The following is a 70,000-nucleotide window of genomic DNA, read 5'->3' on the forward strand; positions in this document are numbered from 1 at the left end:
GTACGTTGATGGCATAACGGGTATGGAGAAAACAGCAGAGAGCAGAGGGAGGCAAGAAGGGTCATCCTGTGAGGGCGGTCAGGGGAAGACCCTCCTGAATACGTTGCCATTTAGCAAATAAAATTATTTTTGAATTTCAAATTTAATTCAACATTAAAACTGAATTTTCGATAAAGTGTAATTCTTCTAGTAAGATTCATTTAAAAAAAAAGTATTAACTGAAATTCAAATCTACCTGGCCATCCGGCATTTTACCTGGAAGTCCACTTCGGAAGGAGAAGGGCGAAGGCCTCGCGAGGTTGGCTCTGCCGGCCGTGACCTTGCCGTTGGTCTACGAGACCGAGCAGGGCGAGCCGGGAAGGGCGCGGGATAGGGGGAAGCGTCTCTCACGCCCGGCCTGCGCGGGTGGGCGGAGCCGGACCTGGCCCCGCCCCGTCACGTGCCGACTTGCGCTCGCCGCGTTGGCGGCGATTCTTTAGGGACTGGGGCGGCCGCGGCTACGGCAGCGGGGCTGGGCCGATGGCGGCGACGGCGCTGGCAGCCGGGAGCGGGGCGGCGGCGGGGTCCGAGCCTGCGGAGGGGCCCCCGGGGCCGGCGCTGGAGCTGTGGCTCAGTGAGTAGCAGGGCGGGCCCTCGGCGCGGGCGCAGCGCCGCACGTGAGGCCGCGCTTCCCGCCTCCCTGGTGCTTCCTTCCGCGGCCGGCGTCCCAAACTCCCGGCGGGGCCCCGGCTGGGCTCTCCGCTCCCCTTCCCCGCTGACCCTCCCCCCTTCAGTAGCAATGCATAATCGTTTTTAACAACCGCAGTGGTTAACACTTACAGAGCTTTTCTTTGATGCCTCCTGAGATAGCTTCTCTTTTGACCCCGTTTATAGAGGGGGGACGCTTCGACTTGAGGCTCAGCAGTGCAAGCGCAGCCTTTTGCAGTCTCCTTGCAACTGAGAAAAATTTCCATCTGGCCGCTGCTTCTAACATCAAAACAACCCATTTATATCTTTTGTGGATGTTTACTTCTGCACGGCTTCTTCTACTGTCTTCTATAAGCTTCAGGACAATCCTCGGGGGAAAGGTGCTATTGTCCCCGTTTCACCGATGAGGAATTGAGGTTCAGAGAGGATAAAGAATATATGCTTCTGGCAATGCTCGGTTAGTGGCCTGTCCGGCTCTGTGCTAGGAGCTGGGGAGGCCGACGTGCGTTACATGGGACCTTGCTCTCAAAGACTTTTTTAAGTGGGTACCAGTCGACGATGACAGCACATTTTTATCATTAACGGAACTGTGGGGGGGGGGGAGGGGAGGTGTTCACCGTGTGATTGTAGGGGCTGGTTTGTTTACCTGTGCAATGTCACAGGTGAGGTAGCATTGGAGTGGACGATGGAGTCACTAGCATTCCAGGCAGAGGAAACTACCTGCAAAAGGTGGGGGACAAGAGAGTGGAGCATGAAGGAGGTCAGTATTTTGGAAGTTCAAAGCTTAAAGAGCAAAGAATCTAGAAATGAGGCTGCACAGCTAGTTGGGGCAAGATCTTGAAGGGTCTTCTACCTGCAGAAAGGAGTCCATATTTTATCCTGTGATGGAGGCCTGGTGGGGAGTTCAGGGAACAATCTGTGATTGAGTACACCTGTTGGAAGCATCTCTGGCAGCTAGCCAGTGGGAGCTGGATTGTTAGGGAGGGTAGGACTTCAGGCTGTTTTGGTAGTTTAGGGGCTAAAGTAGCACTGAGGCAGTGGAGATGGAAGGTAGGGCTGCCTGCTAGATATGATGAGTGGGCAGAATCAACAGCCCTGATGCATTGGGATGGAGGCAGGAGGAATCTAGGGTGGATCCCAGGTTTCAGTAGCTGGTTGATTTAGCAATCAGTTACCTGAGCCTCACCTATGAGAAGGAGCTAATTAGCAAAGGGCGATTGAGTTGAGTTTGAGGCGCTTGTGGCACAGTCAAAAAAGAGAATTCTCTAAGCAGTTAGTTGGCACTAAGTAGGTTAAGAGCTGCAGGTTCAGCTTGGGAGTCTTCAGTCCCTCGGCATTGAGCTTTTCTAAGGAGAGTGTAAGATAAAGAGCAGAGGTTTGGAGATGGAACATGGGAAACTCTGCCATTTAAGCAGCAGGGAAGAAGAGCAGCTTGAATGCTGAGGACCTAGCAGAGAGGCAGGGGGAGAGCTGGGTGAAAAGAGAGCCACAGATCTCAGATGAGGGGTGGGGCTGGTGGTTTTGCTAGCAAAAGGTAGAGTAGGGTAAGGAAGGAAAAGAAAACTTTGAGTTGGGCAACTAAAAGATTACTGATGAGATATCTTTTAGTTAGGTGGTGGGAACCTAAGGCAAATTGAGTTAGGAGGTAGTGGAGAACAGTAGGGTGGTATATGGGAAAAAAGACAATGCAAACTAAGGACTGTAGTTAACAGTAACATTGTAATAGTCTTTCATCAGTTGTAACAAAGGTACTGTATCAAAGTTAAGTGTCAATAGTAGGGAAGTGTAAGAGGCATGGGATTCCACTCCCACCCCCAGTAATGACTGTTCTCAAATTCATTGTGGTGGTGAATGTGTAACTCTGCCATTGATTATACACTTTGAATGGATTGTATGGTATATGAATAAAACTGTTTAAAAAGGAGGGGGGTATTCTTCTTAAATAATTTTTTTTGTTTAATATTAAAAAAAGAAAAAGGTAGGCTTATACTGGAATTTCAGAAACAGGAGTGAAGTGGGCTGGGTAGAATAACAAATAGCAACTGAGCCAGGTGGAGGAGATGAGCCGGAGTGCTTGGACCTGTGGCTACGTACAGGCGGTTGGTCCCCTGCCCAAAGGAGGGGGTTCTTCAGCTCCACCTTCTTTGGAGTGGTATGGGCCCATGGTTGCTAGATCTTGTGGTTTTTTAGGGAGGGCTGGAAACTTTTATTTTATGTGAAATCTTCAGAGCTTTTAAAAGTTTGGCAACTATTTTGAAGTATAAGAACTGAGGAGAGGATGCAGCCACTGGCTTCCAGCTTTTTCTCCTGTGGTGCTCCTGTGTGAAAGGAAGGATAGAGGGTAGCTGGAGGAATTCAGGAGTGAAGGGTAGGGGAACCCGTCTTTATGCTTTAAGGCCAAGGACCCTTGGAGGGAGGCCTCAAGGTACTGAAGGAGGTTAGCCCTGGCGCAGAAGGGAGCAGCTGGGCCTCGTAAAGAGGAAGGTTTTCTGAGTGTTGCGGGGACGGTGATAAGGTTGGTTGCACATGCAAATAAGGTGGTGAGTGAGGCTGCCCCACCACCTCTCAGACTGCCTGCTGAGTGTTGGGGGCTGAGGTGGAACGGGACCTGAAGGTGGGGAAGTTCGGGAATGCCTGGTAAGAAAAACAGAAACCCACAGTGTATCTCAACCTCAACACTATTGGCATTTGGGGTCTGATAATTCTTTGTTGTGGGGGGCTGTCCTGTGCATTGTAGGATGTTTAGTGGCACCCTATGCCAGTGGCACCCTTCTCCCCAGTCAGGTCAACCAAAATGTCTCTGGATGTCACCAAATGTGTCCTGTGGGAAGGGGCAAAATCACCCCCCTCCCCCCCACCTTGAGATCCATTGCATTAGAAGGCTTGGGGAGTGTTGCTCGGATATGAGAAATGTACATGTGCAATCTTGGTGTTTGTGACTTGTTTTACCCGGGAGTAGGAACAGAGAAGGTGAATTATGCTTTAAACCGGATTTGCTGGGGGTGGGAGGGTGGTAGAGGAGGTGCTGGGAAAGGAAAGAGGGGAGAAGGTTGCTGGTGTGGCCAGGATGGAGTATCGTTAGGGATGCATCATGGGTCTAGGCTGGATGGAGAAGGAAGGGAATCTTGGTGGGGGCTGAGGGACGGCCAGGCTTGGGTCCCTGGCAGGTCTTGGCTTGGCAAGCAAGGCAGCGTGTCTTTAAAATGGGAACAGTAATAATACCTCCCTCTTTAGTCTGTCCTGTGGCTCCAAGGAGTTCACACCTGCGTCCGTCTTGGATTCAGTCTGTATGGCCAGAGGGGATGACATGTGCAGATGGGCTGGCCTAGACACGGATAAGTGGGTGGGGTGCTCAGCCCCAGAACCAAAGGAGGGTGAGGAGTGGTCAGACCCTGCCGAATCCTAGACCTAGAATGGGAGTGGGGGTAGGGTGGGGGGTGGTTCTCCAAAGGAACATCAGGAAGTTCTCACCAGAAGGCAAATGGCAGTCTTCTGTGCATTCAGTTCTGCTGCTGCTTTTCCCACGTTGTTCCGCAGTGCCGGCTCATTCTTGTCAAGGGAAAGCACTGTCTTATGAAGGCACTGGAATCTGTGTAACCAGTTCCCTGTTGGTGGACACTGCAGGTTATTGCCAGTCCTGGGCTGTTAAAAGCAGCTCTCCCTGCCTAGACATCCCTGAAGATTGGGAAAGTGATTAAACTAGAGGAAGGGGTAGCAAAAGACAAGATGGAATTTAGCAAAGGGTTGTGAATACTGAATCTTTATATGTATTTTTTTTCTTGGTTGCTAGGGTATTAGAATAATTAGAAAGAAAGAAATGAAATGGTGGAACTATAACCCATAGTATCCTTTGAAATTTTTTCTGTAGCTACTTGTTAGATTGTAATTTGAAAGCTATACCTCTTTGTATGTTATATTTCACAATAAGGAAATAAACTGTGGTACTGTAACTCATAATAACCTTGCAAATTTCCTATATATTTACTTGTTAAATCATACTTTGAAAGATATTACTTTTTTGTATGTTATATTTCATAATAAGGAAATAGCAAACTGGAATTGTAACCTATAATATTCTTTGAAATTTGCTAACTATTTGTTAAATTGCATTTGGAAAGCTATTACTTTTATGTATTCTATGATAAAAAAAGAATGATTAAAAAAAAAAAAGGGTAGCTCTCCTTCCTCTTGGTCTCTGGACTTCTAGCTCTGAGAGGGCTGCCAGGGAGGTAGCTTAAAGTCAGGTGGTTTGATAAATCCTTTTCTTCCTTCTGCTTGGATCTTCTCCTGGGTGATACGTCCAGTCCTCCTCCTAGTCACCCTTTATGCCTTCCTTGGGGCCCTGGAGAGTCTAGATTGCAATTTGTTTAAATACTGTGGGCTGCTGCAAAATTGAGTTCCTTCCTTTTTCCTGTGGGTGGCTCTTCGTGTGATTTTAGCATGTGTTGAGCCAAAAGATGTCTGTGCTGTAGGGTCTGGTGCAGAGAATACTGTTGAGGGAGTGAGTCCTCCTGGAGGTGACTGCTTCCCCCAGTCTCAGGGCTCCCCTTGCCAGCACAGGCTGCTCCTAGTGTCAGAGTCACTGCTCCAGTGGCTGGCTGGCAGCTGGTGTGAGACAATTTGGCTTCTGAACCACTTTCTCTTGGTAAGCCAATTCGCTCAGCATCCTTTTGTCATGCCCAGGTGCTGTCTAGTAAATAAATGTTTATCTAAATAAACAGTCTTGGTGCCTTGAGGAGGCCATGATAGTAATGAGAAGCAGTGAAAGGTTCTGCGAGTTTCTTCCTGTCCTTGCCTGGGTGGTCCATAGCCCCTCCATGGGGCATGTTGACATCAAAGGGACCTGGGCAATTGCTGTGGCCTGCTCAGAGCCAGCTGCTAGTCCTCTGGGGATAGTGTTCTCTGGAGCTGCTCAAGGCCCCTGAAGTAGCATGGGCAGGCTGGGATATGTGTTCAGAGACCCAGTTATTTCAGAACTGGAATAGCCATCTCCTGGTTTCAGCAGCATGTCTTGCCAACTGGCCAAAAACTGCAGAGCAGAAGATGAATTGTTCATTCATTTAGTAGATGCCTGCGCCAGCAACTGTTCTAGGTGCTGGAGAATGTGGAGGGAAATGAAATACCTTAGGGCGCTTATAGCTTAGTGGGCAAGAGAGTCAGAGAAACTGGTTGCCAGAAGGAGGCCCTGCCTCTGTTAAAGAATTCAGAGTCAGCAGACCTGGGACTGAGTTTTATTTCTGTCATTTCTTAGCTTTGTGGTTGGCAAGTTTCTTCCTCTGTCAAATGGTGAGATAAGAGTACCAACTTCAGTTCTGAGGATTAAGAGAAAGGGATGCTTGGAAAATACTCAGCAGAGGGCGTGGCCCACAGTCTGAACTTTAAAAACATGGCAGCTGTTACTATTATTATTACTGTTATTTTTAGGCTGTGATAACCCTTGAATGAACCCTCCTGATAAAAGACACAGCAAATAAAAAAGAAACAATCTTACAGTTAATAGCTTTTTTTGCTGCTTTGCTTTGGTTTGGATTTTGGAACCTTATTTAACCTCATAGAAGTTTTCATTTTTCTTTCTTTCTTTTTTTTTTTTTTTTTGAGAAAGCTGGAACCTGTTGGTACTGTGTCTTTCCCATTTGGCAGCAAGGGAGGAGGGAGAGAGCTGGCTTCTGCGTGGTGAGCTTTGGTCTTGCGTGTGCTGCTCTGGGCCTCTAGGTCCTGTCAGGTGTTGAGGTCAGAATGCCTTAGTTGCACCCTTGACTTTGTAGAGCACTGAAGCTGAAGCTTAACTGGTGTTAAAATTATGTCAGGTGATTCTTAATCAGAATCACTAAGAATCACTGCTTTAAATAATTTACTTGAGTGTTTATTTTTATCTCTGGGTGAGGCATTGTGCTAAGCCCTCTAAGGAATATATATGGTTTCTGCCTTCAGGAGTTTTTATCCCTCTTAGGTGCAGTGAGGCATATGTCCACATTCCCAAAGTGAAAGGCTGAGAATCACCACCATTAGCTCTCCTTTGTCATTACCTGCCTTGTGCTGCTGAACTGGGCACATTAGACACTCTGCCTAACTCATGACAGTCCCATGAGGAAACTGAGAATCAGCGAGTCCAAGGACATGTAACTAATAAGGAGCGGATCTAGAGATCCCCATCATAAGAGAGAGGCAGGTAAAATATGGGCTTCCGAGGAGGAAGAGATAGTTTGTTTTGTGGGGATGGTGGTAAAAGATCAAGGGAGCCTTTATGAAGAGGAGCCATAAGAATTGGGACTTGAAGAGTGGGTAGGATTTTGAGAGATGGAACATATGGGAAGAGCTTTGGGGCTGGGGGAAGGCCAAGGGTTACAGGATTGATAATCTGATTCCTTCACTCTCCTTTATCAGGCTGTTTTCTCACTTGGAATGGAGCCAGTGGGTAGAAAGATGGATGATTACCTGTCCTGTAGAGCTAGGGAGACACATGACTTCCACATGACATAAATGTGACTGCAGTCAACAACTGTTAAACTCTAGGTTAACTACATAGTCTTAAGTAATCAGAAGGAAGGATTAGTAGGGGCTGGAGTCATGGGTGGAAGGTTTCTAGAGGAGATGGAAATCCAGATGGATCTTGAGGAATGGAGAGGATTTGGAGAGGAGTGGAGTGGATATGAGGGAATAATTACATCGTAAGTATGATTGAGAGAATTAGCTTCTTATTTGCAGAGCCTGAAGGAGCTTCTCTGTCAGGACCAGTACCAGTAAGATCTTCCACTGGAGAGGCTGGTAGGCGAGCAGAGGCTGGAAAGTGTGAAGTAAGGAAAGATTTTCTGAAAGGACAGGTTAGGAACAATTTCAGCAACTCCTTTGTGAGGGAATGTGGCCTGGTTTAATCTGGGGAGTGGGAGCATGTGACCCCGGAGTATGACATAGGTTTCCTTGCTGGGTCTCTACAGGGATTCTAGGCAGCAGCAGAGTATCTGACAGATAAAGCCACAGACCCAAGCATGTCGGAACAGGATTCGTTAGCTGGCCAGAGGAGAGGGAAAAGCTGCTACCATCTCTCAGCACTGGAAAGTAAATATTTAGCCTTTTATTCCAGGAATGTTGAGGGTGGCCCTCCTCTCCTCATTGGAGCATAGCCTCATATCTCAGGCCTCCCAAGAATCCCCCTTCTGCAGTCATCTCCTGCCCTGGGCTGTGCGCTGACACCCTTTGCCCACTGAACTCAGATTTCATCCAAATATGAGTGTTCCAGTGGGGGAGACTTCCTTGAATGGATCTGGACTGTCTGGGGTGAGCAAGGCAGCAGAAAGGGATGACATTGAGGGGTGCAGGCTAGAAGGTCCCATGGTCAGACTGGACAAGAGGCTGACACATGGAAAAGAAGCTTTTTACATAGGGTGGTAAGAGAGGTCCTCAAGGAGCTGAGGCTTAGATTTGGGGGGCTGCTTTTGAGGAGGTGATATTCTGGTATTACCCTCATGTAGCTAAGAAACTTACAGGTGTCCTTCCAGATGATGGCCCTTGACCATCCACATTGCAGGGCCAAAGTGGGGAAGTCCTGAATTGGGGCATGGAAAGGAAGCCACTTTCAGGACAGTAGCTTGTTAATTAATTTGCTCGTTCATTCAATCAGCAGATTTTCATTGAGGGTGTATCATGTACCAAAACTGCTTGACGGGTAGAACAGACCGGGCCTGGTTCCTGTCTGTCCCTTTCCCAGGTCTGATCGCTAGAGGTGTCATTGACACCCATTGTCTGTTGTAGTTTTAGGGAGGTATATGTTCCTCCTCCTTATGTCTTCTTTAATTTAATTTAATTTTTTCCATTGACAGATAAAGCCACAGACCCAAGCATGTCAGAACAGGATTGGTCAGCTATCCAGAATTTCTGTGAACAGGTGAACACTGATCCCACTGGGTAAGATGACTCTGGCACACATGCTTGACTCTGGGGGTGTCTCAGACTGTAAGTGCATGCCTTTGTGTCTCAAGACTGTTTTGCACAGCTAGGTTTGCTTTCTTTTCTGTTTCCCACAACCTACTGAGAATATTATTTTTCTAGAAATAGCAAATTCATACAGTTTTACAAAAAAAATAGTTTGCAGTTGGCAATTATTAAAACAATTAAATAGCATTATGAAACATCAACATTCAGAAGAACTCTGAATATTACTGATAGAAGGCAGGTAGGTTATGTAGTAATGTGAAAGAGATCAGTGTATTCTCTGTCATTTAAATGTAATCTCTCAAAATCAGGAGAAGAATAAGGTTTTGTTGAATTCTGTTTCTGAAGCATCTGTATAAGAACTGAAACATCAGATTAATCATCTAGATGTTTAATCTACACATTACTGAATATTCAGCTAATTTGAAATGGGCCATAAGTTTGATCACACTTTTCTGCTCTAGTGTTTGCTGAGCATTTATCATATAGTGGACAGGGCTGTGCTGTTCAGGACCTGGTACCATGTAGGTCTGGGCCCTGACCACCCAGCTTGGAGTTTCAGGGGTGGGTTGGTTGAGGGGAGGGTGATGTGCCCTGGGCAAAAGGAGGATATGGGTGCCATAGGTACAAGAAGGGTGGGTGGGAGTTGGCCCCCTTCAGAGACTTGCACTTGGGCTATGTGCCAGTCACATTCCGCTTCTGCTTTGGGACACATGCTCCGGGGAGGGAGTTGACTTCCCTAGCAGACTTAGCCAGGCTGGTTAGTGTTTTTTTCTCATCGTCCTTAGCCCAACACAGGCTCCCTGGCTCCTGGCCCACAAGATCCAGTCTCCACAAGAGAAGGAAGCTCTTTATGCCTTAACGGTAAGTTTGATTTGACCCTTATCCTCAGCTTTCCTGTCCTGATGCTGGAGAGAGAGCTGACAGGGACTTTGCCTCTGCCCTAGTCCCTTTGAGACTGGGAGTGAGAGGCATCTGGGAAATTTGTGGTCACAGGCTGTGAAAACCACAGGATGTAGGGGATTCCGGGCTCAGATTGTCCCATTTTGGATCTGTTTTCCAGAGCGCAGCACTAATCTGGCTTTGGGACAAGAAAAGGAAAGCTTTAGTCCCTTTTCCCTTGTTAGACCAGGGTTGGCACAGTCATGGGTCCCCAGGGGTCAGATTGAGTGAAGCAGCTGGGTGAGGACCAGAAGCCTGGGGAGCACATGCACAGTCTAAAGAGGCAGCTGCAGCAGATGGCTGGCTGGCTTTTGCCAGGCATGCACTTGTGCCCAGTGTTGCTAGAACTTCTTGTTTATCAAGAGAAAGCAGAAATCCAGATCTTTATATGAATTCTCCAAATTTTAAAATGTTGGTGACTAACTAGTTTGAAATTTTGAAGACAGCAGTGTGGACGAAAGGAAATATGTGCAGGCCCAGCTGGCCTCTTGAGGGCCAGAGGGTATCCTGCGGTTGAGCATTTCTTGGGTACCACATAGCAGATATTTGCCTCTGGGGAGGGAGCAATTCTCTGACCTGTTTCCCTGACCCATGGATTCACCCTAAAAGGTGTATTAGCTCAGTGCACACATCCTGCTGAGCTGTCCTGAGCACAAACCTGGCAGTTACGAGATTGGTCTAGTGACATTTTTTCTTAATCAGAAAGTGTCACTCTCTCCTTCAAACTTCAGTGTTGTCATAGGCTTGGAGAAGCATAGTCAAGGTTCTAGTGTAGGGTCACCTGTAAGTGCTCATCGGAAGCCAGGTGGGTTCTGGAGCCACTGGTTTTTCCCCATCCCATGGGTATCCTCTGTCTGTGCAGGTGCTAGAGATGTGTGTGAACCATTGTGGAGAGAAGTTCCACAGTGAGGTGGCCAAGTTCCGCTTCCTGAATGAGTTGATCAAAGTGTTGTCCCCAAAGGTGAGTACCTGCCAGGCCCAGCCCTGCCCCCTGTACTGGACCCACTCCCAACCTTCAAACACTTGTCACCTTTCCCAAGCCAGAGGCCCACCTGTTCATGATGGAACCTGCTGGGTCTCTGAGGCTTGTGAGTGGTCTGAGAGACAAAATCCTGCATGTGAAAGCTCTTGCATTTCCCAGGTCCAGGACGGCTTTGCTCATCAGCTGATCCCTGTCCTGTGGTCGTTAGTATTTTCACATTCTCCCTCAAAAATGACCCTGTGAATGGGTGATCTGGAGGAAGTGAGGAAACCTGGAGGCCCAGGTTTGTGGTGGAGATAAGAGACAGTAGGTGTGACTTTACCTTGCTTTGTCCTCTGTCTTCTCCTCTGTACCTTTCCTCCTAGCACCAGTCTAAGCTCCGCCATTCTCAGGTAACCAACCTTGATTGAGCTCTTATTTGCCCTGATCAAAAAGTGAACGTTCCCAGTGGTGTAGACAAGGCTTTGACCTTGGCAGTTTGAGATTGACTCCTTGAAACCCAAAGAGAGCCTTGGGGTTAGGGGCCAGATAATTTGGCCCCTAGCTGTGCCTCAGCTCTTAACCAGCCATCTCTTTAGTGGGAGTGTTGGCTATGTGGTCTCCTAAGTCTCTTGAGTTCTATGATTCTCTTTCCTTTTTACTTTCAGTACCTAGGATCCTGGACCACTGTAAAGGTTAAAGGACGAGTCATTGAAATACTCTTTAGTTGGACGGTCTGGTTTCCAGAAGACATCAAGATCCGAGATGCTTATCAGATGCTTAAGAAACAAGGTCTGACTTCCATTAATTGTTGCAGTCTTTTTTTTTTTGACAGTATGTTGTTCATGTTTTTTTTGTATGCCTTCTAACTTTTTGTTGAAAGTTTAAGACAGTGGAGACTGAGGTAAATAGTTTTTATGCTTGGAAATGGGCTTACACCTTTCCTTCTGGTAGGCTGTGAGTTTGAGAGGTTGAGTTATTCTAGTCAGAAGTTGAGCTGGGTTTGAGATTTGTTGCCATAGTTACCCTCCATATATGAAGCTTCACATTGCCCTAGTGTTACCTTGTGTTTAGAGGGGCTGCTGATTTGCCAGAGGGTTTTTCCTCAATATCTCCTCCACCCTCAGCTTTAGATCTTGCCTTGGCTCTGTACCTCACAGAGGGTTTCTCCATGTTCTTGCCTCTCTCCCAGCAGTACACTGCTATTACTTGTTACTTGATGCTGTTAGCTGGGGTGGGATGGGGTGGGGTGGGACGGGAGTCATTCTCAATCCTGATGAAGCCCCAGTCTTAGGCAGGCACTGTGTCTTGAGTCTTGGGGTAGGACCTACTCATTGATCCTGTCCCACCCCTAGCCATAGGCCTGGGCCCAGGACATTCCTGCCCACTACCCCAAGGATAAATGTTTTTCTTTTTTGTTCCCTTTTCCTAGCTACAGTGGGTTTTCACCAGTGTTCTAAGGGCTACCAGATTTGTTGCCTCTCCCACAGCAGTTTAAGGCTTTTGTTCTGTGGTGAAATGGGGGTGGGGGGGGCAGTGTGGGGGGTTAGGTGGACCTTGGCACCTGGTGAGGCAGCAGGAGAAAAGCCGGTTCTCTTTGTGTCTGTGGCTCCCAGAGGTTCTGGGTTCTCTGGCTAGCTCACACTGGTCTGTATCAATGTTTAAAACTTTTTAGCTGAATTATTCTTATTGGTGTTGTCTCCTGTCTCTCCTTGGAGGCACTGTCTTTCCTTAGATCTCAAGTTAATTGGTTGTCCTGCAATCCCAGCTCTCTGATGCATTGAAGAGAGTTGTGAATTTGCAGATTGCCTGTGTTCTTATTGTCTGGGTGGTAGTGATACTATTCCCAACTTCTGTGTCCTGTGTGGAAGCTGCAAGTCTGTATTCCTATCTTGGGTTCTTTAGAAGAAGGAACCCAGATTCAGGATGGAGAGTTTTTCCTGGTCACACACAATCACTTTATGTTTTTGGAGTTTCATTAGGGATGCTACGATAATTTCTGGGCCCTGGGAGGTTATGTGCCTGCCTAAAATGATGAGTATTTTTGTAGCATAAGGCCCAAAGACTGATAGCCATAGTGTCTGGTTTTCCTCTGACTTAGTTGGTCACAGTTGTTGTTCTGTTATTTAGTCAGTGGCTCCCCCAAAGTATCTGATGCCCCAAATTTGTGCTGGTTCTGGGATTTTCCTGAGAAGTTATGCAGAGCCTGGTCACACCCTGGTGGTATCCTTTTAAGGTTGTTGGCAGTGTTTTCCTAGTGGGACATCAGGAACTAGGGATTTCTGGACCTTATACTGGATCCAGTTGAAGTCAGTGGATATCCATATTAATATCTTAACTTCATGAATTGCATGTTTTAGGAATCATAAAGCAAGACCCTAAACTACCAGTGGACAAAATCTTACCTCCACCTTCTCCCTGGCCCAAGAGCTCCATTTTTGATGCTGATGAAGAAAAGTCAAAGGTGAGGAGCACTTCCCTGACCTTGGTGGCCCACCTGGTGTCTCTTGCCAGTAGCACCCCCCTCCCCCAGGTGTGACAACCAAAAATGCCTCCAGGCACTGCCCCATGTTCCCAGGGGACATTGTCCTTTCACGACACCACCACCACCCTGTTGAAACCACTGGTTGGTGGGGAAGGGGGGTGGTCATACCTACATCGTAAGGTATTGTGAAGTTTTGGTAATAAATGCATGTCAAGTGTGTAAGCTGTTGTTAATAGTGTTAATTCTTCCATTGCTCCTTCCTCCACTCTGGGCCATTTAACAAAGTGCTTCCGGTTTCACTTCCTCTTTTTCACTCTCTCCAGCTTCTTACACAGCTTCTGAAGAGCAAACATCCTGAGGATCTTCAGGCTGCAAACAGGCTGATTAAGAATCTGGTCAAGGAGGTGGGCATTTTTCCAGCTGGTTCTTTAAAACCAGCATTTGACGGGGGTATATGTATGTGCAGGGGGTGTGGATGAGCTGTTGGTGGGGAGAAGGGGTGGCTGCCTAGCCCTGAACTGGGGAACAGCTGTGGGCTCCTTGGAGGATAGTAGGATGGCAGCAGAAATCATACTTGCCAAGTCGTTTTTGTCCTTGGAGCTCGAAGCATTTTGTAGACACCAGCTTTGTCCCCACTGACAGGAATTGGTGTAGTCAGAGATCCAGGTTTAGGAATCTGTTTTTCGGAGGGTTCGAGACTGGTGATACAAAGGAGTAGCCCATGAGGCACCCAAATGGCATCATCTCCCCAGGAATTCTGGGCTTTGAATATTTCTTCATTCATTGAGCATGTGCCCATTCACTGTCCAGGAATGTGCCCCTTTTCTTATTCCTTGTTCAGTTTTATCCAGGGCTTCTGCTTCCTCACTTCCACACTCTTATTTACCCTAAAAGGAGCAAGAGAAATCAGAGAAGGTGTCAAAGAGAATCAGTGCAGTGGAAGAAGTTCGCAGCCATGTGAAGGTGCTGCAGGAAATGCTGAGCAGGTACCGCCAGCCCGGGCAGGCCCCACCAGACCAGCAGGCCCTGCAGGTGATCTTCAAGTTTTATTAGGTGATAACTGACATATTATAAACTACACATTTGAAATATACACTTTGAGTTTTGACATGTATATATCCATGAAACCGTCATCACAATCAAGAAAGTAAACATATCCATCACCCCCACAATTTCCTCTTGTCTCTTTGTAATCCCTCCCTTCCTCTTCCCTGCACCCTTTATCCCCAAGCAACTACTGATCTGCTTTCTGTTCACTTTACATTTCCTATACTTTTTTATAAATGGTATTATATAATATGTAATTTTTTTTGGAGGGGAGGGGTCTGGCTTCTCTCATTTTGCATAATTGAGATCCATCCAGGTTTTTGCAGTTATCAATAGTTTATTCCTTTTTATTGCTGAGTAGTATTCCACTGTGTGGATATACCATATGTTGTTCATCAGTTGATGGATATTGGGTTGTTTACACTTTAGCTATTATGAATAATGACTATGAACACTGATAAATTTTATATGATCATGTTTTCTGTTCCCTTGAGTAGGTACCTAGTAGTGGAATTAGTAGGGCATGTGGCAATTCTCTGTTTTAACTTTCTGAGGCACTGCCAAATGATTTTCCAAAGTGGCTGTACCATTTTATAATCCCACCAGTAGTGTCTGTAGTTTTTTATTTCTCCACGTCCTTGCCAACACTTGTTATTGTCTGTCTTTATTATAGCTATTCTAGTGAGTAAATCTCACTGTGGTTTTGCATTTCCCTGGTGGTTTATGTTTTATTTATTTTTTTACGTGCTTATTGGCCATTTGGTATATCTGTACTTTGAAGAAATGTCTCTTCAACTCCTTTGCCCATTTTTAAATTGGATTGTCTTTATTTTTGAGTTGTCCAAGTTCTATATATTTCACTTCAAGTCTTTTATCAGATATGATTTGGAAAAATTGTTCTCCCATTCTTTGGATTGTCTTTTCACTACTTTTTTTTTTTTTTTATTCAGTTTTATTGAAATATATTCACACACCATACAATCATCCATGGTATACAATCCACTGTCCACAGTATGATAACATAGTTATGCATCCATCACCACAATCTATCTCTGAACATTTTCCTTACATCAGAAAGAACCAGAACAAGAATAAAAAATAAAAGTGAAAAAAGAACACCCAAATCATCCCCTCATCCCACCCCATTTGTCCTTTAGTTTTTATCCCCATTTTCTACTCATCCATACACTAGATAAAGGGGGTGTGATCCACAAGGTCTTCACAATCACACTGTCACCCCTTGTAATCTGCATTATTACATAATTGTCTTCAGGAGTCCAGACTGCTGGGTTGGAGTTGGGTAGTTTCAGGTATTTACTTCTAGCTATTCCGATATATTAAAACCTAAGAGGTGTTATCTATATAGTGCATAAGAATGTCCACCAGAGTGACCTCTCGACTCCATTTGAAATCTCTCAGCCACTGGAACTATTTCGTCTCATTTTGCATCCCCCTTTTGGTCAAGAAGATACTCTCAGTCCCACGATGGCGGGTCCACATTCATCCCCGGGAGTCATATTCTGCGTTGCCAGGGAGATTTACACCCCTGGGAGTCGGGTCCCACATAGGGGGGAGGGCAGTGAGTTCACCTGTCAAGATGGCTCAGTTAGAGAGAGAGAGGGCCACACCTGAGCAACAAAGAGGTACTCGGGGAGACTCTTAGGCACCATTACGTACAACTTTAGACTCTCCTTTGTGGTAATGAGCTTCATAAGGGCAAGTCCCATGCTCGAGGGCTCAGCACATCAAACCGCCAGTCCCAATGTTTGTCTTTTCGCTATTTTGATAGTGGAAATACTTTAGATATTTGATAATCTTTTGAAGCACAAAAGTTTTAAATTTTAAAGTCCAATTTATCTATTTTTCTTTTGTTGCTTGTATTTTTGGCATCATGTCCAAGAAACCATCACCTGGCTGTTTTAAGTGGGACTGAAATGCTGTCTGAGGCAGCCATTCTCTTAGTCTGTCTTTGGATCTCTGCTTCTTGCCTCTGTCTCCTTCTATAAGTCAACTGCAGTCTTCTCTCTGCATTCCAGCTTTCGTTGCTTCTCTGTGCACAGTAGAGACAGCCTTCTTATAGCTCCTTAGTTTACCTGTCCTGTTTCACAAGATTTGTAGGAATTTATTTCCCAAATTCCTGAGAGAAGAATCTTTGGCCAACTTGGCTTATACATCTGCTTCTGGTTCAGTCGGCTGTGGTGGGGACTGAGGAGAATTGTGGAGAAATTCATGCTGGGCTTCCTCTGGTGGTTGAGGGGATGTACTCAGAAGGGCTGGTGGGCTCGGGCTGGGTGGGTACTCCAAAGCCTGTCTCCCAGGCTGAGGTTGCATAGGATCCCTCGGGACAGTCTCTCTTGGACTTTTAAATGGCACACCTTTTCTTCACCCAAGACAGTAACCTGCTAAATACAGGATACAGGCAGACTTTGGAGAATGTGCCAAATAACCTGCTGGCAAGTGGCTTTATAATACTGAAACCCAGAATCAGGCAGCTTACCTAGCAGAGCAGAACTTGGGTTCCTACAGACAGGAGCAGAGGGAGAAAGGAGTTTCCTCTCCCACACTTACCTACTTCTGGTAAGTTTCAGTTCACTACTCCGTGGGGGTGGGGGTGGGGCTGCCGTGAACAGAGGGAGGCCTGGAGTGTTGTTAGTTGATGGAGCTCCATTACAAGGCAGGAAACGTAAAATAGGGCGAAGCCGTAATCGTCACTGTTAGTATAGGAGCACTACGTTGTCCGGAACACTTTACTGGGGTGAGGAAAATGAGATTCCCTAGATGTTGATTGGGAGAATGAGGGTTAGCCCTGGAGAAACCCTCTGGGTGGGAATCATGGGAACTTTGTAAAGGGAATACTGGCACCAGATACCATTTAGGATGGGAAGTTTGGGTGTTATTCATAAAACAGGAAGTCACTGAAAGCTTCCATGTGGGTTATCCCATTTTTATAAAGCTTTTCCAGCTGAGGGCAGGGAAAGGAGCCTGAGGAGAGGACTCTGTACCCTGAGATGACAGGCTCCCTTCTGAGCTGAGGGCTTTCATCACCTTTTTAATTCTTTAATTTTCAAAAATTATGCAGTTGTACCCCTACCACCTTTCTTCTGACACTGTAACTGCCATGTTACTTTAAACCTGCAGCCATTTTTTTTTTTTTTTAGTTGTAACATATACAACTTAACATATACAACTTAACTTGAAAGAGTGAATTGTACTCTTTCAAGCAGTACAATTCACTGGCCTTAATTACATTCACAGTGTTGTGCCACCACCACCAGTTCCATTACCAAAGCGTTTCCATCATCCCAAACAGAAACTCTGCACCCAGTAAGCATTGACTCCCCATTCCCCTTCCCCTGACCCTCCCCCCCATAACCTCAAATCTACTTTCTGTTCATTAAACTGCATACTTTAGTCATTTCCCATGTAAGTGAAATCATACAATATCGGTCCTTTTGTTTTTGACTTATTTCACTCAATATGATGTCTTTCTGTTGATCCACATTGTAGCATGTATCAGAACTTCATTCCTTTTTATGGCTGAGTAATATTTCATACATGTATACACACACACACTCCCCATTTTATCTATTTATCGGTTGATGGACGCTTAGGTTGCTTCCATCTTTTGGCAATTGTGAATAATACCGCTGTGAACATTGGTGTCCATGTATCCATTTGAGTTCCTGCTTTCTGTTCTTCTAGCTATATACCCAGAAGTGTGATTGCTGGGTCATATGGTAATTTTATACTTCATGAGGAAACGCCAAGCTTTTCTACAGTGGGTGCACCATTTTACATTCTCACCAACAATGCATGAGGGTTCCTATTTCTCTGCATCCTCACCAGCACTTTTTTTTTTTTTAATAGACATTTTCATGGTTGTAAGGTGGTATTGTTGTGGTTTTGATTTGTATTTCCCTGATGGCTAATGATGTTGAACATCTTTTCATGTGCTTATTGGCCATTTGTATAACTTCTTTGGAGCGATGTCTATTCAAAGTCCTTGGCCCGTTTTTTAGTTGGGTTGTTTGTCTCTATGTTGTTGAATTGTAGGAGTTCTTTATATATTCTGGATATTACACCCTGTCAGATACATGGTTTCCAAGTATTTCCTCCCATTCTGTAGGTCTTTTTACTTTCTTGATAATGTCAAGAAAAGTTTTAAATTTTGATACACTTTGATACACTGTCATTTATTTTTCCTTTTGTTGCTTGTGCTTTTGGTGTAAGTTCTAAGTGTCCGTTGCCTAATACAAGATCCTAAAGCTATTTTCCTGTTTCTGTCTAAGAGTTTTATGATTTTAGCTCTTATATTTAGGTGTTTATTCATTTTGAGCTAATTTTTGTATATGGTGTGGTGTTGGAGTCCATGTTCTTTTGCACGTGGCTGTCCAGGATTTCTAGCACCATTTGTTAAAATGCAGTCATAAATTTGGGATGGTTAGAGGACTCCAAGGTCCCAGATGGTGCTGTGTGCTTGGAGGCACCTAGGACTTTGCTGTGCAGGTTCTGGGTGTGTGTTGTGAAATCAAGCTCTGCTTCCCCAGGTCGTGTATGAAAGGTGTGAAAAACTGCGGCCCACCCTGTTCCGGCTGGCAAGTGACACCACAGATGATGATGATGCTCTTGGTAACACATTTTTATTTCTCTTGGCATAGATAGATGGCAGGGTGTTAGAAATCCTAAAACAGACATGATCCTTCTTGTTGTGCAACTGTAATGCCCAAATCAAGAATGAATCTTACGGTGATTTGGCTTGGGAAGGTCACGGCCTGAATTGACTTAGAACTGATTTCCAGATGAATCCAGGCTTGAGCATGAAATCTGTAGTGGGTCTGAAAGCAGAGGAAGGGGTGGAAATTTACCAAGTAGAGTGGGTGTGAGTGAGATAGAAGAAAGAAGACAACACCGAAGACTTGAGGAAAGGATGCAAGTTCCAGCAGAGGCCTAACGGCATGTAGGTTGGCACATCAGGGGCCGGGGAGGTCCTAAGTGAAACAGGCCAATGAGGAGTATGGTAGGGACAGCAGAGAATTGTCCACAGTACTAAAAAATGTTTTTAAACTTTTTATTATGGAAAATCATAAAACACACAAAGTGGAATAGTAGAATAAATCCTTTGTACCCTATGCCCATCTTTAGCAAGTACCAACTTACAGCCAGGTTTTTTAAGTTTCATCTGTGCCCTTTTCTTCTCATCCAGTGTGGTCTATTTTGAAACAAATCCAAACATTTCAAAGTCAGATAATTAGTCAGTGATTGGGATTTCCCTGATCGTTTCTCACTTTCACTTGCTTTTTTTTTTTTTGTTGTTGTTGTTGTTTTTAAATATACAGTTCTAATAAGACTCAGAAGAAGCTTACTTTGTAATTTGTTGATATCTCTTGAGCTATTTTTAATCAATAGCAATTTTCCTCCTTCACTTCACTCAGTCTTTTTTTCTTCCTTGTGCAAACCAGGCCCTTTGGCTTGTAGAGTTTTTCTTCTCGGATTTGCTGATTGCTTCCTCATGGTGTTTTTAAACATATTTCTCTGTTTCCTTTATTTCTTATGAATTGCTAATAGGATCAGGAGGCTTGATCAGAGTCAGGTTCAATTTGGGCATTAGGGGAGGACAAGAATACTTCGTTGTTGGTGTTCAGGAAGCACTTGGTATCTGGTTGTCTTTGTTGTGATGGGTAATTATTACCTAATTCCATTATGTTCTCAATAGTTGCATTGAGGTCAAGATATTCAAATTTAAATTTTTAAACAAATTGCACATGCCAAATAAAATACTTGCCAGCTGAATGTAACTCCATGATGCTAGTTTGCACCCTTTGTCCCACAGTCAAAAAAATTAGCAGGAAATATGCAGTTTGTCACTCCTGAGAAGTAATCTTGCGGAACTCTGGTCTGCACTGTTATACTTAGCCCCTGGCCCTGTTGCTGTTGTCGTGTCTCTCTCCTAGGAGAGACTGTTTTGCAGGTAGCCGGAACATGGGATACTCTGGTCACAGCCAGTGGCACTTTCCCTGCTTCCTTTAAGGCATGTTGGCTGCCTAGTACCCTTTTGCAGTAGGATTAGCCTCGGCTGATAGAGCGGGTGATAACCTGCAGGTGCTCTTGAAACACTGGAGGCAGTGGTGTGGGCTGTGAGACCAAACTATCATTTAGGAGAATACTCTCCTAATAGAAATGTAATGATTATATAAATCATTATGATTATATGATTAATTATATGATTATATAAATCATTTTAATTTCCTAGTAGCTATATTAGAAAACAAAACAAGGTGACAAATTTAATAATCACATAATCAAGATTTTTAAATATTAGATATTTTATATTCTTTTATGTGAAGTTCTTGAAATTTAGTGTGTATAGCATATCTCAATGTAGATAAAGTATTAGAAATACTTTATATTTAGGTTTCTTAAAATTTACAGCTGGAGAAATAGATTCATGTTCTAAATTGTTCCATACATACTTTAAATAAAGCTTTACAGTAATTGACTCATGTACCAAAAAAGCATTTTCTCTTGGTATTCATGTCCACATGAACAAAATAGCTTCAGATTTTAAATATAAAGACTTAGTTCCTGAGTTGAAGAAGGCATATTTCAGGTGCTCACTAGCCTCATGGTGGACAGTACTGACAAAGGTTAAAAACTGGGTTCCTCCCATGTTCTGAGCACTAAAAGTGCTCCGGGGTGTGAGTGACAGAGTGTGTTAGGGGTCTGCTCACATGATCTAGGGCAAGAGGCCTGGATGTGCTGAACCTTGTAGAGACATTTGAGGGCACTTTGTGGGACAGCTTAGAGAGGACTGAGACTGTTTGAACACTAAAGCAAGGGGTTCCGATTTTTCTCTCATTCCTCAGCTGAGATTCTCCAGGCAAATGACCTCCTCACCCAGGGAGTTCTCCTGTATAAACAGGTGATGGAGGGCCGTGTCACCTTTGGGAATACAGTGACCAGCTCATTGGGAGACATACCTGTCTCCAGAGGTAGGTGGAAAGGGCCTCACTGTGTCCTCTGCCTTGGAGAAACCTGCAAATCCCAGGAAAGAAATGGAGCCTCAGAAATGAAATAACTTGCCCTCTTTTTCCTTTTCTGTGAAAATGGTTTTCAAGTAACAAGCCTCTGCCACAGGTGCCATCATGAACTGCCTGCTAAGCAGGACCCCAGCTTTGGCTATGAAGAGAATAAATGGCAATATTGTGCCCAGCTTTGAATTCTGCTCATGAAGGGGGTTACCTGTGGGAGCCAGAGACCAGAGAAATGGTCCTCATTGATTCCTAGTGCCCAGCTAAGCACTGCATCAGCATCACCTGGCATGTTTGTTAAAATGCACTCTTGGAGCCCTGGCTTGGGCCTTATGAGTCGGACATCTTGGGTTGGTCCTGGATATCTGCATTTTCATCAAGCGTTTGTGATTCTGATCAGCTGTGGTCACAAACCTCAAAAGTCCTCTGTGCTGGAGAAGAAAGTTAAGTTTGCTTCTGTTGGGAAGACAGCTCCTTGGGGTGGGAAGGCAACCTTCTGCTCAGAACACAGAGGGGAGTGCAGTTGTTTGGCTGCCTCATGTTCCAGGTGCCAGTTCAGGCCATGTGTCAGGACGCTAAGCTGAGGTGGAAGGTTGTTTGGGATTGTATTGGGGGTGGGGAAGAGTGATCATTTTTCCTTCAGAGGAACCCTGAGACAGACTGGCAGGAATTAAGTGGAGACTTTACTTTGATGTCTGACTTATTCTCCTAACCCTGCCTGTTTTATAGTCTTTCATAATCCAACCGGTTGCATGAAGAATGGCTCCCTGATTGACTTGGAGGTGGACGATGGATCTGAGCAGGCCAGGACTGTGGCGCCATCTCTGCTTCATCAGGACCTGGCAACCTTAGGTGAGCGTGGGTGTTTAGGGGTGACAGGCACACAGAGTGCTTTACTAGGGGGAGAGGGTAAACTGCTTCCCCGTGGGGAGAATATGTCTGCCTCTAAGGGAATAGGGTCTCCTGGGCAGTTCAGAGTCTCAGATTTGTCACAGATGATCACTTTTTCTATTTGGGCAAAGTGTTCTGAATGTTCTAGAAAGAGTGGCAGCTTGTGTCAGGGAACGTTACCATTGTGCATCTCACTCTGTTCTTTTCCAGGGATCACAGATGCTCCTGTTACAAACAAGGTAGGGGAGATCTTCCTAGGATCCAGGGAGGGCGGGGTAGGGTTTTTCAAACCTGCGTTGTGAGAACAGCAGCGCTGACTGGTGGAGAGCGAGTGCTATAGCATTGTCCTAGTGAGGTTCACGGACTTGCAGCTCCAGAGCCTCTGCCTCACCTGTACTCTCTGGCTTGAACCCCCAGGGGCAGACCTTTCTTTCTTCTTCCTATACCCCTGCCTTCACCAGGTTCCCGCTTACTGAAGTTCTGCTCAGAAGTCCTATGTTTGCTTGCCCTTTCTCCTTCTGTGCTAGGAAATGCAGTAAGCCCTGGGCTGCAGTGGCTTTGGTGGGGTCAGGAGAGCTATGCTCTGTTGGGTTCCCATGGCTGATGGTCATTGGTACCCTGGCCTTATTTTAGCCATTCCTGGTTTAACAGGTTGCCAGTCAGAATTGCTGTAAGGAAAAGAAGAATCCCACCCCTACCACCCCACCCAGTGGTGGTGTTCAGAGCCCTTCTGCAGAGAGGAACTTGCTGGATCTCCTTTCACCACAGCCCTCTCCGGGCCCTCTGTGAGTCTTCTGGGCAGGGGAAGTAGAAGATCCTGGCTCTTAGGCTCAAGGGCCAGGGAGTGATGCTCTAAGACAGCTGGGTGCTCCACCCTGGAGGGGCTTCTTCCTTTCTATTGAAAGTTCAACATGCTGCCTCCCCCTTTCTCCTCTCCTCCCCATCCTAAGTCATGACAGTGCTCGCTTTGACCAGGACCTCTGAAAGGGGCTTATTTAAGGAGGAGAAGGAACAGATGATTGTTGATTTACTTTTTATAGTTTTTATTATTGACTTATTTTTACACAAATGGGATTATAATTTATAAGCTGTACTCCCATGTGGTTTTTTCATATTGCATTATCTTTGACATGTTTCCATATCAATTTATATAAATTTGTCTCAAATTTTTTTGAACTTTATTTTGAAATAACTTCAAACTTATAGGAAGGTCTCAGAAATAATACAAAAACAATACATAGAACTCCAATATACCCCCTCATCCAGATACCCAGTTTTACCAGCTTCTGACATCTTGTGACATTTATTATATCATTATGTCTAGCTATTTGTCTGTTTGTTCAAGCATCTGAGAGTAGGTCACATACGTCGTGCTCTTCTAACACTGAGCACTTCCAGGTACATTTCCTGAGGACAAGGACACTCACTTTGTAACCACTTTAAGTATAGCTATCAAGTTCAAGAAATTTAACATTGATATAAAGCATATAGTCCATAGTCCAGTTTTTTCAATTGCCCCAGTAATGTCCTTTTTAAAAAAATTCTTATTTTAGTAACACGTATACAACCCAAAGTTTTCTCCTTTAATCCCATTCGGATATATACATTTCAGTGGTGTTAATTACATTCACAATGTTGTGCTACCATGACTATGATCCATTACCAAAACTTTCTATCAACCCCAACAAATTTTGTACCAATTAAGCTTTAATTCCCATTTCTTCCCCCCTCCCCATCTCTAGTAACCTGTATTATATTTCTGACTCTCTCAACTGGATTATTGATTATTTCAGATTAGCGAGATCATGTAATATTTGTCTTTTTGTGTCTAGCTTATTTCATTCAACCTGATCTCTTCAAGGTTCATCCATATTGCTACATGTATCAGAACTTTGTTCCTTTTCATAGCTGCGTAATATTCCATTGTATGTGTATACCATTTTGCTTATCCATTCATCTGTTGGTGGACACTTGGGTTACTTCCCTCTTTTGGCAATCACGTGCCTCATTCTTTTTAACAGCAACATAATTCATTATATGGATACGTTTAATCACATCCATCTTACCGACTCTTACATAGTTTCCGGTTCGCAGGTACTTGGAATGTTTTTATAGTACATATTCCTAAAAGTGGAGGTGGTCTACAGTATGAATATAAAAATATTTTCATGGATCCTGTCCAGTCACCCTTGGAAAAGTAACAGTTTATCTTCCCGCAAACAGCCTGACAGTGATTGAGTCCCTGATAGCAACCCCACAGCCTCGTGGAATGGAGATTTGCTGGGAGATCATTCCTGCTTGCACCCAGGGGGATTCTTTCAGTTTTACTTATTTCAACTGTGGGACAGGGTTCCTAGAATCATTCTGTTTTAAGTGGTTATTTCTCTCCACTACAGTTTTCCAAAAATGTTTTCAATTTGTGTTCCTAAGGGAAAAAATCATGAAGTAAGAAATGACCAGTGTAATTTGTGTATCCTCTGCCCAGCTAGTGTCTCTCTGATGTGACCTAGATCACACTTGGGAAATTTAACCTGGCTGAGTAGCCTGACAGCTACATTAGTAATAGCTCTAGTTTATTGGGTCTTTATGTGCCAACTCTCTAAGTGCTGTCCATATGTTGTCTCCTTTAATTCTTTTTCTTTTTTTCATACAAATGTGAGTATTTATTTAGAGCAAGACAAATTGTAAATTTTCAAGTTGACATATACTCATTGTTCTGATTATCTATTACTGATTATCACTCCAAAACTTGGTGGCTTAAATCAACAGTGATTTTATTGCTCTCATCCCAGTTCTGGGGGTCCACTGAGCTCAGGTAGGCAGTCCTTGTTCAGGTCTTTTGGAAGTTGCAGTCAGATGGGGCTGGAGCTGGGATCATCTTGGAACTCACTTGCTCATGTGTCTGGAGTTGACGGTGACCATGGCTGGACCTCAGCTGAGGCTCGTGGCTGGAACATCTACTTGTGGCCATTCCACATGGTTTCTGCACATCCTCATGCCATGGTGACTGGGCCTGAAGAGGACCTGAACACTCAATCTCCTTTTATGATCTAGCCTTTACAGTCATATAGCTTCTATATTAGTTTTATATTGATGCTGTAACAAATTACAAGTTTAGTGTCTTCAGAAGTTCAAAATAGGTCCCATTAGCTAAAATCAAGGGCTGCATTCCTTCTGGAGGCTCGAGGGGAGAATCCATTTCCTTCTAGAGGCCACCCACATTCCTAGGCTAGTGGCACCCTCCTCCATCTTCAAAACCAGCGCCATACCATCTCCTTTAATTCTCATAACAGCCTTATGGGATAGACACTTCCATTTCCCCTGTTTTACAGATGAGGAAACATGCATAGAGAGGTTTGGTTACTTGCCTAAAGTTATATACCTCTAGCTATAGATATATCTTCTTCCTTATCTTGTTCTTCAGAAAGCCTGATCACAGTTTCCTGGAATTCTCTAGAATTTTTGCTAGTCTTTTATAAAAAATTTTTATTTCTCTGCAGGAATTATGTTCCCCAGAAAAGCATCCCCAAGGAAGTTCCACCAGGTACAAAGTCCTCTCCAGGTTGGTCCTGGGAGGCTGGCCCATTGGCTTCCTCCCCATCTTCCCAGAACACACCTCTGGCTCAAGTGTTTGTCCCCTTGGAGGCTGTTAAGCCCAGTAAGTACAGCTTTACCCCTCTTTTCTTTCTATGAGAAGCCCAACTTTATCCACTCAGGTGGCCCTTAAACTTGGGGAGATGAGTGGTGAACATGTCGCGTGGGGGGAAGGTGTCACTTCAGGATATCTTAGCTAATATTTTCCTTGAAGTCTTCTCTGTCTTGGGGTAGGCACTGGGAAGGATATTGCTTGGCAAAATTTAGTGAGGAGACTCAAGTCTACTTAGGGATGTGCTGTTTGTTCATTTGTAATTCAGAAAACAGAATGTTCCATATGGCCTGAAATGACTGGGAAGAGGTGGAACTTGAAGGAGAGGAAGAATTTGGCTAACGATCCTGTCTCTAGGGATCCTCGTTAAAGCGGCAAATTGGATATTTTCTGTATTCTAGGGGAAGAAACTGAAGGCCCTGCTATGTTATTTGACCACCTACCCAGGTTCAGTGCATTGTTAAGCAGTGGAGCAGAAAGCCCCAGGGCTTTGACTCCAGCACCCAGGCTATCCTCACCAGAGCACAGAGGCCCCTGCCCCTCCACATGGTGAGGTTGCAGCAGGCCCTATAGCCAGGCAGAGGGACTCAGGTGTAGGTAGTAAGCAATGGGAACCCTCTGAAAATTTAGTTTTTGATTTAAAAAAATAATGTATGTTCAAAGTAGAAATTTTAGAAGAGACAGAATAAAGCAGAAAATTCATCCATCACCACCACCCAGAGATGGAACTCTTCTGTTAATGTATTTTCTTGTCTTTTCCTTGTGTATATATACATATATATATTGGTAAAATTGGTACCATAGTATGTATAGACTGTTTTATATCCTACTTTTTAACCCACCATTTCATTATAAGCCCATAAGCATTTTTTCGTGTCCTCTAACTGTTCTGCAAAAATTTTGTTTTTTTTCAACTTTTTATTTTGAAATAATTTCAAAGTAGGATAGTTAAGAAAATAATACAAACCCCATACAGGGAACTCCCGTGTACCCCCACTGTCTGATACCCAGATCCACCAATTTTACATTTTTCCACCTTTGTTGTATCATTCTATTATCTGTTTTCTGACATTTGAGAGCAGACTGCGCACATCATACTCCTTGAATACATACTTCCATGTACATTTCCCATGAGCAAGGATATTTATGTAATCTTGTTGAGTGCAGTTTTCAAGTTCAAGAACTCTAATATTGATGTAGAACTTACATTCTGTATTCCAATTTTTTCTTATTTCCAATAATGTTTCTTTGAGCTTTTTGTCCTTCATTTTTGGATCCAGTCTATTATCACATATTGCATTTAATTGTCATTATCTCTTTAGTTTCTCTCTTTTTTTTAATTGTGGAAATAGATGCTAAATATATCTTCCAAAACCATCCCTTCCCAAGGATACGTTCAGTGGGCTTCATCATATTCACAATGTGTCAGTACCCTCACCACCATTCATTACTAGAACTTTCTGTTCAACCCAAACAGAAGCCCTACACTTATTTTGCATTAATTTCCCGTTGCCCCTTCCCCCTACCCCTGGTAATGTGTACTTTATTTTCTGTCTCTGTGAGTTTGCATATTCTCTGATATTTTCCTTGTAGTTACCATAGAGCTTAAATGTAACATTTTAAATCTATAACAGTCTTGTATGGTTTGATATCAACTTAACTGTAATAGGGTATGAGAACAAGGTTCCTATACCACTCCCCTCACCTCTATGTAGTTGTCACAAATTAAATACATTGAGTCCAAACCCCTTGATTTATCATTACATTTTATGCATTTGCCTTTTAGATCCTATAGGAAGTAAAAAAGTGGAGTTATAAACCAAGAGTACAATATGTATAGTTACTCATGTCATTAGCTGTATTAGGGTTCTCTAGGAAAACAGAACCAACAAGAGATATTTGTAAATATAAGATTTTATAAAAGTGTCTCACACAGCTGTCGGGATGCATGAGTCCAGATTCTGTAGGGCAGGATGCACGAGTCCAAATTCCATAGGGCAGGCAGTGAACTGGCAACTCTGATGAAGTGTTTGGTGAACTCCTCAGGAAATGCTTTGCTGGCTAGCCAAAGAAGTAGTGAAGGTCCTCTCTCTTTCTCCCTTAAGTCTTTAACTGATTGGATTAAATCCACCTGATTGAATTCTCTCCTTGTGGAAGCTATGCCCTTTATGGATGTAATCAGTCACAGGTGCAGTCAATTGATGATTTAATAAACCAGCCTTCTGGTTTATGAATCAGCCACAAATGTCCTTGCAGTAGCCGTTAGGCCAGTGCTTGCCTTGACCAGACATCTGGACAGCATCACCTTGCCAAGTTGATACATGAACATAACCATCACATTATCTTTACTGACAATCTTTATTTCTTCATGTAGCTGTAGTCAATTGTCTAGCACCCTTTCCTTTCAACCTGCAGAACTCCATTTGACATTTCTTGTAGGACTGGTCTAGTGATGACAAACTCTGTCAGCTTTTGTTTATCTTGGATTGTCTGAATATCTCCCTCATTTTTTTGAAAGACAGTTTTCCCAGATACAGAATTCTTTGTTGGTAATGTTTCACTTTTAGCAAATTAAATATATCACCCACTACCTTCTCTCCTCCATGGTTTCCAATGAGAAATTGACATTTAGTCTTTTCTTTAACAAATTTTTTTGTGAAATATAACATATATACAGAAAAGTGATAACTTTCAAAGTATGGTTTAACAAGTAGTTATAGAACAAATTTCAAAGAATGTTATGGGTTACAGTTCCACAGTTTCAGTTATTTCCTTGTTGTGAATAGGCATTTGATCTTATTGAAGCTTTCTTGTATGCGACACATTGCTCCCCTTTTTCGACTTTCAGAATTCTCCCTTTGTCTTTGGCATTTGAGAGTTTGGTGTGATGTAGGTCTATTTTGTTTATCCTGTTGGGAATTCATCGAGCATCTTGTATTTGTGTATTCATGTCTTTAGTTAAATTTGGAAACTTGCTAGCCATTGTTTCTTTAAATATTCTGCCCCTTTCTCTCTTCTTCTGGAACTCCCAGAGTGCATATATTAGTGCACTTGACGGGGTGGCACAGGTTCCTCAGGCTCTTTACTTTTTTTTATTCTTTCTGCTCTTCAGACTGAATGAATTCAACTGTTTTATTTTCAAGTTCACTGATTCTTTGTTTTTCCATCTCCAATCGCCTGTTGAACCCCTCTAGGGAATTTTTAATTTCTGTTAACTATGATCTTCAGCCCTGTTTGGTTCCTTTTCATAATTTCCATCTCTGTTGATATTCTCTTTGTGTTCATCTGTAATTTTTCTGATTTCCTTTAGTTTTTTGTTCACGGTTTCCTTTAGTTCTTTGAGCAAGTTTAGGACCTTTTTTAAAATTAAGTATTTGTCTGGAATGTCCCAGGCCTTTTCTTCCTCATTCACTGTTTCTAAAGGTTTAATCTTCTCCTTTGCTCCTTTGCCTGGTCTATAGCTTCCTGTTTTCTTTGTATGTTTTGTAATCTTTGATTGAAACCTGGACATTTTGATATTTTAAGGTGTTATTGCTGAGGCATGTATTCCTTAAGCTTATATCTAGCTAGTGTTATGTCAGAGCTTACCTCGAATGCCAGGAGATAACAAAAACAGACTGAAGAAACGAAAACACTTTCCTCATCTTTGCAGGTTGACCTGAACGCATGCTTTCCTTCAGGGCTTATCCATACAGTGAGTTTAGAGAATTACCTCCAGGCCAAAGCAAAGGGGCCTCCCTGATCATTTCTGTACATGCCGTGTCTTGGGCAGGTACACGTGGCTCTCAAGATTTCCCCCATTTACGTGGTTCCAGATGTCCCCGTTTCCCTAGAAAACAGTTTCCACATAGTCCCCAGCACTATACGGTATACTTACAGCCATCAGTCCCTTGCCCCAGGCAGCCACTGGACTGTTTGTTCTCCCTCAGCCTTCTGGAGGAGAACTCTGTGAGCTTCATTTTACACATAGGGCAAATTCTGGGATGGTGAGTCTTTCAGGCCACCACCATACTGATTGGACTAGATATAGATGCTCCTGGTATGTACATGAGGGTTAGTCTGCTCCTTCTGGAATGGAGCCAGGGACCTGCACTGGGAGCATGGGCCAGCTCTGTTCTGAGCTAGTAACGGGATGGGAGAGGAACCAGCCAGGGGGCCAGGAGATGCTACTGCTTTTAAGTAGCCTTTTTCTTGATTCACTGCTCACCCTGTTACTACTGTCCTTTAACTATTTTTCTGGAGCTTTGATAAAGATATTTCTGCCAGTTCTTGGTTGTTCAAAGCTTCTGTTGGTGGATGAAAACCTGAAGGTATTCACTGTACCTCTCGATTGGGTCAGGGTCCCCAAATTTTACTTCTGTTGTATCCATGCATTATACCATTAAGTAGAGGTTCCATAATGAACTTATTTAAGCCCTTACTGAAGGATTTGTTTCTAGTTGTTTGCTATAAAATAAAAATCACAAATGAGATACCGCTTCACACCAACTAGAATGGCTGTTATTAAAAAATCAGAAAATAAGTGTTGGCAAGAATGTAGAGAAATAGGAACTCTCAGACATGTTGGTGGGAATGTAAAACAGTGCAGCTGCAAAACAGTTTTGTGGTTCGTCAAAAAGTCAAACAGAGAACTACAATATGACCCAGCAATCCCACTTCTAGGTATATACCCAGAAGAATCAAAAGCAGGGACTTAGACTGATAATGTAACTGAATGTTCATAGCAATGTTATTCATCAAGAAATGAACGGGTAAAAATATGGTATACACATACAATGGAATATTATTCAGCTATAATGAATGAAGTTCTGATATGTGCTATGACATGGATGAACCTTGAAGACATCATGTTGAATGGAATAAACCAGATACAAAAGGACAAATACTGTATAATCTCACTGATATGAAATAGCTAGAATAAGCAAGTTCATAGGGACAGAGTAGATCACAGGTTCCTTGGGTCAGGGGGAATGGGGAATGGAGTAGTCATAGCTTAATTGGTGCAGAGTTTCTCTTCGAGGAGATGGATGAGTTTTGGTAATGGGTTGTGGTGATAACACAACATTGTGAATATAATTGATGCCACTGAAAGTATGCTTGAAAGTGGTTGAAATGGGAAATCTTGTATGTATTACCACGATAAACAACAACAAAAACCAGTGATATAGTAAACATCTTTGGACACCCATTTTTTTCTTTTATACTTGCTTATTTCAGTAGGTTACTTTCTTAAAAGTGGAAATGCTGGGTGTAGACATTTAAAATTTTGGTCTGTAGTACCACGTTGCCTGCCAGAAAGATTGCCTTTTTACCCATCCCTCATTAGCACTGGGTATTTTCAGTATTTTAAATCTTTGACAGTATGATAGTTAAGTATATTTTTATAATTTGCATTTTGGTTGTAATTGATGTTTGAAATGAGAGAAAGGATATTCATTCAATTTTTTTTTCCATACGGTTACATTTGGTGAATCAGCCACCGATTTTGAAATACATGTCCTCATGTGAAATTCTCATACATGATCTGTTTCTGTATGCTCTGTTTTATACCACATTGCTTGACTTGTGTTTTATACAGTATCTGAGTATCTGCTTAATGCAAATTGCCCTAGCCCTCTTAATTTTTAATTTTTTTTTTTTTTTAAAGATCTTATTTGGTCTCATGCATATTTTTTCCTTCCAAATTAACTTTAGAAACACTTCTTAAGTAAATTAAAATAATCCTGTAGGATTTTTAATGGAATTTCATTAACCAGACTAATTGAGATTTGTTTTCTTAATAATTTTGAAAAGTTATATATATGTGCTTGTGGGTGCATGTGCGTGTGTGTGTGTAGTTACACAAAAGAGACCAGAAGGAAATAGGCCAAAATTTTAGAACTGCTTATTTTGGGGTAGAATTAAGGATGATTTTGTTTCATTATTTGATTTTCAGTAGTTCCTACCATGTTCCCCCATTATTTTAATCATTACATCTCTCTCAGAAAATGTGCATTTTCCTCATAATGCCATTTGGTCACATGCATAGGCTGGGTAGATGGTGGGAAATGCCAGTTTGGAGGCTGATAGGTGTCCAACTAGAAGGAATGAGGACTTGGATTATGGTGGTGGCAATGGCAGTGCAGACAAGTCAAGTCCAACCCCTGTCTTGAATGGAGGAGCAGCAGGGTTTGGTGATAATGTGCACATCCTCTTCCAGCTTGGCTGAGTCCGTAGTATTGCTAACTTCTGGCTGGCTGTCTCTCTACCAGGCAACCTGCCTCCCATTATTGTGTATGACCGGAACGGATTCAGGATTCTGCTCCACTTCTCCGAGACTGCGGCTCCCGGGCACCCAGAGGTACAGGTGCTGCTGCTGACCATGATGAGCACGGCCCCCCAGCCTGTTTGGGATGTCATGTTTCAGGTGGCTGTGCCAAAGGTGAGGCAGCCCCTGGCCAGCTCCTTCGAATTTTTCAGTAATGGTTATTGGCCTTGAGCACCAGGTCCTTTGTTGGAACTCTGTTGGATAATATGTTCACCCCTTTCCAAGGGCAGCAGGCCTCACTGATTAACAGCTATACCAGAATCATAAGAATGGAGGAAAGCATCATGTCCTGAAAGGAAAAGATTCAAGGCAATCAAAAATAAAGATATACATTCTCTAGGCCTCTTGTGAGGCGTGTTCTATTATTACCTCTACTTTGTAATTTATGAATTCAAGGCTAGGAAGGGTTGAGTGTTTTGCTCAGTCACACAAAACTAGTAAGAAGCAGACTCCAACATTATTCTTACTCTTTATACTGTCTCTCAAATGCCAACCACTGACCACATGACTTCAGATATATTCTATGTGTGAAAGGAAACATCTTTTGGATCCAAGAGCCATCTGCTTGGGTTCCCATAGGTGTCTTGGGGAACTGTGTCTCCTGAGAAACCCATTTCCTCTTGGAAGGGTGGTGTGGAAGTCAAGCTCTTGCCTACCTCATCTCCCTCAGGGAACCTGTAGTTTTGTTTTGTTTTGTTTTGTTTTTATTCAGTTTTATTGAGATATATTCGTATACCATACAGTCATCCACGGTGTACAATCTGTTGTTCACAGCACCATTATATAGTTGTGCATTCATCACCACAATGAGTTTTTTAACATTATCCTTACCACACAAAAAAAAGAATAAGAATAAAAGTTAAAGTAAAAAAAGAATGCCCAAAACATCCCATACCCCCATCCCTCCCTATTATTCATTTACTTTTTTTAATATTCTTTTTATTGAGATATATTCATATACCACACAGTCATACAAAACAAATCGTACATTCGATTGTTCACATTACCATTACATAGTTGTACATTCATCACCAAAATCAATCCCTGACACCTTCATTAGCACACACACAAAAATAACAAGAATAATAATTAAAGTGAAAAAGAGCAATTAAAGTAAAAAAGAACACTGGGTGCCTTTGTCTGTTTGTTTGTTTCCTTCCCCTATTTTTCTACTCATCCATCCATAAACCAGACAGGGGAATGTTGTCCTTACGGCTTTCCCAATCCCATTGTCACCCCTCATAAGCTACATTTTTATACAATTGTCTTCAAGATTCATGGGTTTTGGGTTGTAGTTTGATCATTTACTTTTTGTCCTCATTTTTCTATTCATCTGTCCATACACTGTATAAAGGAAGTGGGAGCCACAAAGTTTTCACAATCACAGTGAAACAGTGTAAACTAAAGAGTTACACAGTTGTCTTCAAGAATAAAGGCTACTGGGTTTCAGTTCAACAGTTTAAGTTATTTCCTTCTAGCTATTCCAATACACTAAAAAGTAAAAAGGGGGATATCTATAAAATGCATAAGAATAACCTCCAGAATGACCTGTCGACTCTGTTTGAGATCTCTAAGCCCCTGAAACTTTTAGTTTCAATTTTCTTCCCCCTTTTGGTCCAAAAAGACTCTCTCAATCCCACAAGGCCAGGGCCAAGCTCATCCCTGCAAGTCATGTCTCATGTTGCCAGGGATATCCATAACCCTGGGAGTCATGTCCCATGTAGATGGGGAGGGCAGTGAGTTTACCTGCAGAGTTGGCTTAGAGGCCATATCTGAGCAACAAAAAGGTGCTCTGGGGGTGACTCTTAGGCACAATTTAAAGTAGGCTTAGCTCTCCTTTGCATGGGCAAGCCCCAAGATCAAGTTTCTGGCCTTCTAAATTAGTAGCCCCTAATGCTTGTGAGAATATCATCAGTTCCCCAGATGGGAAAATTTAATATTTCCACATTTCCCCTCAGTTCCTGAAGGGGACTTTGCAAATACGTTTTTATTCTCTGCCAAATTACTCTGGGATATTTTGGGACTAGGGAAGCTGTAGTTTGTTAGGAATGAGTTATATGTTGGGTTTTTCTCCCTAATAGTCCATGAGAGTGAAGCTGCAGCCAGCATCTAGCTCCAGACTTCCTGCATTCAGTCCTTTGATGCCTCCAGCCGTGATCTCGCAGATGTTACTGCTTGATAATCCACACAAAGTATGTTCTTATTTCTTAGCTTTGATAGCAGGGAATTGGGGACCCTGAACTCAAGAGAAGTGAACATGAAGGTGGAGAGGAGCATATTGAGACCTAGTTCTAAAGTCTGCAGTTTGGTTGGGGTGGTGGGGGTGGTAGACGGTGGTTGACTATCTCTTGCTAGCATCTGTTTTTCTTTGGGGCTTATTGAATGATCTGTGACAGGTGGTAACAACTGGGAACCGAAAAAGGGACATAAGAACTTTCCCTAATACCATGGAGTCCTGAAAGGGTGAGGCGTCTCTGTCTTCCTTAACTGGTCTCTGATTTGCGGGCCATTTCAGGACTGAAAAATGTGGGAGGGCTCCCAGGATGTATGCCTGGCTCCCCTGGTGTTTATAGTGCTGAAGGGTCTAGTCTAGGGTCCAAGTTAGACAAATGCTTGAAGCCCTCGCTTAGGTAGATATTAGCATATACTTTTCCTTGGCAGCTGCTTGGTGGGTGAAGGTTTTTCTCTGGGTTGGTCTCTGGGTTGCTCCCTACTAATTTAACATCATATATCTTTGTCCAGGAACCCATCCGGCTGCGGTATAAGCTGACATTCAACCAAGGTGGACAGCCTTTCAGTGAAGTAGGAGAAGTGACAGACTTTCCAGACCTGGCTGTCTTGGGTACAGCCTGACTTTTCACAAGATGGACCCTGCCTTTCAAGCTTAAGCCAGTGTTACTTTTGCTGTCTAGACAGATCTGATAATGGTGATTTAGTGCAGAGTGCCAAGAGTTCTGTCCTGTTGTCAGGCTCTGGGTACCAACCGCTGACTTATTCTGCAGATTCTGTGTGTGTGTGTGTGTGTGTGTGAGTGAAATGTGGAAGCATTTTTGATGAGCATCTCTGATACAACCATATCTGTTTCTGCATGTAGGTGGACAGTGGTATTCTCTGTCTCCAGTTTGAGGTTTTATAAGCCAAAGGTGTTTTTCATGTATTATCTTTTCATTCATCCACTCTGTGCCTTGTCAGCCTTTGAAAGTCTTGCTACTCCCAGGTTGCTGTTCTCAGGGACTGTAAAAGAGACCTGGTTGGTCTTGGGGCAGAGGGTATCTCCTGGAGCCCTCTTTTCCAAGAAAGACCTTGTCTCCATTTCCATTAGAGAATGCTGCTTCCATGTGTTTGGGAAGGTCTTCTAAATGGAATACTTGTTGCACTGTTTCCTGGCAAGCGGCTGCCTCTAGACCAGAGGACCACACTCAGTGGGCCAGTCATGTCCTTCACCACTGTGCCTTAGACCTGCCCTCAGGTGGACCCTCTAGGGCAGAGAGGAAAGCAGATCTGAGGCCTTACTCAGGCCTCAGTTTCTGTGGGTTGGGCAGTCTATCTGCGCCCTTACTCGGGATCCTCATCTCCATCCCCATCCTCTTTCCTCAAGCGTTTACTCAGAGCTCTGTGATTGTTGATATCATGCTAGTCATTGTAAATCATACCCAACAGGCTGGTCCTTGCCTGTTTTTGACTTTACAATCCAAGATGAAAAACTGTGATGCAACTATATATAAAAAGAGTTTAGCAATGATTTAAGTGGTAACTGTTAATGTAGAAATCACTGAATAAATACCATTAGCAAATATACTTTGTGGAGTGTTGTGTAAATAAGAGATGAATTTAGAGATGATCGGCCTGAAGCGTACCATCATCTGTTGAAGTAGGGAAGGCTTCATGAAGCATGTGGAACTCTAAGAAGTGCCTCAGTGAAGAGAGATGCCCCAACGATCTGAAGAAAGCTGGAGAGGAGAGGTGGATGTCCCTGTTAACGTTTCTGTTCTGAAGGAAAAGTTCAGGTTTACAGTTAACTAGTATTTAACAAGTACCTACTATGTGTAGGCACTTTGCCCATGTTCGTATATGTCCTTGGCCTGAACAGTGGGACAAGGAACTTGAGCCAGTCTGAGAGGCCCAGTGAAGGGCTTTGAGGTCTGAGCAGCTGGCCTGACTCGGCTGGATTCTACCTCAGAGACTGCAAGCCTCTGCTTGGGGCTACTCATTACAAGATCTTGTACTTTATAGCCTGATCTTTCAACTTGTTTTGATAGTCTGACATCAGCCAACACTAATTGGTGGGGTTGGGTGCTGTAAAAAAAGATGATCAGGTATACTATTTTTTAAGCAAATGTGAACACTTATTATAAAACAGGTGATGGGATGATTTCTTCATTTGGCAAAATCCCCACAGGATTAAGTTTTGTATTGTAACATAGCCAACATAAAATTTCCCATTTAAGCCACTTTCAAGTATCCAATTCGGTTGTGTTAATTAAATTCACAATGTTTTGCTACCTTTACCAGCATCCATTATCAAAACTTTTCCATCACCCTAAATGGTAATCCTGTATCTATTAAACATTAACTACCTAGCATTAACTTTATTCCAAAATTACTTTCGTGTTTAAGTGTTTTATGTCACTTTTATAGGGTCTGTAGCTATTACATAGTGTCTTTGAGAGGTATTCATCATCTAATGACAATGTCTGCCTGTGAAAACATCACAGAGTGTGTTTGCTTGAAGCTTCTACTGTCTTCTAGGGACCCCAGTGGCATTCTGGTAGGTGGCTGTGGTTGGGATGTGGTGTGGGAGGAGGGGAGAAGGAGGGTGCCCTGAAAATGGCCATGGGGTATGTTATCAATGCCTCCTGATTGCTAAGTTGGGTGACCGCTTCATTTAGAGTCCAGCCCTCAATCTTTCATTCAGTGAACAAGTGTTTATTGACCAGCTACCATGAACCAGGCACTATTGTAGGCACCAGGGCTACAGCAGTGGCAAAAAGTCCCTGCCCTTGTGGATCTTCTAGGCTAGTGGAGAAACATTCATAGCATACCTAGTGGAATTTGGCAGTGATGATGAGTGTTTTCCTCCATCCTGAACTACTCTTCTAGGATCCTGCTCTCCCCGTTTCGCGTCCTACCTCTGTGACTGTTCTTCCTCCCTGTCCATTAAGTAGTGGTTCAGTTCCTAGGACTCTTCTTTGTCTCCACACTAACCCCTGGGCAGTCAAGCATATCTGTGGTTTCAGCTGTCACCCCAAATCACTAATAGTTCCCAGATGTCTAGCTCAAGTTTCTACCTCCTCATTGACATCAGATCCATATTTCAAACTGTCAGTGGATATCCCTACCTGGAAGTTCTACTGTTACATCAAGTTATTAAATGCTTAGAATGGAAACCAGTCTTCCCAACCCTTTTCTCCCCTTCTGGTCTTTTGTTTGAAAGCACCTACCTAGACTCCAGTCTTTTTTCTAAAGACCACATCTTGCCCTCTCCTGCTTCACATTGGGCCCTCATATTTTCTTGAAAAGTAATGGCAGTAGCCTACCTGCCTCCCAATTCTCATCCATTTTAGTTGTCACCACCATAATTCTCTTTCTTACAAATCTGAGCACTTGATCACCTGCAAAATTCTGAATGTTTCCTAATGCCTACAGGATCGAATTCAAATTGTTTATGCTGGTGTCCAGTGCTTTTCTGTAAATCTGCCTACTGGTGTCATTTGCCAAGAGTAGCAAGTCCTCTTGGGCTTTGATAATGCCACTTTTTTTTTTTCATATCCTTTTGACTATACATGCAGTTAATCCATCTTCCTGTATCTCTCCAATGAATTGACGACTGGGCTCAAATGCTTCCTCATCCATCAGCCACTCTCGCATAAGTGGGCAGTGGAGATAGGAAGTATTGGAAAATGGAAAATGTAGCTTAATTAACCAAAATAAAAGTACATCTTACCCATTAAAGATGAAATAATGGAAATTGAGAGCTGACAAAATAGAAAAATAAGGCAATATTCTAAAATACAAATAGTACTTGACTGCTACAATGTTGACAAATCACAAATTATTTAATATGGAGTATATTTACCCACCCCAAAGAGTATAAACATCTATTAACTAGCTGCTACTGCTGGTTTTTGTTTTTTAACTAAGAAAACTTTTGGGTAGAGGTTTCTGGAATGCTAGCCAAGGTTTTATTTTCTGGGAAAGAGTACAACCTGATGTTCTTCACCCAGAAAGAAGGAGCCAAACAGGGCAAGACAGGAAGTGTTCTCAGATAAAACAAGCCAAACCTTTCATTCTCTAGTTGAGGCACCGAAGGTACGCAGTTGTCATCACACAGTCAGAGCTTGAATGAGAAGATGCAGGCCTTTTGATCCCCTGCTTCAGTTTATTGCCAATTATACCATGTGTCTTCTGAGAAAACTTGTATTTAAAAAAGTACAAACATTATGCTCCTTTGAATTTTATTCTTGAGAAGAATACAGACTTCATCCCACTTCTAAAGGTAATACTAGAACTTAAAATGTTGAAACTCAAATAGCATAATGTAATGCTACAGCCCTCAGATACCCAGGCTTTTAAATTTAGAGATTGTTTCCGAAGATCCAACAGTTTGAAATAATTAAATCAACCCTGAAGTGTATTTAGCTTCACAGCTGCCTCTAGCCAACTGTGTGACCTGGGGCAAGTAATTTATCCTGTTTCAGGATCCTTTCTCGTAAAATAGAGATGGTGATAAAAGCACTACCTCATAGTGCTTTTGAGAATTAAATGAATTTATATGTATGTAATAGGATTGTTTTGAGAATTAAATGAATTTATATGTATGTAATATGACTACAATGCTGACTGGCACCTAGTAAGTGAAAGGTGAGTCTTGGTAATTTGCTATTAGCTTGTGCACCTCCCTTCCACAGCCTGAATAGGCTTAACTTGCCCGAAGCTATTTTTAAATTACCTCATAAAATAAAAATCTAAAGCACATATTCAAAATTTTGGAGAAGTTCGAATTAATACTGAGGCAGTAAATGTCAAGGATAGGATAAGATTTTTGTGGTAGTTGGAAACTACCCTCCCAAATCTAGTCCCTAATGAGGAATTCTAGCCACTAAATTTAGTCAAAGGAAAACAAGAATCCATAATTGATGTAGAAAGTAGTAAGAATGAACATACCTCTATAAAGACATTTATTCAATTAAATTTTGCAAACAAAGGTATATTCAGACTAAACGTTCACACCAAAATCTGAAGCATTTTTTTTTAATATTGAAAGACAAATTGCAGTCTAGTTTGCAGACTACAGCAATTTATTCAGGACAATGAAGTTTTGGTGCAGCAAAAGAAAGCAGATCGCATGCAAGGACAGGGGTTCTAGGGATGACAAACCGTTTTAAAAAAAATTTTAGTTTTATTGAGATACATTCACATACCATACAGCCATCCAAGGAGTTCAGTCAGTTCACAGTACCATCATATAGTTGTGCATTCATCACCCCCATCTATTTTTTGAACATTTTCCTTGTACCAGGAAAAGTGAAAATAAGAATAAAAAAAAAAAAGTAAAAAAGAACACCTAAGTCATCCACGGTTGCTGCAAAGGAGAGGCTAGACGCCTCCCTATAATTGTGCCTAAGAGCCTCCTCCCGAATGCCTCTTTGTTGCTCAGATGTGGCCCTCTCTCTGGCTAAGCCAACTTGAAAGGTGAAATCACTGCCCTCCCCCCTATGTGGGATCAGACACCCAGGGAAGTGAATCTCCCTGGCAACGTGGAATATGACTCTCGGGAAGGAATGTAGACCTGGCATCGTGGGACGGAGAACATCTTCTTGACCAAAAGGGGGATGTGAAAGGAAATGAAATAAGCTTCAGTGGCAGAGAGATTCCAAAAGGAGCCGAGAGGTCACTCTGGTGGGCACTCTTATGCGCAATTTAGACAACCCTTTTTAGGTTCTAAAGAATTGGGGTAGCTGGTGGTGGATACCTGAAACTATCAAACTACAACCCAGAACCCATGAATCTCGAAGACAACTGTATAAAAATGTAGCTTATGAGGGGTGACAATGGGATTGGGAAAGCCATAAGGACCACACTCCACTTTGTCTAGTTTATGGATGGATGAGTAGAAAAATAGGGGAAGGAAACAAACAAACAAACAGACAAAGGTACCCAGTGTTCTTTTTTACTTCAATTGCTCTTTTTCACTCTAATTATTATTCTTGTTATTTTTGTGTGTGTGCTAATGAAGGTGTCAGGGATTGATTTAGGTGATGAATGTACAACTATGTAATGGTACTGTGAACAATCGAATGTACGATTTGTTTTGTATGGCTGTGTGGTATGTGAATATATCTCAATAAAATGAAGATTAAAAAAAAAAAAAAAGAACACCTAAATCATCCACCCCTGCCACCCTATTCTTCATCCAGTCTTTTGTCCCCATTTTTCTACTCATCCATCCATACACTGGATAAAGGGAGTGTTATCCACAAAGCTTTCACAATCATGCTGTCACCCTGTATAAGCTACATTGCTATACAATCGTCTTCGAGAGTCAAGGCTACTGGGTTGGAGTTTGATAATTTCAGATATTTTCTTCTAACTATTCCAAAGCATTACAACTTAGAAAAGGTTATGTAGTGCATAAGAATGCCCACCAGAGTGACCTCACAGCTCCATTTGGAATCTCTCAGCCACTGAAACTTTATTTTGTTTCATTTTGCAAGAAGATGTTCTCAATCCCACGATGCCAGGTCCAGGTTCATCCCCGGGGGTCATATCCTGCGTTGTCAGGGAAATTTATACCCAAGAACCCACGTAGCAGGGAGGGCAATGAGTTCACTTGCCTAGTTGGCTTAGCTAGAGAGAGAGGGCCACATCTGAGAAACAAAGAGATTCTCAGAGGGAGACTCAGAAACAGTTATAAGCAGGTGTAGCCTCTCTGCAGTAACAAGCTTCATAAGGGCAAGTTCCTGATTGAGGGCTCGGCACATCAAACTGCCAGTCTTCAATGTTTGAGAACATAAGCAACAATCCAGGTGAGGAAGCCCAACACCTCTGCATTTTCCCCCAGCTCCTCAGGGGGGCCCTGCATATATATTTTTATTGTCTGTCCAAATTACTTTGGGTTGTGACACTATTTCACACTAACTTATGCAAACCTACGAGGTCTCACTTCTTATTAAAAGTCCCATGTAATTATGGTATTTGAACAAACTGTACAAGTTAGATTGTTTAGGAAATACAGATTTTGCACCAACTAAACATCTCTTCCCTTGGTCTCACATGGAATTTGAAGTTTTAAAATGCATTCGGTATTGTCCTTTACCCTTTGGCCCAATTTGCCCTAGTCCTAACCACATCTACTTCATTCATATCTCTAGTTGAAGTCTGGACGCTTTCAGCTTTTTAAACAGTTGCTATATGTGCTAATACTGACATTCATATCTGCCAAATTCTAGCTCTGAGTTTCAGGTGTCACACAGATACCCATTCCAGAAAGCAATCAGGTTATACACAAAGGGATCAGCATCTCAAAGTTTGGAGATAGCCATTGCAATTCAGAAATATATGTGACTGCTGTAAGAACTTACAATCTAGGGACCATTACAATAAGCGTTCCCCTGATAAGCTGTGCTCTAAGGTTCAAATCTGAGTTTACACAGTCCATATTGGTGAGGCATTATAGTGTTTGCCTTTGTTTCTGGTGTAGTTCACTGAAAATGCTGTCTACAGGATCCATTCACCTCATTGAGTGTCTCACAGCTTCACTCCTGGTAGTTGCTCAAAATTCCATCGTATGCACACACAACAGTTCACCATTCTGTTCCGCAGTCCATATACCCTTAGGCCACCTCTACCCATTGTAAAACATGCATATTCTCTCCATAAACACCAGTGTGAAAATGTCCATTCATGTCCCTGCTCTGCGATCCTCCAAGTAAATGCCCCCTAATGAGTTTACAGGACCTTAAGGCACTCACATACTTAGCTTCGTGTGGAACCACCCCACTGTCCTCCAGAAAGGCTATACCATTCTGCCTCCTAACCAACAGTAAATACGTACATCCCTCTCCTTGTTTTCACCAGGACTTCTATCCGTTTATATTATTCCGTACAATTTTATAGAACTGTATTCAAATATCATAATTATCCACAGTGTACAATCCGTTGTTCACAGTATCATCGTACAGTTGTGCATTTATCGCCACAGTCAGCACTTCAACATACTGATTACTATGAAAAAAAATTTATTTTTAAATGAATAACAAAAATAATAAAAAGAAAAATAAAATATCCTACAATACAATAGTAGACAACACCACTACCAAGAATCCCGTATCCTTCCCTTGTATCCCCCTCTCATACACATTTAGTTTTTGTATATTGCTTTTGTTACATTTAATGGAAGCATATCACAATATTACTGTTGACCATAGACTCCAGTTTGCTTTGCCCTTTCCAACACTGCCTGGTTGACATTCATTTGTTCTCCCACATGCAAGAAGTTTTATATTTGTACATTTATTCATGATCATTGACCGCTACAGTTTTTGCTAAGTTAAACAGTCCCAGTCTTTATCTTCTATCTTTACCTCAGGTGTCATTCTTGCCCCTAGCCCACCTCTTTCAGCTTTACTCACAGACATCTTTGTTCAGTGTAGTTACAATATTGTGCTACCACCAGACAGTATTATGCTATTTCTGGATCTATACAGTCAATGAACATTCTGTAGTCCTTTAGCATGAAAAGCTGAATTTCTACCTTCTTTCTATCTCCTGGTGGCCTGTGTTATCAGCTTTTTTTTTTTAATTGTGATTTTTTTTTTGAGATTGTTCACATACCATACAACTATCCAAGGATCCAAAGTGTACAATCAGTTGTCCATGGTACCATTATACAGCTGTGCATCCATCACCACAATAAATTTTTTTTCAATTTTTAGAACATTTTCATTACTCCAGAAAAAAAATTAAGACCAAAAAAAAAAAAAAAAAACTCAAATCCTCCCATACCCCTAATTTCCATTATTGATTCATAGTTTTGGTATAGTGCATTTGTTACTGTTGATGAAAAAATGTTAAAATGTTAAAATACTACTAAATGTAGTATATCGTTTGCAATAGGTATATATATTTTTTCCTATATGCCCCTCTATTATTAACTTCTAGTTATAGTGTCATACATTTGTTCTAGTTCATGAGAGAGATTTCTAATATTTGTGCAGTTAATCACAGACATTGTCCACCACAAGATTCACTGTTTTATACATACCCATTTTTTGACCTTCAGCTTTCCTTCTGGTGACATACGTGACTCTTAGCTTACCCTTTCCATCACATTCACACACCATTCAGCACTGTTAGTTATTCTCACAGCATGCTACCATCACCTCTGTCCATTTCCAAACGTTTAAGTTCACCCTAGTTTGAACATTCTGCTCATAATAAGCTACTGCTCCCCATTCCTCAGCCTTGTTCTCTATCCTGGTAACTTATATTTCATGGCTTTGAGTTTACGTATTATAATTAGTTCATATCAGTGAGACCCTGCAGTATTTGTCCTTATGTGTCTGTCTTATTTCACTCAATATAGTGCCCTCAAGATTTCTTCATCAACCCATTTTTTTTAAGACGGTTTTGTTCACACACCATACATTCTGTCCTAAGTAAACAATCTGTTCCCTGTATAGTCACGTATTTATGTACTCAGCACCATCGCCACTATCTATATAAGGATATCTCCATTTCTTCCACAAAGAAGGAGGAAGAGTCAAAGAAGGTAGACAAAAGAAAAAGAAAAAAAGAGAAAGGAAAAAAAAAACATGACAGCTAGAAAGTGGAAAGATAGCACTAAACTAAAGAATAAAGAGTCATCACCAATGCCAGGAGTCCCATACCCTTCCCCTATTCCCCCACCCCCCCCAATATGCATTTAGCTTTGGTATATTGCCTTTGCTATATTAAAGGAAGCATAATCCAATGTTTCTGTTAATTATAGTCTCTAGTTTGTCTTGATACTTCCCCCCCAATCCCACCCTGTTTTTAACACCTTACAATGTTGACATTCATTTGATCTACCTCATGTAAAAACATATTTGTACCTTTTATTACAATCATTGAGCACCCTAGGTTTCACTGAGTTATACAGTCCTGGTCTTCATGTTGTCACTCAGCTCCCTAAGACCCTGCTGTATTTTTCCATTCTTTTCACCATCTGTTCTTTTGTGTGTATGAATTCAAATGTCTTGTTTTACAATTCATTGATGCTTTATTCTACCTGTTCAAATCTGCTGTTGTATCCCTCCATTGTGTTTTTTGTCTCCATTATGCCCTTCATTCCCATACAAACCATTTTAATATATATATAAAAGGAAGTTTGCTTGACTCCTGATTGGTCAGGGTTTGTCTGTCCTTCAAGGGCAGATGTACCAAAGTTGGGCTTTAATGTGTATTTGTTTGAACATAGTGAACCAGGGGCTTGATTGGCTATCTGCAGCAGCTGCCTTGGGGATTTCAAATTTCAAAAGATATCAAGAGGGAGTTCAATGAATAAGTAGGACATGGGTTTTTTGGCTCTGAGGGGCCCACAGAACTTTCTCTATATGTCAATTTATAGACAATTGTTTCAGCTAAAAGATTAGCTTTAAAGGCAGCAGCGTATAAACACAATACACTGTACAACACACATTTTCTAGGAATGCAATTAATCACAATAATAGCTCGAGAAAAACCATATGATAATCTCATTAGATTTATAAAAGGCATTTTATTTCACTATTTATTACTAATAAAATCAAACAGCTAGTCTCATGTTTGATATGTATTAGAGATAATACAGATTAGGAAGATAATACAGATTATTGAAGCAGATTAGGAGCCATACTAGTAACATGCTGAAAGAACTATCAAAAAAAATGTTAAAATGTTTTGAAAAGAAGTCAAAATGTCATTTGCAGTTAACATCTATATGAAAAAACCCAAAGGAATCAAGTAAATATTAGAACTAATAAGAATTAGTAAGATATCTGTTTACAAAATAAAATACTTGTTTTCTGTGTATCAGTTTTAACCAGCTATATTTTGGCGGGGTGGGGAGGGTGGTGGTGGTCGGGGGAGATGACTGCATCCGTAGTTTATTCCTGGGAATAAATGTTAAGAAATGTAGAAGACCTATATTGCAGAAAATCTTTCCAGGGCCTGCCCACTCCCTGCACTCCTCCCTCTGTCCTCAGAGTCCTGCCCCTCACCCTGCTGCTAGGTTCCACGTTGCTGGTCCTGGTTTCCATGTTAGTGACACATGGCTGTTTCCTTTAGTCATGGTCAATTGAATGAAGAGTGGAGAGCTGAACCAGAGTCTCTTTCGCAAAAATGGTGTATTGGGTCACAAAAGCCTCAGTTGTTGTTGGAGGCTAGAGTGGAAGGTGACAGGCTGAAATTTGTTGGGTTTGCCACAATAGAAGCAGAGAATTATTGAAGCAGAGAAAGCCTGACTTGCAAGAGAAACAAAGCAGATATACTGAAAGAAGCAGAGACCAAAGACCGTGCAGACTTAGGGAGAAAGAGGAATTGCTGTTGGTGGCCTTTTAGTTGTGTTGCAGCTCCTCTTGAGGCCTGGCCTTTGCCTTTGAGACCCTATGAAAGTGGCTTAAACACAGAGCTTTATTTGCTCATGTAGAAGAAGGCCAGAGGTAGTTACTCCAGAACTGGTATTCGCATCACATAGCAATTAGGGACGCAATCTCCAACCCGCCCTTGTATCACCATCCAGGGATAGACTCATCAACCTCATGTCACAAAATGATGGCTTTTGCTCCAGACATCCCATCTATATTCAAAGCCACAGGAAGGAAGGGAAGAAGGAATAAAAGAAAATTACCTTCTTTGAAGAGTTCCTGGACATTTCACATGAAGATTTTGAATCATATGAATGTCTTGTCTTTTCTATTCAAAAACTTAACATTGAGCATGAAAAGTAAGCTATATTTTAGTCTAGAAATTTCTTTCCTAATCTTTGTTATTTCCTTTCTTCTGCTTGCTTTGAGCTTAGTTTGCTCTTCTTTTTCTAGTATATTAGAGTAGAATCTTACATTATTGATTAAAAAAACCTTTCTTTTCTAATATACACATTTAAAGCTATAAACTTCTCTCTAAGCATTGTTTTTGCTGGATCCCGTACCATTTTCAAGGTTGTTGTAGGTTTTCAGAAAAATCATGAAGATCACCCCATAATTTTTTTTTTTTGGCTTAAACAACAGGAATTTATTGGCTCACAGTTTTGACACTAAAAGAAGTCTCAAATCAAGATAACTACACGACTTGCTTTCTTCTGGATTCTGTACATTCTTTTGCTGGCTGCTAGCAATCTCTGGGGTTCCTTGGTTTAAATCCCTGCTACCCACCACATAATCCCATAAATTTTGATGTTTCCATTTTAATTTACTTCAAAATGTTTTCTAATTTCACTTGTGATTTCTTGTTTGACCAATGAATTATTTAGAAATGTGTTAACGTCCAAATATTTGTGTATTTTTCAGATTCCTTTCTATTGTTGATTTCTAATTTAATTCCATGTTATGAGAACATTGCATGATTTAAATGCTTTTTAAATTTATTTAGACTTCTTTTATGACCTAGCATTGGTCTCTCCTGGAGAATGTCCCATGTGTTCTTGAAAGAATGTATATCTACAGTCATTGGGTGGAGAGTTCTGTATATGTTAGTTAAGTTGTTTGATAATGTTGTTGAAGTCTTCCAACTCCTTCCTGATTTTCTATCTAGTTGTTCTACCAGTTATTGAAAGGAAAGTATTTAAGTCCTCTACAATTATCATTGACTTGTCTATTTTTTTTTCATTCAGTTCTTTTAATGAATTTTGGGGCTCTGATTTTAGATGCATATACATTTAAAAGTTTTAGGTCTTCCTGATATATTGAAACTTTCCTCATTATTAAATGTCCCTCTTTCTCAGTAGCAACACTCTTGTCTTAAAATCTATTTTGTTTGATATAAATATTGCCTCTCCAGCTTGCTTTTTTTAAAATCAGTTTCATTAACACACCATACACTCCATCCTAAGTGTATAATCAATGGCTCTTTCTATAATCACATAGTTATGCATTTACCACTATAGTCAGTATGAGAACATTCTCATTTTTTCTGAAGAAAAAAAATCCCATACTCCTTTTATCCCCCTATTACTGACATTTAGTTTTGGTATAGTGCCTTTGTTATAATTATTGGATAATATTACATGTTACTGTTAACTATAGATCTTAGTTTGTATTAATTGTATTTTTTCCATATACTATCCTATTTTTAACATCTTTTAATAGTGACCTACGTTGGTTCTAATTCATGGAAGAACTTTCTTATATTTACACAATTAACCACCATCATTGTCCTCTCTAGGTTTTGCTAAGTTATACAGTCCCAGTTTTTATCCTGTAGCTTTCCTTCTAGTGACATACATGACTCTAGCCTTCCTCTTTCAACCATACTCACACCCAGCTTTGTTCATTTATACTCACAACACCGTGCCAACATCAGACAGCATTGTGCTATCCATTTCAGGACCTTTACAATCAATCTTATTGAACATTCTGTACTCCTTAAGCATTGATGCCCAATCTCTGCCCTCTTTCTGTCTCCTAAAAACCTGTGCTCTTGAATTTAACTCCCAGAATTTGCTCATTTTGGTTAGATAATATTAGTGAGACCAGAAGCAGGGCAAGATGGTGGCATAGAGAGGTATGGAATTTAGTCAGTCATCTAGAGCAACTAGTAGATAGCCGGGAACAACTAGTAAATAGTCTGGAACAACTGTTGGGGGACATCCGTGACTGAACACACATCGTACATCAGCCTGGAATGGGTGGAGCAGCTGAGACCACAGCATAGAACTGTAAGTGGAGCTCCCCAAACTGTGGAGCTGGCGCCCCTCCCCCACTGTCATAGCAGGCTGAGTTGTAACAATTCCCTGTGGAAAAAAGAAGCAGGTTACCTGGAGCGAGGGAAAGTAACTGAAACGAGCTCCAATTGCGTTTTTATTTTTAAATTCAGTTTTATTGAGATATATTCACATACCACACAATCATCCATGGTGTACAGTACCGTCATATAGTTGTACATTCATCACCCCAATCTATTTTTTTAACATTTTCCTTACACCAGAAAGAATCAGAATAAGATTTTTACTTAAAAGTAAAAAAGAACAACCAAATCATCCCCCCCATCTCACCCTATTTTTCATTTAGTTTTTGTCCCCATTCAGGGTGCCCCTGAATATATATTTTTATTCTCCACCCAAATTACTTTGTGATGTGTTGCTGTTTCACTCTAACATATACAGACCTACCATATCTTGCTTCCTATTCAAAGTTCCATGTAATTGTGGTGTTTGAACAAACTGACTATAGAAGTTATATTGTTTAGAAAATATAGATCCTACACCAAATAAACATCTCTTCCCTTGGTTTCACGTGGAAGTTGAAGTTTTAACACACAATCAGTTTCAAGCTTTACCCTTTGGCATGATTTGCCCTAGTCTTAACCAGATCTGCTTCATGCATATCTCTAATTGAAGTCTGGGCTCTTTTTCAGCTTTTTTTTTTTAATAGTTGCATTATGCATTAATACTGACATTCATATCTGCCGAGCTCTAGCTCTGAGTTTCAGGTGTCACACAGATACCCAATGTTCCAGAAACCAATCAGATTATACACCAAGGGATCAACATCTCAGAGTTTGGAGATAGCCATTACAATTCAGGAATAGATTTGACTGCTGTAAAAGCTTTCAATCTAGGGACCATTACAATAATCTCTTCCCTGTTAGGCTGTGCTCTAAGATTCAATTCTGAGTTTACACATTGTAATTAGTCCATATTGGTGAGGTATTATAGTGTTTGCCTTTGTTTCTGGCGTACTTCACTCAAAATGCTGTCTACAGGATCCATTCATCTCCTTGTATGTCTCACAACTTCACTCCTCCTAGTTGCTCAGTATTCTATTGTATGCATACACCACAGTTTACCATTCTGTTCCTCAGTCAGTGTACCCTTAGGCCACCTCCACCCACTGCAAATCATGAATACTGCCTCCATAAACACCAATGTGCAAATGTCCATTCACGTCTCTGCTCTCAGATCTTCCAAGTACATACCCCATGATGAAGTTGCAGGACCTTATGGCCCCCACATACTTAGCTTCTAGTGGAACCACCACAGTGACCTCCAGAAAGGCTACACCCTTCTGCCTCCTCATCAACAGTTAATAGGTACATCCTTCTCTCCATGATTTCTCCAGCACTTTTACCCCAATTTATATTTTTCCTACAATTTTATAGAGATACATTCACATAACATATAATTATCCACAGTGTACAATCAGTTGTTCTCAGTACCGTCATATAGTTGTACATTTATCACCACAGTCAGCACTTGAACATATTGATTACTATGACAAAGTTGTTTTTTTTTCTTTTTTTTTGGTGAATAATAGAAAAGATAATAAAAAGAAAAAGTGTCCTACAATACAATATAAGAGTAAGGATAGAAAACAACACCAATGCCAAGAATCCCATATCCCTCCCTTATATCCCCCTCTCATACTCATTTAACTTTGGTATATTGCCTTTGTTACCTTTACTGGAAGCATATTACAATGTTAGTGTTCACCATAGACTCCAGTTTGCTTTATGTTTTTTCCCAAATACCATCCCTTTTTCAACACTCTGCATGGTTGACATTCATTTGTTGCAGTTTTAATTAACAAATTTAGACTACTGAATACAAGCTACAAGCATAAATAAACCCAGAGCAAGCAGGAAAGGAACCAGAGGTTCCTCCCAGTAGGGAGGAGACAGGGCTGACAGAAAAAAAAAAAAAAAAACATAAATAATTAAAAACAGAGACTTTTGGAGACAGCTGAGCTCAGAATACTGGAAAACGGCTGTGTCCCAAGAAAACAAGCACAGAGAACCGGGTACTAATACTAATTGACTGGAGAAACTGGGGGGCTTGGGACTGGCTCTGAAAAGGGGCTCTCTCTCTTTTCCATTTTTTTTCCTCTCATTCTAAGTATCTCATTAGAGAAAGCCTCAGGCATTTTCAGTTGTCAGTGCTAACTCAGACAAGGGTGAAGTTAACAGAGTCAGAGAGACAAAGGAGGAATTCAGGTTTAGAAGATAACTCCCCAAAGGGTGTATTTCCCTAAGAAAAGGGGGATGGGGCCCAGCTCATGTGGCTGCTGTCCCTCAGAGAATTCAGACACCAGGGTCTGGGGGGTGGGGGAACAGAAACAACTTAAGCTTGGTTTCTGACACCCTCGGACCCTGGTCAGGACAACGTACACTGAGAATTAAAAGGACCACACCTCTTTACACCAGTGGGGAGCGCAGGCTGACAAGTGCCACCAGCTGGGTAGGATAGGAAAGGCCCCACAGGAAAGTCTCACAATCTACTGGGTCTCACCCTCAGGGAAACCTGATACTGAATACAGCCTCCTCCTAACACCTGGGCCATCTGCTCTTGGAAAATCTGGGGTAATCAAGGAAACCAGATGTTTAGACAACAAAAACTTATGAGTCACATTAGGAAAAATGAAGATATGGACCAGTCAAAGGAACAGACTTACACTTCAACTGAGATACAGGAATTGAAACAACTGATTAATCAAACAAATCACCTAAATGAATTCAAAAATCTAATCAATGTATTGAGGGAAGATATGGCAAAAGAGATGAAGGATATAAAGAAGATATTAGGCAAATATAAGGAAGAACTTGAAAGTTTGAAAAAAAAAACAGCAGAACTTATGGGAATGAAAGGCATAATACATGATATGAAAAATTAAATGGAGAGCCATGGTCTCGGGTGCCAGCTACACCATGGCTGCTGTCATTATGGCCCATTACAAGGCCACTGACTCGAAGCATGAGCAGTTCTGGAAATACTTGGAGAAGTTGGGGGTGCTAGACATGTTGACCAAGGTATTGGTAGACCTATATAAAGAACCAGAAAAACCTAACAGTGCTTTGGATTTTTTAAAGCATCACTTAGGAGCTGCTACCCCAGAAAATCCAGAAATAGAACTGCTATGCCTAAAAGTGGCAGAAATGAAAGAGAAAATATGAAGCTATTGTAGAAAAGAAAATAAAAAACTGAAAATAAAGCTTTCTCATTATGAACCACCTCAGGAGGAGAAGCATGCTGAATAGGTTTCTTCTCAGTTGAAAAGACACTGAAAATGGTTTTGTATGACTTGAATAGTTTGTATGGTATATAATCTTTTCTGAACAGATGCTATAGAACTCTTTTAATACATTAAATTCACTTATACTTTAATTGTTATAAATACATAGAATCACCAATAAAAGCTCAATATAAAGCAGGAGAATCTGAAGTAAATCCTGAAAAATATCTAAACAGCTATCGAAATAGTTTTCATTACTTTAAAAGAGGTCTGATTAGTAATGATGGTACTGGTTATATTTTAGCCAAGGAAGTTTAACATGGAGCTATTCCGTAGTTTAGGACAGGAAATGAGCACAGGCATAGTCATTCTTGAAAATGAAGATGACACTGTTTATATTCCCTGTTGGCAGCTGGAAAGATCTGTGTGGTACACGATGCATTTGCACAGGTTCCCATGAATCCTCTGCTCTTGTTTATATAATGCAGAATGAATAACTCTTCTTAGCCGTCACTTTGCCTTAGATAACCATGTGTGTGCCAGTTTGAACTCTGACACCATGTTTCCATTCTATGCACTCATGTCCTATCTGATAAAGTTGCCTTGCTTTGCTCTGTGCTTCAGTGGGTCCTAGTTGGCATTGGCCTTTCTGTGTTAATTGTTTTTCAATTTGCTCTAACAGCAGTTATCCTGATTGTAAATTAGATAACTTTAAACAGGATCACATTGTTCCCCTGCCTTACCCTTAGGAAAACTGCTTAGTTGAGCACAGAACAGAAGCAATATAAAATTCTGGGTTCATGCACAGCTGGTATGAGAAGGGGAATGAGCCATATATCATGGAAGATTATAGTTTGTGGGTATAATTATTTAGTGCTTTTTCCCTCGAAGTATTTTTCTAGCCTTGAATTCATTTTATCGTCACTATCCCTGTGAAGTAGGTAGGGCACATATGAAGGGAGGTTAGGTACTGAATTTTTAGGCCAAAGACTGATAAAATAAATAGAAGCCATCTACTAATTATATAACCTTGGCATGTCAGTCACTTTCCTCATCTGTTAAATGAGCAGAGTATCTGTGCTGCATAACTCACAAGGTTGTTGTGAGGGTCAAAGGAGAATATATGTGAAAGACTTGTAAATGGTAAAGCACTAAAAAAAAATACAATGGAGACATACAATAGCAGATTTGAAGAGGCAGAAGAAAAGTTTCATGAACTCGAGGACAAGACATCTGAAATTCTACACACAAAAGAACAGATAGGGAAAAGAATGGGAAAATATGAGCAGCAACTCAGGGAATTGAATGACAACATGAAGCACATGAATGTACATGTCACTGGTGTCCCAGAAGGAGAAGAGAAGGGAAAAGGGGCAGAAACGATAATGGAGGAAATAATCACTGAAAATTTCCCATCTCTTATGAAAGACATAAAATTACAGATCCAAGAAGCACAGCATACCCCAAACTGGATAGACCTATGCCAAGACACTTAGTAAGCAGATTATCAAATGTCACAGGCAGAGAGAATTCTGAAAGCAGCAAGAGAAAAAACAATCCATCACATACAGGGGAAGCTCGATAAGATTATGTGCAGATTTCTCAGTAGAAACCATGGAGGCTAGAAGGAAGTGGTGTGATATATTTAAGATAATGAAACAAAAACCACCAACCAAGGATCCTATATCTGGCAAAACTGTCTTTCAAATATGAGTGAGAGTTTAAAATATTCTCTGACAAACAGATGACAATGACAGAGTTTGTGAACAGGATACCTGCTCTATAGGAAATACTAAAGGGAGCACAACAGACAGATAGGAAAAGGAGTGAGACATTTGGAACACAATTTTGGGTGATGGTAGCACAATAATGTAATACATTGAGCAATGATGACTGTGAGTATGGTTGAAAGAGGAAGGTTAGGGGCACATAGGACACCAGAAGGAAAGATAAAAGATAAAGACTGGGAATGTATAACTTAGTGAAACCTAGAGCAGTCAATGATTGTGATTAAATGAGCAAACATGTTTTTTACATGAGGGAGAAGAAATGAATGTCAACTTTGCCAGGTGTAAAAATGGGGTGATATTGGGGGAAAATACAATCAATGCAAACTAGAGTTAACAGTAACATTGTAATATGCTTCCACTGCTTGTAACAAAGGCAATATACCAAAGCTAAATGTCTATAAATGGAGGATATAAGGGAGGGTTATGGGATTCATGGCATTGGTGGTGGTGGTGTCTGATTTTTTAATTGTAGTTGATTTTAATTTTATTTTTTCTTTTATTGCTTTTTAGTTGTCTTCTTTTTTTTTTTTTTTTTGCATCTTCCTGTTTCTTTGTGGAAGAAATGGAAATGCCCTTATATAGATAGTGGTGGTGAATGCATAACTATGTGATTATACAGGGAACCTTTGATTGTTTACTTGGGATGGACTGTATGGTGTGTGGACTAAAACCATCTAAAAAATAAACAAAGGGATACATGTGCTGGAGAAAATATGGAGAAAGGGATGTACCTAATCACTGTTGGTGGGGAAGTAGAATGGTGCAGCCCATCTGGAGGGCAGTGTGGTGGTTCTACAGGAAGCTAAGCATGGGGTTGCCATATGATCCTGCAACTCGATTATTGGGTATATACTTCGAAGAATTGAAAAGAGGCACAAGAATGGACATTTGCACCATGGGGTTTATGGTGGCAGTATTCACAATCTGCAGTGGATGGAGGTGGCCTAAGGGTACTTTGATTGAAGGGTACATTGTGATGTATACATGCAATGGAATACTGAGCTGCTACAAGAAGTAGTGGAGTTGTGAGGTGAATAGATATTAAGGACAGTATGTTGAGTGAAATAAACCAGAACCAGAAAGAAAGACATTATAATGCCTCACTAATATGGAGTAACTATATAATGTGCAAACTCTGAGAATTGAATCTGAGAGCATAGGTTACCAGGGGAAGACTTATTGTAAAGGTTCCTAGATTGTATGCTTTTACAGCAGTTACATCTTTTTCTGAGTTGTAATGGTTATTTCTAAATTCTGAGATCCTGAGCTCTTTGTGAATAACCTGGCCAGTCCCTGGAACTTTGGGTATCTGTGTGACACCTGAAACTCAGAGTCAGAGTCTGGCAGCTATGAATGTCACCATTACTCCATACAGCAAATGTTAAAGAGTCTGAAAAAAAAAGAGATCAGACTTCAATTAGAGATATGAACAAAATGGACTTGGTTAGGACTAAGGTAAATCAGACTAAAGGGTAAAGGATGATAGTGACGGTGTTTTTAAAACTTCAGTTTCTGTGTGAGACCAAAGGAAGACATATTTATTGGGTGCAAAATCTATATATTTTGTAACACACTATATAATTTAACTTTTATTGTCAGTTTATTCAGATACCATAATTACATGGAATGTTGAGTAGGGAGTGAAATCTGGTTGGCTTGTACAGGTTAGTATGAAGCCCCGATACATCCCAGAGTAATTTGGGCAGAGAATAAAAATGTATTTGTAAAGTCCCCTTGAGGGACTGGGGGAAAATGTTGGAAATATTAAATTTCCCCACCTGGGGAATTAATGATATTCTCACAGATACTGGGGCTATCAATTTAGAAGGCTGAGCCCTCAATCTTTGCACTTGCCCTTATGAAGTTTGTTCCTGCAAAGGAGAGGCTAAGGTCGTGCCCGGGCGTGGGGCAGTGCTGGGCGGCCGAGGCCGCTGTGAGCTCGACGCCGGGACTCTGAGTGACGCGCAGCGCGGCGGGGGCTGGCAACCAGCAGCCGCCGTCCGAGCTCACCAAGCCGGCCATGGCGTTGTCGATGTCACTGAACCGGCTGAAGGAGGAGGACAAAGAGCCCATCATCGAGCTCCTCGTCAACGCTGGCAGTGACGGTGAAAGCATAGGAAACTGCCCCTTCTCTCAGAGGCTCTTCATGATTCTTTGGCTCAAAGGCGTTATGTTTACTGTCACTACTGTTGACCTGAAAAGGAAACCTGCAGACCTGCAGAACTTGGCTCCCGGGACTCACCCAGCATCTATAACTTTCAACAATGAAGTCAAAACGGATGTAAATAAGATTGAGGAATTTCTTGAGGAAGTGTTATGCCCTCCCAAGTATTTAAAACTTTCACCAAAACACCCAGAATCAAGTACTGCTGGAATGGTGCCAATTCTCTGCATATATCAAGAATTGAAGGCCAGCGGCTAATGAAGCACTGGAGAGGGTCTGTTGAAAACACTGCAGAAACTGGATGAATAGCTGAATTCTCCCCTCCCTGAGGAAATTGATGAGAATAGTCTGGAGGATATTAAATTTTCCACACGTAAATTTCTGGATGGCAATGAAATGACATTAGCTGATTGCAACATGCTGCCCAAACTACACATTGTCAAGGTGGTGGCCAAAAAGTATCACAATTTTGATAACCTGAAAGGAATGACTGGCATCTGGAGATATTTAATTAACACTTATAGTAGGGATGAGTTCACCAATACCTGTCCCAGTGACAAGGAGGTTGAAATAGCATACAGTGATGTAGCCAAAAGACTCACCAAGTAAATGGCACTTATGAGAGAGATGTCTTCACATCTTCCTCTAACAGAATATGCTTTTCCTAACAGACTGCCCTTCTTCCTATAAAACAGAAATTTTATTTTGCATGAATATGCAGTTATTCAAGATTAGGATAAAGGATAGACAAGGTAAAGTAGCTGTCTTATAATATACACTCCCAAGCAGTATTATTTTAAAATTCTCTTACCCTGCCTACCCCCCCTCCTGGTATCCCCCTTTCCTCTAATTTGGAGACGTTCCATCACAAACTTTTCAATGCAGAGGTGGTTTGCCACCTTTCCAATACCTCACCATACACTGTGGATAGACGGGAGAACTCTCGAGATGCAGTGTTTAACTGTTAAAGTGGCAGCCATGACTTCATCAGTTTGCCCCCAACTGGTGCATAACGCATGGTACAAGGAGTATTTATGTATTTTTGGAATTTTATAGTAGTTAGTGAAAGTATATGTATCAGAAATATTGTTTCAATTTAGTGTATCCTGGATATGTGCTAAAAGATGTTACCACCAACTAAGAGACCCTTCTACAAATAGTCACTACAGATTTTGCTAATTTGCTTTGTAAATGAATTTTTATTTTTATTTAATAGCATTTATCATTTACACCAGATGTAACATACGATACTATGTAGAAGCTGAAAGTTTGGAGGGAGGGGATAGTAGTCTTAAGATCTTCCTCAAGCATTTTATCCTTAGGTAATTTGCCTAGTGCCATTCATTTGGAATATTATTGCTTTCTTCCAGTTTGTTTTCATTTTTAAAAGCTCCTTTTTTTGGATAAACATAGGTCTATAACTTTGTAGATCTTTCGAGCAACACTACACAGACTAATATTTAGTTGATTTAGCTGTAGCAGTACAATGTTTAGTAATGTAAACTAACATTTATACAGAAATTAACCTATGGAATGTGGGGTGGGTTTGTCAAAATATTAAGTAAAATTTTGTTTCTAAAGCATATTTAATGTAGATAATTTTTGTAAAGAATGGATTATTCATCCTATATTAAAAGCAAGATAAAATATACAGATTATCAATCCCCACCCCCATCCCCCAAATTTATTGTTAGACTTTGGGTAGAGGATCATTCACTCCTTTTGGACTGAAATATTTCTGTGCATTAAAAAATCCATTTAGAAAATATCTTTAGAGTTAAAAAGACAGGAAGCAGGAATGTATTTTTTTTCATGCACATTTTGATGTACATTTGGTGAGTGTGTATTTACTTCAGTTTTGCCTAATCTCAATCAGTGTACTTCCATGAGTTAAGTTTTTTCTATAGCCATGTTGAGAAATAGCACTCTGCATGAATTTTGTTTTTTGTTTTTTGAATTGAAGTCCTATACCAGGAATTATTTCTCTCTTAACAGGGAAGGAGGAACTTAGTGAAAATAAAACAAAAGTTTGCTATTTATTTACTCATTTTTTTTTTTAATGAGCTCTCTAAATACTATTCCAAAGACTGTGGTTGTGACTAAAATACAAATGAGAGGTCGAGAGGTCATTTTTGGTAATTTTTATACCTAACTTGTTTAAGAAGTGCTATTTCTCATAGGTTGTTTTTGAAAAATTTAAGTATATTGCTTTAAAATGTCAATGTTTACCTCCCTTATATATGCAGACACTTAGTAAGCGCTGGCTTTATGGAAGCAGCCAGACTTTTATAAGCATACTCCATTTTTTAAATGTCAATAATTAGGTTGGTATAGAAAGATGATAGAAAAAGCTCCATATTGTATTCACATGGCTCAAGAAGATTCCCTTGTTTTTCCTTTCTTACAACTCTTTATTGCTGATCACAAGTTTTGGCACACATCTTTTTTAAATTAGATATTGCACAATGATTTATCTGGTTCCAGGAAAAGCACTATCAGGCGCTTCACACAGATTATCTATTGAGGAATTACATTTCAGTTGCTTCTGCAGGTGAAAGTGTTACATCTACACCAGCACAGAGGTGGGAGTGATCACTTTTCACCTACTTTTTAAACAGTGGCAACTTAGCATTCGGGTGATGTTGAACCTTGCTGGATAACTTAACGTATAAAAAAGATTTGAGAGAAGGGGTGCCTGTTCTTTCTACTGAATGGTGGACTAAGTGGTGCCAAGTGGAGAACTAATTGAGGAAAGAGCTACATTCCTCAAAATATACTGATGAAAAACACATTGTGAACTCAATTGTGAAGTATTTTCACGTCAGATATTTATTCTCATTGTCTTTTAAAGTCTTTATCCAGTGATTACACTTGGCTGCCCAGCTGGATGACCAAGGAAGGCCTTTGTGCTCATTGTCACACCTGGCTGGTCTAGTGAGACCAACAAAGACAGACTTACTTTTCTTGGTAGAAAGACAGATTTTATTCCTTTATCCGGGAAGTTAGTAAAATGAAATTGAGATTGACAAATGCATAGAAGCTAAGAAGAAGGATGATTTTACAACATGCTATTACCCCATCATATGTTTGTGGAAAGATTATAGCTTAAAAATCCTGGGAGATTTGGGACATAAAAGTTTTCATGGTAATTTTATGTAATGTATGTTGGTGTAAAGGAAATCATCTGATAGTGTTTCTACAACTACCCAATCATTTTCCCCTTTATTCCACTTCATTGAGGAGATGAGAGTATAAATGGGAAGTCTTACCACTTTCTAAGGAATTTTGAGAAATTTTTGTACTTGATAGGTAGAAAACTCTGTGTTTCAGTTATCTTTTTTAAAAAAATGTAGAGGCAGATTTTCTATACAGTTCTGTTTTCTTTTACTAGTATTAATAACTTTGTGATAAAATTCAAATGAGATTTCATTGCTTGGTAACTTTGGCCTTCACAATTTATCTTTAAACCTTTGAGCAACCTATATGTGATTAAGAGATTACTGACATTTATTCTTATAGCAAGCTGATCCACTCAAATTTAGGCATTATTATTTTCTCTCTGTTAGGTTTTAAATCTCTCCAGAGATGCATGTAGAGAGCTTTCATTTCTGTGAGTTAAAAAATCCATTTAGAAAATATCTTAAGAGTTAAAAAGAGGGGAAACAGGAATGTATTTTTTCGTGCACATTTTGATGCACATTTCATTAAATTTATTGATATAAATTTCTTACACTGGTTATAATCATTATTTGATTCAAAGAGAGGAAAGCATTCATTATTCATATACTATATAGGCCTTTTTTTTTTTTTTTAATGGTTAAAATGAGAAATTTTATTATGGTAAATCTCATGATAATGTTGAGAGAAAAAACATGTAGGAATATATAGGCAGTGCAACATTATTTGTACATAGTTTAAGAACATACATAACATTACCATATATTGTGTCATATGACACATACATATGAAATAAAACCTTAAAATGCAAAAACGCATGGGGTTAAGAAAGAGCACATTTAGCATAGCGGTTACCTCCTAAGGTGGGAGAGAAAGGAACAGAAGAGAATGTTTCAACTGTATCTGGCTTTTCGTTATATTATTCTCTATACTTTTCTGTATGTTTGAAATTGTTATATTGCAAAGTCAGTGTTATCACTGGTTACGTTAATATAATCAGCTAAAAAGAAAGAAACAACATTCTAGCAATCCTCTGCTGCCTCACTGCTACTCAATCATGATTTTGGTAATTTTTTAAATAATTAGAAACAGCGACATCCTAGTAGCAATAAATACATTTGGTGCCAAATCTTAGTTTCTAAATACCGTTTTCCATTAAAAGAAACCAGGGTTCCTTGGAAAAATAACTGATTCCAAGGCTGGGGATGGAAAATACAAGATGAGTCTGGAGCACCTTGCTGTACCAGAAAGTATGGACATCTTCAAAGAATGATACAAACAGGTCAAAAAGATACAGGGTCCAGACTGAAATGTTTGCAATGCGAGCATCAAAAGAAGAATTATAGCCAAAAAATTATAACCCATTGAATAAAATAAGAATCCATGAATCCAAACTGATAAAAAGCAGAAAGGAAATCTTCTTTCATTAAAATACTAATAAATGTAGGAGGAATAGTGGAATTAGAAAAATCACCACCTGGTAACCACCATTTCAGGTTAAGACTTCTCAAGGGATGCTTACACCAGCAAGAAAAATGTTGATTTAAAAAAAAAAAAAAAAAAAAAGGATATTTACATAGTCTTAAATTATCTCCTCATAAGATACTTATTAATTTCAAAAGGAAAAATACAATTTCATAGTTGAGAAACCTGGCAGCCACCACATTAACCAATTGACTGCAGTTAATACCACCAAGTTAACAAGTGCCTCCTAACATGATGCACTAAGAAGGGCCCAGCTTCACTTCTGGGAGAGTGCTATGGGTTTTGGCAGCCTGAATCTAATTGTGAAGAAACAGACTAACCCCAACTGAGGAACATTCTACAACAGTGCTGTCTAGCAGAACTTTCTGCCATGATGGAAATGTTCTATATCAACACTGATTAGAATGGTAGCATCCAGCCACAGGCCGCTACTGAGCACTTGAAATGTGCCTAGTGAAACAGAAGAACTGAATTTAAAACTTTATTTAACTTAATCGGTTTAAATTTAAATAGCCACATGAAGCTAATGGCTATCATACCGGAAAGCATAGTTCTATAAAATAATTAGCCTATGATCCACAAAAATGTCAAGGTTATAAAAGACAAAAGAAAACAAAGAGGAGGAACTGTTTCAGATTAAAGGAGATCAAAGAGAAGTGATGACCCAATGTAACATGTAATCCTGGACTGAATCCTGGACAAAGGAAAAAAAAAAGGTTTTCTTTTGCTATAAAGAAATAGTAGGATAACTGGCAAATTTCAATAAAGTTAATAGATTATATCAGACTATACTATTAATGTTAATTTCCTAACTTTACTGTGGCTATGTAAGTTTTTAGGAAACACACTCTGAAGTACTTAGTGATATAGGGACATTATATTTGCAACTTATTTTCAAATAGCTCAGAAAAAAACCTTAAACTAAATGAAGAGAAAATCATAAAGCAAGCTCGGTAAAATGCTACATTTGGGGACTATAAGTGAAGGGTAAGTGGGAGTTCTTTATACAATTTTTGCAACTTCCCATAAGTCTGAAATTTCGCCAAAATAAAAAGTACAAAACATTTTAAAAGCCAAAATATTTTAAAAACATTTAAAAGCAGCTCATGAACTCATACAAACTAAAATTATACTATTATAAGAAGAATAATCAAAGCCACATTAAGTTCTAATCAAATACAGCATACTGAATAGAATGTTTGTATCCATTCCCTCCTGAAGCTTTTCTAGACAGTAAAGAAAGAAAAAACATATAAGGTTCCTTAATATAACATGAGAAGAGCATTATCACCTCTGTGATCTTCCTCCTCCAAACCCATAACCTCAGTCTAACCATGAGGAAAATATCAGCAAATCCCAACTGAGGGACTTTCCACAAAATACCTGACCAGTCGTCCTCAAAAATGTCAAGGTCATCGAAAACAAGGAAAGTCTGAGAAACAGTCAAAACCACGAGCCCAAGGAGACATGATGATTAAATGGGATGCTGGAACAGAAAAAGAACACTGGGCAAAAACTAAGGAATCTGAATAAACTATGGATTTTAGTTAATGACAATGGGTTAACATTGGTTCATTAATTGCAACAAACATACCACACCAGCGTAAGATGTTCATAATGAGGGAAACTGAGTGTGTGGTATATGGGCATTTCTGTACCATCTCCTCAATTTTTCTGGAAATAAAACTGTCCTAAAAAAATAAAGTATATTAAAAAAAAAGCGGGAGTGCAGCTGTGAGTGATGTTTTGAAGAGAAGCAAGCTTGCTAGAGAGGAACGTCCTGGGAGAAAGCCATTTTGAAACCAGAACTTAGGAGCAGATGCCAGCCACGTGCCTTCCCAGCTAACAGAAGTTTTCCAGACGCCATTGGCCATCCTCCAGTGAAGATCGGGGCAATGATAACTGGCTGATTAAATATGACTGTCCAATGGATAGTTCTAGCTCTCGGGACACAGACTGGGTGGTAGTGAAGGAACCTGTTATTAAGGTGGCTGCCATAGACAATGGGTTGGCTTTCCCACTGAAGCATCCTGACTCTTGGAGGGCATATCCTTTTTACTGGGCCTGGTTGCCCCAAGCAAAAGTTCCATTCTCTCAAGAAATCAAAGATCTGATTCTTCCAAAGATATCAGACCCCAACTTTGTCAAGGACTTGGAAGAGGACCTGTATGAACTTTTCAAGAAAGATCCTGGTTTTGACAGGGGCCAGTTCCATAAGCAGATTGCTGTCATGCGGGGACAGCTCCTGACATTCAAAGAAAGCTCTTTCATAACACTAGCTGGATATAAGCTTCAGAAACAGATGCCTCAGAGTCTACATTCCTGTGATAACACATTAAAATATCAAAATGCCCAGGTTTCAACAAAAGATTATAAAACATACACATAAACAGGAAGTGATGGCCCAGGCAAAGGAGAAAATTAAAGCATTAGAAGCCATCAATGAGGAGGACCAGACCTGGGAGATACCAGACAAAGATTTTTAGAAATTGAACCTATGATTGCTTAAAGAACTAAAAGAAATCAAGAAAGCGATAGATGAACAAAAAGAATATCAATAGAAGGATGGGAATTATGAAAAGGAACTAAACAGAGCTAAAGACCACAGTAACAGAAAATAAAAATTCCCTTGAGAGATTCAACAGCAGATTGGAACTGGCAGAAGAAAGAATCAGTGAACGTGAAGATGAGACAATTGAAATCATCCAGTCTAAGGAGCAGAAGGAGAAAACAATGAAGAAAAGTGAGCAGAGCCTGAGGAACCTGTGGGACACCATCAAGCATACCAATATATACATTTTGAGAGTCCCAGAAGGAGAAGAAAGAGAGAATGAGCAGAGGGAATATTCAAAGAAATAATGGCTTCAGAATGCCCAAATTTAGCAAAAGACTTGAGTATACCCATCCAGGATGCTCTATGAATGCTCATGAATGCTCTTATGAAACCCAGATAGACCTACACCATGGCATATTATTATCAAACCATCAAATGCTAAAGATAAAGTGAAAATTCTGAAAGCTGTAAGAGAGAAGCAATGCATCACATATAAGGGAATGTCAAGATTAAGCGCTGCTTTCTCATCAGAAACCACAGAGCAAGATGGCAGTCAGATAACATTTAAAGTACTGAAAGCAAAAAATTTCCAACTAAGAATTCTAGATCCAGCAAAACTGTCTTTCAAAAATGAGAAAAGGGTGTTTTGGGTGTTCTTTTTTTACTTTAATTTTTATTTGTATTCTTTTTTTGTGGTAATGAAAATGTTCAAAAATTGATTGTGGTGATGAATGCAAAACTATATAATGGTACTGTGGACAATTGATTGTACACTGTGGATGATTGTATGGTTTGTGCATATATCTCAATAAAATTGAATTTTAAAAAATGAAATTTAAAAAAAAAAAAAAAAAAAAAAAAAAAAGCATAGGGCCAGAAGGACACAGAGAATGGAAAGGAAAATAAGAGATGTTAAATTTGGGGAGAAAAGGAGCAGGGAAAGTGTCTGGAAATGAGGATGCTAAAAAGAAGCAAATCAATTCAGGCCAAAGAACTCTGGAAAGCCTCAGGGTTCATCCCAAAGCATTCTGGGATGCTGAGTGAGGGAGTCTGGGGGACTGGCTGCACATCTGTACAGAGGGCACAGTGGATTCCGGATCCTTCCATATTCTGTGCAGCCAGGTAAGTAATCCTCTCCTATCCCAACACAGCTCCAGAGTTAGGGACACCACTCCAGCAAGGAGCAGGGATAAGGTACACCAGGCAGAAAACAGAGGGCTTATGTTAAAATTCTTGTCCTGAATGCTGAAAGCCTGCCTAGCCTCCCACATGGTTCCTGGACACTGGTGGCCAGCTTTAGATGCTCCCAGGCAGATGACTGCAGATAATTCTATAAACAGACTGACTTGCCCAAGGGAACAGATCAACGAGAACCTAGAAGCATTCTCCAGCCCTCTTCCCCCACAACAAAATGTCTGCTTCCCTGCTCCATCACCCTAGAATGACACTCAACAGCCCTACATAGAAATACAAAGCTTCCTTCTAATAGCATTCTGTGCCTCAATCTTAACAGCTAATGGTCACTGGCAAATTTTTAAAGTTCTAACATTTTAAAAAATTAAAAAAGAAAAAAGGAAGCAGAAGGAAACAAGACAGTGAAAGAAACAGAAGTAATCTTAAAAAAAAAAAACAAAAAACTATGATATCCTTGGTGGGATAAAAGATGGTGCATCCTTGAAGCAATAACAGTACACTATTTTTAAAGAAAAAGAAAACAAATAAGAAATTACAGCAAAAATAAAAATTTAAACAGAAGGGCTAGAAGATAAAGTTGAAGAAGGTTCTTTAAAAAGTAGAACAGGGGAGGGGGGTTGGGGTATGCTGGAGTTCTATGTATGGGGTTTGTACTGTTTTTGCAACTGTTCCTGTAAGTTTGAATTTATTTCAAAATAAAATTTCTTAAAAAAAAAAAAAAAAGCACACAAGGGGAAAGTGAAATCATCATCCATTACTGCTCTTTTTTGAAAAAGTAATGTCTTCACTTGTTAAAAATTTGCCTAATTTGTTTGCAAATGTTTTAAAATATTATGATGCTAGTATTTTCTTAAGCATGTTCTTGTTCTTTTTATTTTTGTCAATTTTCACCATCGTCTCTATACCAGAATATTTTTTTCTCCTTATTAAAACTATAAAGTTTTTTAAAGAGAGGGAGGGGAATTGTATAAATTAAGAGATGCTTGACTGGCACATCAACCAAATGCAACGTGGGGGCTTGGCTTCGATTCTTCCGTCAGGGTTTCCTGTCCCAGGCACCCGACTTTTGGGGCCAGGTGAGTCGCTGAGGTGGGGGCACCCAGTGCACGTAGGAAGTTTAGCAGCATCCCCACTGTCCACCCACCAGAGGCCAGCGGCACACCCCAAGCTGTGGCCATAAAAATGTCTCAGACTTTGCCAAATGTTTCATGGGGGTCAAAATCACCCCAGCTGCTCTCTCTCTAGCTAAGCCCACTCAGCAAGGGAACTCACTGCCCTCCCAGCTACATGGGACCGGACTCCCAGGGGTGTAAATCTCCCTGGCAACACAGGATATGACTCTTGGGGATGAATCTGGACCTAGCATCGTGGGATGGAGAATATCTTCTTGACCAAAAGGGGGATGCAAAATGAAAAGAAATAAAGTTTCAGTGGCTGAGAAATTCCAAATGGAGCCGAGAGGTCACTCTGATGGACATTCTTACGCACAATATAGATAACCCTTTTTAGGTTTTAATGAATTGGAATAGCTAGAAGTAAATACCTGAAACTATCAAACTACAACCCAGAACTCTTGAATCTTAAAAGACGATTGTATAAATATGTAGCTTATGAGGAGCGACAATGTGATTGGGAAAGTCCAGTGTATGGATGGATGAGTAGAAAAACTGGGTGGAGGGGAGAACTAAAGGAAGAATGGCGGGGGGACAACTTGTGTGTTCTGTTTTTACGCTTGTTTTTTTTATCCTTGCTTTCACTTTTTCTGGTACAAGGAAAATGTTATAAAAAACAGATTGGGGTGATGAATGAACAACTATATGATGGTAATGTGATCAATGGATTATATACTTTGGATGATTGTATGGTATGTGAATAAATCTCAATAAAAAAAAAAGTAGAACAAAAAGCAAAGAGGTGTAAATAAAAGGAAAAAGATTTTTAAAATTTTAGAATCACTCTAAGAGCCCCAACACCTATCTGACAGGAGTTCCAAAAAGAGAGAATAGAAGGTGAAAAAAAAAAAAAAAAAGAAAAGAAAACAAGAAAATTTGTCTGTCCTGAAGAACATGAATATGTAGAAGGAAGGGTGCCCGGCAAAATAAAGAAATAAACACCAAGGCACATCAGTTGGAATTTCATAACACAGAGATAGAAAGACAAAGTCCTAACAGTTTCCAGAGGAAGGGGAAAAAACAGGTCACAGGGAACTGGTAATCACAAAGGTGCCATCCGTCCTTCACAGCAACACTGGAAGTTGGAAAACATAGGGCGATGCTTGAAACTGATTATAGCACCAAATTAAAATGAAGCTGGACTTAGAACTTCCTACTTAGCTAAATTATCATTCAAATTTGAGTGCAAACTATAAACGTTTTCAGATATGGAAGGCCTCAAAATTTGTGTCCCATGCATCATTTTTTCAGAGGATGTACTCTTACAAGACAAAGAGGTAGACCTAGGATCCACAAAACAAGAGATCTGAACACAAGAGAGAAGCAAGGTAATTTAATTCCCAGGATGATGGGAATATCTGTGTATCAGACCTAGAGAACACCTAAATCAGACTGAAGCAAGGCTAAGGACTTGCTTTCACCATCATCCTGAAGTTGGGAGAGTAAGTGGTAGGCACGCAGAAACCTAAGCAGATTAAAAACAAGGAAATTATCAATTCTAAGAAAAAGTTGTACAAAAAATGACATGTAATTACTGTACATAGCAGCTTACCTTTGAGCAAAACGTAGTCATAATAAATACCAAATACTGAATTAACTGTAAATGGTGGTGTACTGTATTTCAAATCTCAGAAATCACTGACTATAAATCTACCATTATTTTCTGTACTACTAAAAGAGAAAAAAAGTGTTGCCCATTAAACTATGATACAATGATGTTAAGATGCATCCCAATCTCAGAGATGGCAGAAAATATGATAATGTGCATCTTAGAATCGATTTAGTATAATAACTACATTGGAAGGAGAAGGAGGAGAGAGTGTATTAGGTCCAAATGGAGTAAGAAAACAAAACTGTGACCTTGCACAGAAGGAAGTCAATATATAATGTCTAATACTGAAAACGAAGACTGAGCAAGCAATCAATAGGACTATGTTATTTAGAAACATGGAGAAAAATGCTGGAAGAAATAGATAAAAGAACTGAAAGTGATGACCTCTAGGAAAGGGGAAATCAAGGTAGGAATACATGGTAAAGGAGACTGCTCTTCATCTGAGATATGAGTATTTAAACCAGCTACATGCATTACGTTCATGGAAATAATTTTTAAAGAAAGCAACAAAAAAAGAATCAAATCTATTAGAAGAAAATTTCAACAGCCTAAATACTTTTTCAGATTATGTACCATGACAAAGGATATTAAGATAAACTTAGAAAAAAATAAACAATTTGAAACCTAATCCAGTTTCAATGTCATACAAATCCAAATTTTAAGGAAAACTAAATTAAAGTGAAAAAGCTCCATGAAACCTGCTCTAAATCTGGTTCATAGCATTTTACCCTACCAGACACACAGATGGTAACTTAAGACAGCTCAAAAGTTGACCTACTAGAGAGAAAGGTACGTGTGAGTAACACCACAGCCCTAACTTCCTATTTCAAGATCAGACCCAACTGACTCCTAGATCAAGAGTGTACCTATTTGCAGCTATAGCAAAGTCATGTAAAACTGAAGGTTTAAAAAAAGCCATAATTGCTTTTAAGAGTGCAATGAACAAATCACTTTTAGGGAACCATGTCATTATGGTACCATTATTTGTCACTTACATCTTGAAACATTCTGTTTTCTTGTTTTAGTCTAGCTTCTTTATCATCTGAGAGTGTGTAAGCATTCTCAAATGCTTCTTCTAAATCCTGCAGTCTAGATTTTAGTCGAATGATGGTATTGTCTTTTTCTTTATTATTTGTTCTCATTTCCTCAATTCGTTCCTGCAGAATTTTGGAGGCACTGCTGGCTGCACTAAAGCGTTCTTTCAAATCATTCACTTCAATTTCCAGTAAGTTATTCTTATTTTCAAGTGTTCTCAAGCAACTGTTAGCTTCATTTAGAGCACCATCTAATTGGCCACATCTGTCTACAAGAATCTGATTGGTTCTTTTCCAATCTTCCACAGCAGAAATTTCTTTTGCTTCCAGCTTCTGTTTCAAGCTGTTTATTTCTGATTCATAATAAGCTCGAAGATCTGCTACATGTCGAGCATGCTTTTCCTTCAGGTTCTGCCTAATCTTAGACAATATCACAGGATCTTCCAAGGAAGTCAATGAAATGCATTCTGGGACACTGTTGGCTGTACCTGGAAGCTGAGATTGACTGACTGAGGCTGGAGTTACCATGACAGTGTTTTCTTCATCTATAGAGTTGACTGAGATATCGTTACTAGTAATAGTATATACTGAAGGGAATGTCGAACTGGTCCTACTTTCACTTTGGAATCCATGATTTTTCCAAGAGTCCACTGCTTTTGGGTTTGAAGGATATTTGGGGAATCCAGATAACTGAGAAGTGATATTACTTGCTTGTGAAAATGAGTCTATGTCAGAGTGACTAGACACACTAGGTTCTACAACAGAGTCTGCTGAAAAGGAAATTCTGTCATCAAGCGTATTCAAAATGCCATGTGGTTGAATCCCTGAAATCTGCTGATTTGGCTTCAAATGTAATGTTGGATCTAGAGTCAGTACCTCTGGTGGATGATTTGGGTTGGAAGCATAAATGAGATTCCTCTCAGGTAACTGCTTGTTTTCCCTTTGTTTTTTATGATAAATATCCTTCAGTGACGGTAGCTTCATTTGATTACTAGTATTAGACTGGCTCGGTGACACATTCACAGAGGAGGATGGTACAATTGTCTTCTCTAAAGTCTCAGGCAAAGAGTGATACATGTCCTTCTCCTCTAGCTTCCAGTAAGTCAGTCCTGTTGCTGAATCAGATATCCAAGAATTTGGACTTTCATTTGGTTTACTGAGGTAAAAAGCAGGAGGATGAGTAGCTGCAGTGAAATCAGATTTCTCAGTTGGTGATTTCTTCGGTTGTTCCCTTCCTTGCAGAGATTGTGAACGTCCCTCTTCTACGTGTGCTCTCTTTGGCTGGTTCTGTTTCAGCTTTTGTGCCCATGATGTTATAGATTTACTATTTGTTTTTCCACTGTATACTTCAGAAATCTTATTTTCACCAAGAAAATGATGTTCAGATTCACCAGGAAAAATAGAAATATCTTCTTTTAAAGATGCATTAAAATCTTCAGTAGTCTTTATATAAAAGCTCTTATTTTTTACACCGTCTATAAGTGAATCCATCTGCACCATAGGGACTACGTACTGTTCTTTAGAAACCTCTTTATGCTCCATGAACTCTTTAGAGTCTTTAGGTTTGTAGGTATTTAATTCTGAGATGCAAAGGGTACCATACCCACTGCTCACTGAACTACTATCCATGTTGCAGTCTGCTTGTGATGGTGATGTGTCTTGCTGCATTTCAGGTTCTTTAGACTTAAGATAATTGACAACAGATTCATTTCTGTCACTGTTTTCAGAAAAAAAACCCATTTGACGTTCTGAAAATATTTGTTGGCTTGAAGAGCTTCTATCATAGGGAGCCCAAGAAGCAGTATTGGTTTGTAACTTTACTAAATTTTTTATCTCCTCCTGTATACGTTGAATTTGGTTGTGGAACTGTTCCTGCTGGGCAGCTATTTGTTCTTGGCATTGTTTTTCCACCAAATTGAATAATTGTAACCACCTGGTCTCACAGTTTTTCCAAAGTTCTGAATCGCTCTTTCCACTGTTTTGTAGCTCTTGCATTAAAGAGGTTAGAACTTCAACTGTACCTTGAATTACAGATGATCTGGTCTTCCCTGAGAAAGAGGATACCCCATTTGTACTAAGGTGATGACTACTTCTATTAGTACTTAAGTTCAGTCCAAGAGAATGGGGGAAATTTTTGACATCAGATTCTATAGAAGATGAAGTTTTCTGTAAGGTTTTCACCAAGTCAAAATCTTCCATAGTGTACAGAAATTCTTAGACTGTCTTATTTGAAAATATAGGTTCTTTCACTGTTTGATGAAATTGAATCTGAGTCATCTTCAGATGCTTCATCGTCTACAGGCATTTTCAGTTGCTAACATTCAGAACTGTAAAATATCCTAGGCTTCCAAGACTCTGGCAGCCGCCCCCGCTGCGGATGTCAGGCTCGGGCGAGTGGCTTCTCGCGACCGTTAAACTCCAGGGAGCTATATAGGCCTTTTTTATTCTACCCTTTACAACTAATCAAGATTGGGGTCACCATAATTATATTTTTATCATGGAAAAAATGTTCAATTCCCCAAGCCATAACGAATTGGAATATTTTCTTTAGAATCGCTTGAAAAGGCAAATGAAAGCTTATTGTAAAATGCTTGTATTTTCTTTAATCTCTCTTGGAACTCACTCTAGTATATTGCTGGAAGTTATTGTATTAAAAAAATAAAATACATTTTTACCATTATAAATAAAAAAAGGAGAGGCTAAGCCTACTTAAA

At 40.6% G+C, this 70,000-nt stretch overlaps 2 protein-coding genes and 2 pseudogenes across 7 annotated transcripts; 3 read left to right on the forward strand and 1 right to left on the reverse strand.

Annotated features, from left to right (window-relative positions):
- Positions 1-479: 479 nt before the first annotated feature.
- On the forward strand, positions 480-35,717 carry GGA2 (golgi associated, gamma adaptin ear containing, ARF binding protein 2). 6 transcript variants are annotated; one of them, XM_037815258.1, is made up of 19 exons: positions 482-613; positions 7,654-7,743; positions 8,505-8,589; positions 9,405-9,480; positions 10,421-10,519; positions 11,188-11,311; positions 12,880-12,983; positions 13,328-13,408; positions 13,899-14,036; positions 18,599-18,680; positions 20,915-21,040; positions 21,809-21,931; positions 22,181-22,209; positions 22,622-22,755; positions 25,471-25,628; positions 31,868-32,037; positions 34,005-34,115; positions 34,320-34,386; positions 34,666-35,717. In XM_037815258.1, exons 1-18 carry the CDS (start codon positions 520-522, stop codon positions 34,380-34,382), a joined length of 1,887 nt encoding a protein of 628 aa, XP_037671186.1. In that variant the 5' UTR covers positions 482-519; the 3' UTR covers positions 34,383-34,386; positions 34,666-35,717. The 6 variants fall into 6 exon arrangements, with proteins under 6 accessions (XP_037671187.1, XP_037671186.1, XP_037671185.1 ...); XM_037815257.1 differs by lacking the exon at positions 34,320-34,386 and having other exon boundaries at positions 489-613; XM_037815259.1 differs by lacking the exons at positions 7,654-7,743; positions 34,320-34,386 and having other exon boundaries at positions 480-613.
- A 15,097-nt stretch (positions 35,718-50,814) lies between these two features.
- On the forward strand, positions 50,815-51,129 carry LOC119518194 (annotated as a pseudogene).
- Positions 51,130-54,914: 3,785 nt separating this feature from the next.
- LOC119518193 lies at positions 54,915-55,730 on the forward strand (annotated as a pseudogene).
- Positions 55,731-67,097: 11,367 nt separating this feature from the next.
- LOC119517764 (M-phase phosphoprotein 9-like) lies at positions 67,098-69,485 on the reverse strand. The gene has a single exon (XM_037814742.1). It carries the CDS (start codon positions 69,483-69,485, stop codon positions 67,233-67,235), a length of 2,253 nt encoding a protein of 750 aa, XP_037670670.1. The 3' UTR covers positions 67,098-67,232.
- Between the last annotated feature and the right edge of the window lie 515 nt (positions 69,486-70,000).

The sequence above is a fragment of the Choloepus didactylus genome, chromosome 21 (assembly GCF_015220235.1).
Source record: "Choloepus didactylus isolate mChoDid1 chromosome 21, mChoDid1.pri, whole genome shotgun sequence".
In the NCBI taxonomy this organism is placed as follows: domain Eukaryota; kingdom Metazoa; phylum Chordata; class Mammalia; order Pilosa; family Megalonychidae; genus Choloepus; species Choloepus didactylus.

Excerpts from the sequence above, each read along its gene's own strand:
- GGA2 (XM_037815257.1), top strand. The coding sequence starts at position 520 with ATGGCGGCGACGGCGCTGGCAGCCGGGAGCGGGGCGGCGGCGGGGTCC. Across the intron at positions 14,037-18,598 it reads CAGACCAGCAGGCCCTGCAG|GTCGTGTATGAAAGGTGTGA; the intron begins GTGATCTTCAAG and ends CTGCTTCCCCAG. Across the intron at positions 25,629-31,867 it reads CTTGGAGGCTGTTAAGCCCA|GCAACCTGCCTCCCATTATT; the intron begins GTAAGTACAGCT and ends TCTCTCTACCAG.
- LOC119517764 (XM_037814742.1), bottom strand. The coding sequence starts at position 69,485 with ATGGAAGATTTTGACTTGGTGAAAACCTTACAGAAAACTTCATCTTCT.